Source organism: Micrasema longulum, unplaced genomic scaffold, assembly GCF_059751315.1.
Source record: "Micrasema longulum isolate JH-2025_06_02 unplaced genomic scaffold, ASM5975131v1 h1tg000223l, whole genome shotgun sequence".
In the NCBI taxonomy this organism is placed as follows: domain Eukaryota; kingdom Metazoa; phylum Arthropoda; class Insecta; order Trichoptera; family Brachycentridae; genus Micrasema; species Micrasema longulum.
Window position 1 is genome coordinate 647,960 of NW_028277428.1, and position 72,089 is coordinate 720,048.

Here is a 72,089-nt window from a genome sequence, read left to right on the forward strand (position 1 = left end):
GTGGAATGGTGTGACTAAACTTACAGATTCAAAAAATAAGTCTTGCTGCGACATTTAATACAGACTATAGGCGAGTCATTTTATTCATTGGTAGAGCTGACATGTTTGTCGAAATATAAGGGTGTGGCGTTTCAAGTTTTTTGCAGACTCGAAGAAGGAAATGGCGAGATATTAGTAGAAATATTCTTTAAATTATTGTAGTATCATATGTTTTAACTCAAAACATGGCATTAGTCTCGTGGATTTGGGGATACGCGGTTTAATGTTCTTTTATAAGTATAGTATGCAATAAATCATGCTCAAATTGAGAAATCATGTGATCTTGCCCAGAAGTTGATAAGTTTCATTCTTCGAACAGGGTTTTTGATAATCCTAATACATTCAAAATTCGGTAGCAGGAGCAGGCTTGAGGGATCTTCGGTAATATCCAGCTTCAAAAACCAACCTGCTTCTGGTCAGGCCAATAGAAAAAACAGTAAGGCAGATGAACATTTACTTCGAAGATCAAGATCTTTCACGTCAGTAAAACTATATTTAATAGGCAAATACTTTTGTTGTTCTTCTTTTTTTCTTTCTTTTTCTTTTTATCTTTGCACCACAACAGGCCAGGAGGCCCAATTACAGTGGTGAATTACATCACAGAATACCCAGGCTTGAGAAAAATCACATTTTAATTTTTTATGTTCTCACCGGGAATCGAACCCGGAACCTTCCGTCTGTGAGTTAAGCGTCTTGACCACTACACCACGGAGGCCGTTGTTGTTGTTGATGAGTATTGCGCTTTCGTATATCTAGCCATTGTTTCAATTAAACGCTTGAAATTTTATAATGTTATTTTAGTTGAAGAGTTTAAATAACGAATAAAATAAAAGTTAAATAAATACTCGTACTTAACTGTCAAAGCCCGCTGGCTCAAAAAAATACAAGCGTGGCTGTGTTGGGTCAAATTGAACCCAGTTTTGGATGTCGTTCCTTCCTTGCCACAATCTTTTCATGACCATAAAATATAAAACTTTGTATTTAAATATTTTTTTAAATGTCACCATTAACTTCAGTTTTAATTAAAGAAAAATACTAAGTATTAATTATTTAAAATAAATATTTTAATTAAATAAATACTGATGTGGGTAATCTTAAAGAAGCCAAGTTAAAATTTAAAATTATGCTTAAAATAAATAAAACATAAATATAACTCAGATTGTAGGATTAAATAAATAAACTAGACACTTAGTTTTTTAGTCAGCTATTATTTCTCATTATTTTCTGGTGATTTTGCGATTGTGAAACTTGCGGATAATTGTCAACGAGCGAAGTTTTACCTCAAATCGACGGCATGTTTCTCCCGACAAACCTTGTTACTGTCTAATACATGATGTGATTTTTAAATACATATATTATGTTAATGCTTTTGAAAAATTAAAGATAAATGTTGGTATTAGATTGATGAAAAAAGAAGGATAATGAATTAGTGTGCCAAAGACTAAACGGCAAAGCGGCCATAAAGCACGCCTTGCACAAGTTTTGCAATCACATCTTTTTGTGTCCTAAAACCGCGTTCCTAGCAAAACTTTTTTTTAATTTTTTTTTATTTAAATCTTAAAGTAGGGCACACATATCATCCATATTGTTATGTGTGTTCTAATAATAACATTGCAAATATATTTAATTTATAAATTGTTAATCACATATGTCTTGACCATTATTTTAAATTTTGATATGTTTTTTTCTTCATAAATATTTTTTTCCATTTCGTAATACTTTTTAATTGCTTTGAATAAAATTGAATTTTAAGACTTTGCCTTTTTCCTAAATGGAAGTCTAATTTTGTTCTTTTCTCTAGTATTGTGATCGTGTTCATGCTGGTTCCGATCAATTTTTTTCCCAAATTCTGTTTTATTATTAGAGTTTATAATTTTATGAACAAATATCATTGTATTGTAAAATATTCTTTGTTTATATGTTAATAATTTCATTTTATTTACCATTGACTTTACCCTCGTATATCTGTTTTTTTTCGAAATGATTCTAAAGGCTTTATTTTGTAAAACAGTTAGTTTATCTATGTTTTCTTTGTTTGATAAAAATAAAATGCTACTACAGTAGTTAACGTGTGGTTCAATAATTGCTTTGACATAAGAAAGAACACCGGCGTATTGTGTTGGCTATTTTAATTTCTTCGAAAGGTGCAGAAACATTACAATATGCGAGACAAAATCAACTTGTTAATTAACGCTCAGTATCCACTTGATAAATTAAATACGTTAAAATATACTAGAAATGTGTACCGAATTTGTCAGTACAAAATTAAATAATATAAGGAAGCTGTTTCCTACAAGACAGGATTCATCGTAACACTTCCATTTCCTCTTTCTTTAAACAAAGCACGTCCAATCAGGTTTCAATTAATTTTGGGAGAACGATTTCCGGTGAAATCAAACCCGCCCTTTATCATTAACAGAAAGAACTCTATCGACCAAACCATGATATTTTTATATTTATAATGGAAAAAATACACCAGAATATAATTAAAGTTAAAAACGACCATGCTTCATTTATTACTGAATACAATATCGTCAGCTTTTTTTAAAACTGACGATTTTTTTACTTGTAAAAAAGTCAAGTAAAAGCATGCATAAAATATTTAAAATACACAGACATACTGTTTTCCAAAGCCTTCCATTAAAATGAAAAAACAAAATATATATCGATGTTTGCCGGTACAGCGAAATTGCATTTTCTTTTTGAATATTTTTATATAAAATGGTTCTTTTAAGTATTATTTTTTAATTTCATAGTATTACAAATATATCTTCGTATTTTTACTTTAATTTTTCAGTGATCATTTATTTATCGAATTCGACTTTTATTTCAGCATGGAGAAAATTAAAAATATATAAAGTTAGCCTATTATTCCCTTAATTATTTATGAACACTTGATGTGTACGTATTTTTAATTGCCTTACCGTTTTGTCTATGTCAAGGCGGATAAAAAATACAATTATGTGTGTAAAATAGAACCAGAACTCGGAACACGCGATTTTTAACTCTATAGATACTCTCAGAAAAAAAATCTTGAAATAAAAAATCGAGTCATGATAAGACAGTCTTATAGTGTAGTAATTGACACGTTCACTTACCATGCTTGAGGCTCGAGTTTGATTTCTGCCAGCATCGACATGAAATTGATTTAAAAATGGTTAAACATTGCAATATCTTACTGATCCTGGGCTGGCACATGAACTGGCACCTGAAGTGTAAGGATCATTAGCATATGTTTTTGTACAGATAATTAGGGTACATTATTATTTGGTATTCTAAAAAAGTAACTTTAACTATGGAACGATCGTTATTTGGGTGAACCTACCGGAAGTATTACTAAAATGTTTTTCCCTGCAATATTCCATGCCTCTGATTTCAAAAGAATGCAGAAAGCTGGCTACGAGCTTACCCAGATTCTAACAGGTCATGGTGGGTTCATGAGCTACTTGCACCGCTTCAAGCTCTCCGAGAAACTCCTCAAGATGTCCCTCATCTGTCGATGCATTGCCGCTTTTTCAGCTTTTAAAGACAACAGCTGGAGGTGCGATGCAGAAGCTTGGGTAAAGATCTATGCGACATCCCATCGGTGATAGGTAATTAAGAACTAACACGGGAGGTAGTATCATACATGGTCAATATAATACAGGCAATTGGTAAAATAAACCAAATTAGGGAACTTCTTCTAGTGGAACTCTTCTAGTGGAACGGAAGGCCTGTTGACTACTGCAAACAGGCCGGCTTCTTCTAAAGAGTTTTAAGTGGTTTCCTCTCCACATGAGCAAATGTTGAGATGTTCCTGATTATCCCGCTCTACTATATCCTTTCTGATACCAACAGTTAAGATAAATTTAATGAAATATAATTGCAGAAAAATCCTTTTTTGTAATATAAGCCTTGTATATTACAAGCAAGTCGAAAAATAATGCAACTCTCGTACAAAAAAAATTACATATAAAGTACCATAATAACTATAGTATGTGGGTAGGGATATATTTGACTAAACAAACAGATTCAAAAAACGTGGTTAAAAAATAAAAAATCAAATACTCGTTTCATGAATACCAGTCTCTATCTCTTCATCGAACAACAAAAATCGTATGGAAAATATCAATCCTTCCCTAGACAGCGCGTCTCCGCCATTATATCGGTATATTTCCCAAGAAATGACGAAACAAAGGATGGAAGAAAAATGTAAATTCCCAGCTAGCGGAAGCGGAAACCACGTGACCATCCCCCTTCCCGCCTTCCGGTACATTTGTTTCCCGCCAAAACGGATGTATCATCTTCCCGTGACTTATTGCGGACCTTTTGAAATATTACCCGATATTGGAGGAATATTTTCATATTTCGCTACTGACAATGCAAAATAAAATGGCAAAAATCATCGGCTTTTGTGAAAAAGATGTTTTTAAGACATATGGCCTCAGGTGAAGGCACAAATATTGCTGTAATCGGTTAATATCCGGTAAAATCGAGTTTTAGAATCCCAGTAGAATTTTAGCTTTCTTTTATTTATTTTACGCTAACATGTTTTTACAGAAATAAAAAAATATTGTTGATATATCTTACACTCGTACATCAAAACTAATGCGTTATTACCACATATTTATATTTACACAGTTTTTCAGGGTCAGACCGCGAATCTCCGCCAATACTGCAATAAATCTGTCTAACGGAGAGAACGAAGATAGAACTCGTAACAAGAAAAACAGAGACGCTGTTCTGTGGTGGTGTTATGTGAAACAAATTTGGTCAGTTATTGACAGGGATGAGAGACGCGCGCATGTAATTTGAGCGGCTTTTTAAGATTTTTCTATTTATTTTGTTATAACCGGGCAGAATCAAATGTTTATTTTTATAAATTATGGAAAAAAAATTGAATTATTTCACAGTATATTTTTTTCATTTTTAAATATATGAACTTTAGAATATTCCGTCTTTTACATCCCCGGGCGCAAAGAAATTATTTACCACAATTTTGTTAGAGTTTAGAGCTTGGAATAATAATTAAAGCGTTTTTGTTAAGAAAATTTTCAATTTTTTTCAATTTCAAATTGAGAATTATACTCTGTATTACTTTTTAAATACTTTTAAAGTTAATATACGCTCCGCTACATCCAATAATTTCATACTGGAGTGTTGCTTTAATGTAAACCAAAAATGCTGACATACACAAATATTATAACACCAGACAACGACAAAATTATTTCTTTAAAAAAACGAAAACAAACGTAGGTTAATCAAAAATGCAATACAATAGATTTAAATACTACAATGAATTACCTTACACTTTGAAAAATTTAACTAAAGACAAATTTAAAAAAATAATGAAAAAGCACGTGATGACTGCACTAAGCAGACGATACATAACATTATAAGACCTTTTAATATTTCTTATATAATCATAATGGCTTTTTAAAGCTAGACTAATACCTAAAGCGTAAGACTAATCACCTTACTTTCCTGTAACAGATAAATGAACTAGGCTGCATTTGTTGAGCCAATGCAGTCCCCTATACATTACTGGGTGCATTCATGGAAATTTTAGTTATTATGTTTATATTTTTTTTTTCAATTTTATTTTATTTATTTAGAATATTGAAAATAATATAACGAATATATGTGACAATTAATAAAAAAAATCAAATGAAACCAATAACGGCTGTCCTCAAAAATTCGGTTTTTATTAATTAAGTTATTTTTTTCAAATATTGTTTTTATATACGCCGTTTCTTTTACATTATAGTTTATGTAAATAACTACATTATCTCAGAATCGATTGTTAAACTATTCAGAAGAAAACGTATCCTGTAAAGTATTGATGACCAAAGCGACAAAACTTATAGTTTGTCCGAATATTTTTAGATAAAATAACATCTCTATTTTATTCTATTTTTTCATCGGTTGATTTAAATGATGTAAAAAAGAGCTGAAACCTTTACGTACTAGGCAACACCTAAAATAATGGTGAATGATACACAGCGTGCAAAGTGGCCACTTAAACCAGCCAATGACCGGTTATAAGCCCTGTCAATGCCTCGACTTACATAATATTTAGTATTTTTTTTTTACATTTAAGTTGAAATGTTTTAATACTATGGTAACGTCAAAATAATAAATGAAACAACTCGCGCTACTCGAGACTAAAATGTTTTTTCGATGATGGCGTTTTGGAGCACTTAAAAAGGTATTTAAATAACAACTCTCTGGAGAATCAAATCGTAATTTATCACAAAACAAAATACTTTGTTTTAGTTCAGTACAAAAATCTCGGCAGTATTATATCGCAATATTTTATATTATGATTTGAAGCGAGAGGCTCGTTAACGTTTTAAGTGCAAAATTCATTGGTTCTAACAAATCATTCTTGGTACATTTATCTTTTTCGTACTAAGACACTTAGTACAGCATACGCTTGAAAGTTTCACGATCTAGATCCTTTCTCGTAGAGCGGAGTAATCGCGGGAAGAATTGGTGCAATCAATTCTCGTTAGAGTTTGTTAGGAAAAAAGGGTGTGTTGTGCTCAATTTCGTGTGCGCTGAGTTATACCGCTGAGGTAAAAATGCAAGCGCAAAAAGAAAAACATATTAAAAATGTCGTTCGGCCATTTTATCGTCCAAAATTAATAAAATTGGTTCAATACTTTAAAGAAACGTGAAAGTAGTTTGGAAAATTTAACGAAATACGAAGATAGTAAGTGAGTATATTTTTTGTTTATTCATTTTTTTTTTGCACCACAACAGGCCAGGAGGCCTAATTACAGTGGTGAATTGCATCACAGAGCACCCAGGCTTGAAAAAAATCTCATCATGGAGGCTTGTCTGTCGGCTTTTGTAAAATAATCATAATAATCCAGTGCCGTATGCACCATCTTATGCAAATAAGAGTCTGATGATCTGACATGAAAAAATATATAAGAACCTGCTTACTACTTTCATGCTTACTTGAGTTGAACTTTAATTATAAAATTATTTGTAAATATTTTAAAATTTAAATATATGTTTTATATGTAACATTTTCGTTTTGTGATTTTTTGTTGTATTTTGTTCCGTTAGATTATTAATAATTTTCATTCACACACTTTAAAAGATAATTAAATTAAAACATTTAAGTTTGTAAGGGAAAATTCTTGATGGAAGTTCATTGTAATTTATTATATAAATAAAAGACGAGTGATACTTTAACCCACAAATTTGGAATATCTAGTGACCAGTTTCATCGCTTTCGCGACATCTTCGAGACTGGTTTATTTAAATTATTATTACAATAACTTATATTGTGTTATTTTATACTTGTTTTTATGATGCTATTTCTGTGTATATTGAATTACGTTTATTACTCCGTACATTCAATTTATATTTTATTATTTTTTAAATTATTTCATGTTACTTATTTTTTTGATTGTTGTTGAAAATATTTATTTATTTAATTCACATAAACGCCTGGATGGCTTTAACGAGTATGGCACATGTATAGAATATATAAAGTAAGAAATAAAATTGAGCATTTTGTACATTCAAATACATATTGCTTTGATATCTCCTTGTGTTATTTTGTGCATTAGCTTAAGTGTTTTTTCAGGCAGTCTTAATCTTTGTGTTTAACTTTTTTGTAGTTCTTCGGTCGGCGTAAGGCAGTCAAGATTATGTGTGTTTTAAATATTTTATTTTGTTGTGTTTGTGGTAGTTTCATTGTTGTTTTGTTTCCAATTCTCCACGAACGGGAAAATCATTAAATTAACATTGTATCCCATGTGATTATTATTTGTTTTAGTATTCTTTTTTTGTTTATTATTATGACTTAACATGGGCACAGCCCGAAAAGCTATGATAATTAAGTTTTTTGTACTCATATTATTTGAAATGAATAAATAAATGAACAGACAACAAAGACACCAAAATAAAATGTTGTTATAATACCTCTCTTATTTAACAGCAACAAAAGGAATTTTTAAACAAACTAAACACTTTATCATAACTGAACTCTTTCAACAAAAATCCTTTAAATTTATTCATTAATTAGCCATTGATGTTATTGTAGCGGAAACTAAAATTTTAAAATAATTGTTGTAAACATGGACATAAAATAAGAATATCAGAAAAATTTTTGAAACTAGACAAGGACCGTAAAACTAAACAAAAGACTCATACAACATTTAGAAAATATATTAATAGTATTATAATTAATGATGTATACGTAATTTGAATTTAATTTGTTTACTACTACAACTACTACTATCCATTTCCCCGTAGGGGTAGGCAGAGAGAATGGACTGCCACACACGTCTATCCTGGCATATATTCCTAGCTTCTTCCATATTCATACATCTTGTCATACATGCCTTTCGGTTCTGTCTGCTTTGGCATGACCAGATTTAAGATTTTGGTTAATCTGATCATGTCATATCTTCCTTGGTCGTCCTCGCCTCACGTTACCGTTTATTTTCACCATATATACTTGTTTTACCATTCTTTCGTAGTCCATTCGTTCTACGTGACGTGACCAAACCAATAAAAAAAAAAATAAAAAAAAAAAATGTTATTCGTAAAACTTCATTAATTACTTTCAAATAATAATAAAAAACTACGAAATTGAGAAAATATCTACAGTTTTAAATTTTTTTTTAAAATACATATTATCAAGACTGGTAAAACCTGTTTCTGTTCAAAATTACGCACTGTCGTGTCGTGCGCATCGAAGCCTAACTGTATTTAAGCACAACCCCCTAAATCCACCCCCCATACGACCTTCTAGCAAGGGAAAAGAGGGGGCAAGCGTTAATAAATCAGCTCCTTTATCTGTGCGCCAAACACAAAATTGCTTTTATTCAAACAAGACAATCCGCTATCGATGATACTTTTGCCTTACGCGATCCTTGGATGCCACTCTATCCCTGGGGAAGGGGGAGTAAGGATGAGAATCCCTTACCGTAACGTGGTTAACTTGGCATGTCAAACAGCGTAATGACAGTCATAATCATCAGTGTTCAACCTTTACACAAAGAAAGATTTTATATCGGGGGGTATCTCAAAAAAGACGAATAAATTGTCAGGGAAAAGTACGAATAGTTACTTGCTTGTCACGACCATAAACATATTATATTTTTTAATTCCACAAATTAATTTCCAATTTGATTCTCGACATGGTTGACATTGTTTATTTATCTTAAATAACCTTCTAGAAATCTCAAAGTCAATAGCAAATATTTAAACATTTGAATCTTAATTTTAAAAAACACACGAGACCCACCCTATTCTGATTTCCATAGAACAGAAAATTGTTTTATTTAGAATATGACATCTTATTTAAAAAAAAACTGTTTTAGATAGTGAAATGAAATGTAAATAATATATAATATATAAAAATATTAGCGTTCTTATAATTTACACAAATATTTCAATTTTGGTGGACATTTTCAACGAGTTGTAAATAACTCACTATTAGAAAATGGAAATCAAGTTGGGATAGAGTGAAGTTTGAACCTCGTGAGTCCGCATCACTAACTACGGGACCACAACCCGATTTATATAAATTCACTCTTTAAGAGAGGTAGAAACGTTATATTAATTATGTATGTAAAAAATATTTGTAATCTTACACAGATTTTGATCACAATTTTTTTAAACAAATAAAAAGTCAATAAAAGTTACACTTGAATATTTTAAAGTCCTTGACTGGCATCAAAGGAATAAAAGTGATCATCTTCCCTTCATGTAACAAAAATGATTAAGATACGAGGCAATCCTCTTTGCTGCAATACGTGCAGAAATAGAATAATATAACAAAATGAATAATATACGTTTACAGATTATGTTGTATGTACCCTATTAAACATATATTTCGCCATCAAAAGTGATTTTGTAATGACAATTAAGACCAAACAATGGGCACAAGATGACGGAAATTTAATATTAAGTCTTAAATATGACAGTTCTCGCTTTGGGACATCCTTTATAGTAATTTCAGACTAATTGAAATAGTTGTTCAAACTGATAGATCCCACCCACCTCTATATAGAGGGTGACATGTTTTCTTATTGTTGTAAAGCACCCCTTTCTTAAGAAAGCATTCCCACTAACATTTAGGTTAAGGGTAGATATTAATTAATTTATTTAATTATTAACTTTTGTATAATACTTATGTACATTGCCATATATACAGCAATAGAAATTCTTGCGGTATATAAATTTGAAACTTAGAATCAGTCATGAATTTTTACATTACGATTTTTTACTAAAAACATTTTTTTTTTAAACTTAACGTTAAAAAAAAATTATAGACCTATTGAATTTATTCAAAATTGTAAATTCAATATGGGATTGCCCTGAGCTGTTATTTCTAATCAACTTCAAGGTGCCTGAAAGAATGACTGGACAGATGCCACCGTTTTGTAGCAACAATTCGCGGACAGTGTAAACTTGTAATGCCGTATTAAACAGACTTCATGAATTCGGCAATAGTTATTCCCCCGTATCCGACATATTTAGTGTAGGGTATTGTTCCCATAGAACAAACCTTTTGAACTTGTTCAAAGATGGTGAATGGTAATCATATTTATTTATTCATGCATTTCATAATATACACAGTTTATTGTTCACTTTGCCCAGATGTATGAAACAGTACTTGTGATTTTATTGTTGTAATACTTTAGAATGTTTTATTATTTAAACTTTCTACTGAATATGCTTTATAATTTTCAGGTTGATTTTATAAATATAAATCATGTTTAATTTTTAGATTTATTTTTTTTAAATAAATCTTGGGTATAAGGAAATTTATGTTTTAAAAATATGTATATATATATGAAGCTGAATATGTAGAATTATAAATGTTTGTAAATGGCAGATTTGTCGTTTATGTTAATAAAATAAAATAAAAACAATAGGCCTTCCAATGTACATTGTACATTTTGTACATCCAACCACAAAACAAAAATTAATGTTTGTCGGTCTAACAATGGGGCTGCCTTGCCAGGAACTCACAATTTTAAACAACTGCCAGGTAATCCATAGAAAAACGTAGACCAATGCCCACGCAGCCAACTTATCAAAACGTTTTTGATCTCCACTGGTCACAAACACGTATTTTAATTCACATCAGTTTGTTTTCCGTGGCTAAGATCATTCAATAAAACTGTCTGAATATACTTGTAAGGAATAAACTAAGACCCAAAGACTTGCAATCCTTCTAATTTGCACTGGCGAACTCTACAATTGCTTGGGGTAGAAGTACGAAGACAGAGTCAGACCCGGCAGTAAAAGCACAAACGTCATTGATAAGAAACATTCTGAAAAAACCTTACAGGTATCAGAGTATCAAGGAATTTGCAGTGCTTGATATCAGACAGCAATATTTACTAAAGACTATGGTGGTCACTCACACCAAAAGAAATACACAGCCATCAGTTTCTCATTATTATGAGACTCGGAGTTCCAGTATCGATCTGATTTCCCGATAAATTGGAAAACTTTATTAAACATAGTATGAAGAAAACAAACTTTTCAAAATGTTTTTTTTTAATATAAAACGGTGACGTCAGATCCCAAAACCCTGGAGTATTTTTTGTGCAAAGCGTTCCGTGGTCAGACAGATTTCTCCGGTACTTTTCAACGTAGAATAAACAAAGATTTTTTTTTCACAAATGTATCCAAAAAACTATAGAACTTTACAACAAAAAGGAATTTTAAAAAAACACTGTTATAAAAAAACAGTGCAAATTTGAATGAAAACTTTCATTTTTCAGCAAAAAATTATATGATTTTATGTTTATAAGAAAATTTTTTTTTGACTAATCGCAAATTGTATACTTAGTTCTTTGAAAATGATATCCTCCTTAATAAAGATACAGGTTTTAAAATACATTTTTTTACTTACGCAACCGCACACACGCACATACACACCCATTCATATAAGTATAAACACATAAATACAAACGTCGCACACATACAATTTCGTTAACTGTTTTCTAAAATATTATATATTTTTAGATAAACAGTGGATTTTTTTAATTGGCTCTAGTATTGTAAACATATTTTCACTTATTTTTTATGTAATAGCTGTAAAAATGCCAAATAAAATAAAATAAATGATTTCATATGAATCGATGCTTTTTAATTACCTTAATTTATTTTAAAAATACCCACAATCACACCTACAATTTTTTTTTTCAGGAATAACCGGCTAAGCCTCTATTTCAGAGGGCCAGCAGGTAGGGGAGAAAGGATATGAAAATAATTTATTAATAATACATTACAACTATACCAATTGAGGAAAAATCATTATTGGATTTTTTCTTGGAACAGGCGGGAAACTAACTCTCAACGCCAGTTTAACAGTTGGCCGTTTAACTAACTGCGCCACGGTGCCTGTCGCCTGGTGAACGTTTATATCTGACTCTGCAAATAATTACTTTTAAATTAGTGTTTTTCTTTTAAACAACTCTGGTTGGAAAAGGAAAAATAATGAATAGCAAATATTCGAAAAATATTTTGTTGTTATTGTAAATTTTTATCTATTGAAACAAATATTTTTTTTTTAACCTGCTCGTTCCTGTGATAAAAACGGCATTTTTTTTCTACTTCAATCATCAACATCACACTTATATGAATATAACACGATTTTATGTGTAATCTTCAAGTAAATCTTAAAACATAAGAAAAAAAGTACACCACAAATTAAGGTTTATTGGATAATTTTAAATAAAACATTTTGCCCTTATCTCGGAATATGTCAAAATATTAAAAAAAACATTATTTTGAGAGAAAGAAATGAAATCTGATTAGATAACTTAGCATGACATTCATATAATTTTAATAAGATGGAAAGAGACAGGTATCAGGGGATCATTTCCTAACCTCAGAGTCATCATCATCATTCCTTTTCTGCACCTAATGGTGCATAGGGCACTGCATTGGTACACCAATCGCAGCGTATCTTGATTATTTTTATTTCATGAAGGTAAGATGATCAGTCTTACGCTGCATGTACCAGTCGAGGGATTACGAATTATTCTGGTGTGAAAACACCCTTTCAAATAAATATTTCATATCGTCCATGTCGAGAGTCGAACCCGAGACCTCTTGTATGGTAGGCAAACGCGCTGACCATTACACCACTAGGCCGATACCCAGGGTTAATCTAAGGTCACCTCAGATTACCACACAGTGACTCGAGGGAGTTTTTTCACACAGTGTGTTTAAGATTAAATATGTTTATTTTAAGTGTGTAACATATAAAATAAATACGAATTAATGGAAATTCTCGTTTTAAGTCACAATGTCTTGCATTTTCTCCTTCTACAGTAATATTATATTCATAAGAATGAAGAAGTTACCTATCCCCATTCGTAACGTTATGCAAATGGCGCCATAATTTCCAACCTGTACATACTTCACACCTATACAGACAATATTGTATTAATATTTGTAATCCACCGCATAATTTCCTCAAATATTCAGAAGCTTTAAATACCAGCGTTTCTCAATTTCGCACACGTATTTTTTAATGTATTATGAAAGTTTTTTCAAAAACGCCTTTTTTCAGGATACATAATATTTTGGTAACTCTAAGGACAAGAAAAAAGATTCTAAACATCGGGCAGAAAATTGAGAAAATTAGGGAGTTCAATACACCTGTTATACTTTGCTTTATAGATTTTCACCACTAGTGAAGCTTTTGATTGTATCAAGTGGAGTAAATTGTGGAAAGTACTGGATGAAATGGGAGTCCCCAAACACCTTATATATTAACATATTACAACAGAGATGAAGAACATTTAAGAAAAGGTAATACAGAAGTCTAGGCAACTACAAGGCTTATGACCTGTCAATGGCTGGTTTAAGTGGCCACTTTACACACTGTGTAACATTCACCATTCTGCCTATATTTGAACATCTATATTCCTTCAATTCTTTCATCTGTTGATGTTTGTGAAGTTAAAGAGCTGAAACCTTTATTTATTCAGGTGAGATTCATCTAATTGAATTATTTCACCTACATACTAGGCAACGCCTGAAAATGTTATTTTTTCAATTTCTATACTTCTTCATGGACCAGGTAATTTATCAACAATATTTATCAGAAATTATAGCGGCCTCCGTGGTGTAGTGGTCAAGACGCTTGATTCACGCACGGTAGGTTCTGGGTTCGATTCCCGGTGAGAACACAAAAATTAAAATGTGATTTTTCTCAAGCCTGGGTGCTCTGTGATGTAATTCACGACTGTAATTAGGCCTCCTGGCCTGTTGTGTTGCAAAAAAAAAATGTAAATGTAAATAAATGTAAAATCTTCATGGGTTATCCCCGATCTCTGGGCTACGCAATGTTTTATCAGGTCATGGTAAATTTAACGACTTATGATTTGTTTTCAATATTGTTGATTCCCCTTCCGTGCTGCTGCCGATATCCTTATCAATATTCTGAACACATTCTGTGGTCTTGTTCCTTTTCTTCTTTCTTTGATTATTAAATGTAGCTTCTCATTACTATCCGTGGCCCTGTTATAGGTCCTATCGGGTGTATATATCTAGTGGCTTCCAAAAACAATTTTATGCTTTTAAAAAGTTTTGTTATCATTTCGGCGAACTGATCATGTCTAATCAATTAAATCTTAGTAAGTGAAGAATTCACTTCCCTCTTTTTTCAATCCAATTAAGGGCACATTATGTTTTTCTGGTATACCTTCTTTCAACACAAAAATACTAAGGCTACCAGATTAAAGAAAATTCCTTTAAGCAGCTTTTTTCGTTCGGCAACGAGCAACTTTTACGTGTTTGTGCGCACCGCCAAGGAGATTTATGTCTTCAAATACGGTATGCGGTATGTAGTAGGCAAGCTGTATGTTAAAGGTGAACCCTAAAATTTTTGGGACACTTCACCAGGAGCTAACTAGACAGCCTCAAAAAGCTTGTTGTGATGAGTGGAGTGGAGGGAAGCGATATCCAGAGATCGCCACCTATCCGATGGAGCGACAATAATTTCAAGCATAGTTTTATTACTTTGATTAATAATTAATTACTAAATTATTGAACTTCGACAAAAATTTTTTTGTGTTCTTACTCAATCATTTTTCTGAACGAAATTTCTCAAGAAATTTATACAATAATGTAGTGTCTTTGACATTCAGAGAAGACACATTTATTTTTGTTTGTTATTGTAACACACACGTATTATAATGAATAACTTTTTTTTTATTTATATTTTTTTAAACAGAAATAAATATTTACATTCTTTTGATTAACGCAAATAATATTTAACTTTGGCGGTAATTTTCAATGAGGTAAAAATAACTCACTATTAGAAAATGGGAATCAAGTTGAGGTAGAGTAGGACTCAAACCATGAACAATGGAGTCGTAAGTCCGAGACACTAGCCACGGGATCACAAGCCGATTCAATATGTCTAACATTAAGTTGTTAAAGCCTCACGCATCGAGAATCACTGATCAAGAGGCTGTAGTTACAACACAGGGTTCCCATTTATCTGGTGACGTGTTAAGAAGTTTCGCAGCAACAATATAGCCTGGATAATGTGTTATTTAACACGGAATCTCAGAGGGGATGATACTGAGGGGTGTTTCGAATTAGGAAAATTGTTTATATTCACCCGCAGACAAAGTTTATAGTTTGAGAGTTCGCAGGTGCTTGCTTGTGATACAAATTATTGCGTTATGAAAGGTATTTAACGTGTGATGTGATTCCATCTAAAATTTAATCGTTCTATTCAAATAGCGTTAAAAATGGCGAAAAAATGTTTTCGAAGTTTTATATATAAATTACGTATTTTTAGAGGTCAAATTCATCACCTATGGATTAAGTGAAAATAATTTATTAATGGATGAAAGAATTAAATAAATATAGATAGAATTGTACATTTTTATTTTATTTTACATAATATATGCACTGTAAAAGCTTTTTAATTTTTATTTGTCAATGAAAGATACTGACCATTTGAAGAAAAAATAAATAAAAGAAGAGCAATATAAAAATACAATAAAATAGATTTACAATTTTGTTCAAAAAACTTAGCAGCTTAAACAGTTGAAAAACTTAAACGAGATTGCATACTTAATCACAATTATTTTAATTATTGTCAGAGGAGTTTCAAAACTCAAAATTAGTGTTTCTAAATTTATGAGATTAAAATTTACTACATAATTGGCAATTTTTATAGCTTATTGAATGTGATAAGGGGTGGATAAAGAACACAGTTCCAATAGTAGAAAAGAACTAGATTCCTTAGCGAGCGTTTTTGACTCGATGACTACTCGCAGGTAAACAATCTGAACGAGTAAATCGAGTGGAGATAAATCCACAATGTAGAATAGTGGTGATTTTCCAAACATTCTAGAGGTCCTGGGTTTGATTCATTTCAGGGCTGGCGTCAAATATTGGTTTTGAACGTGGTTCTACACTTGGTTTATCAAGATATTAATTTATTTGTTATTTTGGGGAAAAAAACTGTCATGATCTTAGCAAGAGATTTATTTTAATACTGTATCGATATTTTGTTCACTGTTTTGAGGGTCCTTGGCAGAGGGGAAAAGAATTTGATATTAGTTTTATAATTTCCCACAACAAAGACAGGATTAGTACGCAAGTTTTTCACTTCACCATATTATTTTGAGGGTTAATAAAAATAATAAAAAAACTAGTTAAATACTTGAAATAATCTCAAAATGTGTTTCCATAATCTGCAGTACAAATACCAAAATGATGAATGCCAAAATATTTACAATTTTTTTTCTGACTAAGTTGAAAAAACAAATAAATTGTTTATTTGAATAGCTCTGTTTGGTACTGTACATCAAATAAATTAAGCCATTGGCATGACGGTTTTGTTGGCTGACAGTTAAATTTTCATACCTCTTTCTTAGATGGTCTAATATATTTATGTACATCAACTTGACTTTAATGTAAGTGAGCCAGACTTTCCGATTTGTTTGAGATGCGATTGATTAACGATTTGCGTTCATGTCCTACACGGTTTTATGACATCCGATTTCCTGTTCCGGTCCTACCAGCGCGTGTCACGAGTGCAGGTGTCTCCGATGGTATTCAGCTATTTTGCCGGTAGTTTCCGAATCCCTTAAACGATGATATATGGAGCGCGAGTCGCACAAGGTCTCCGGCATGTCAAGGGATTTTCATTTGTTCGTTTTCCGTAAGTGAACATGGAATGTAACTTTTCAAAAAGTACATCACAATAGCAGGGGGCCTTAACCACACAAATAAATACCCGTTACAGGGTCCTCACTACACACGATATCTGAGCATTCATCCAAAAAATCCACAAATGATTAGTTTTAACAAATAATCAAATGAATCGGTATTGTTATCACTGTAAAATATTTCAAAACCATAAAAAATATTTAAATAAACCCAATTAATATTCTGAACTAGAATCAATATCGTAATCTACAAGACTGCAAACGCACAAAAATAGATCATGTATGAAAATATAAGTATTTGGGTATTATTATAGATTCCATTTTTAATTGGGAAGAACAGGTAAAAACAGTTTGCAATAAGCTAAGAGTTTGCCTACTTAACATGTACCATTTAAAACCATACATACCATACTCAGTGCTAAGACTAGTTTACTTGGGGCTAGTTGACCCGATAATTCAATATGGCTTAAGAATATGAGGACTAAGTTTCAAATCTTATACCGACAGAGTCTTGAATTTACTAGTAGAAATTTTAATTGGTTATGTAAACGTTTTGCCAATTAACAAACAGTGTCAGTAAAAGATAGTGACAGATCATTTCCTCGATTGCAGTTTTAAATCCAAAGTAACCCACCAGATCGTGACCCGACAAGTATCGGCACAGCAGCTGACGGTGCCACGACGGAAGAATTACTATAGAGATTGAACAATGGGGAGTGTAGTACCAAAACTGTATAATTTAATACCAGCTAAAAATCGTGAGGAAAAAAATCTAAATTCATTTGAAAAAATAGTCAAAAAAATATTAAAAATAGCATCTAAACCTTAAGTGTGCATATAAATATATTGAATTCTTCATTTATCACTAAACTATGTACTACTGACAGGCGCCGTGGCACAGTTGGTAAGACGGCCAACTGTGAAACTGGCGTCGCGGGTTCGATTCGACAGTTGTAAGAAAAAGATCCAAGAAATATTTTTTCTCAATTGGTCTGGGTGTTGTGGTGTATTTTTCATTACCTCCTTCCATATCCCCTCTATCCCACCTGCTGCGGGTTATTCCTTTTTAAAAAATAAAAAAAAAAACTTATAAATTTAAAAAAATTTAACGTAATATAACCCGCAGACAAGCTTTGGCTTTGCGGGAACAAAAATACAATAATGTATGTTACTAATTTGTCAAAATAAATAAAACTTTAAACAATTAAACAAAAATGCACATCTTGATATCACTTTGATATAGTTCACATATAAAAAAAATGTAATAGTATTAAGTATTTAATATTTAAAGTCCCAATATCTGTCAAGAAATATTTTACATGCCATCATTACGCTTCTTTTCGAACACAATGGTACATGCAGCGTATCTGTCAAATGAAATATTGCAGTTTAAAGAACCTTTACACCGATATTCCCATCCACTCTGCAAGAAATCGAATCCAGTACCTCAAGAAAAATAGGCAAATACTCCAACCAGTACAAAACTAGGCGGACTTATCCCTGCTTGTTTACATTATTCAGGATTTCTACCTGAAAACAGAGATCGAGTCGAAAACACGTCGTTTATTAAAAGGGTTCTGGTTCTAGCTGTATTCTCATCCGCCTGGTTACAGAACAAAATCAAAATGAATTACATTTGTCAATCCACTTAATAAATTGATATTTTTAAGGGGTTTATTTGAAAAACCTCAAAATAACAGTACACAACCTTGATTTTTTTATTACCAAAAATCTAAAAAAAAACGATAACTTGAAATGACACCATTAAAAACAATACGCACTTTAAAATTGCAAGTAAATGTTTAAGATAGATAGTGACGTGGACTACGGATCATGGACACAAAACTCAGTTCTTTTTTTCTAGCACGCTTACGTATTGACGGTTGATGAGAAAAGGCTGTAAAATGTTTTAGAAACCCATAAAAATTCAACATTTTCTCTGATAAAATGTTTTCCTGATCTGTCACCAAAAATGCAATTTTTATCATATTATTTTAATATAATCGAACTGAATTTCTCATTGAACAATCAGTGCTAGAATGTTCTTTTAATTTACAAAAGTAACCGATACAATAATTAAAAATATCGTCTTTTAGTCAACAACACCGCGTTAGTCATTTTTTAAGTTTTACAGGACGGTGAAAAAACTGCTTTTTTTATTACACGCTTAACTAAATTATCCTTTTATATGAATAAAATTAAAAGTTTATTTATTGCTTATTATTTTAATAGACTAGGTCTAATTCCTCCTTATTTGAATAAATTAAATCGTTTTTGTCGTCCTTTTAACATAACATGGGATTGCCCTGAACTATTATATTATCTCTCATCAACTTCAGGGTGCCTGGAACAATGACTAGACAGGTGCCACCGTTTCGTAGCAATAATTCACGGACAGTGTATACTTGTAATGCCGTATTAAACAGACATTACAAACTCGGTAATAGTTATTCCCCGTATCTGATATATTAAGTGTAGGCTATTGTTCCTATAGAACAAACCCTTTGAACTTTTTCAAATATGGTGAATGGTAATTAAATTTATTTATTGATGAGTTTCATGATATATACAGTTTTTCGTTCACTTTACCCAGCTGTATGAAACAGTACTTATGATTTTCTTGTTGTATTACTGTATAATGTTTTATTATTTAAACTTTCTCCTGAATATGCTAAATAATTTTTTGGTTAACTTTTTAAATAAATATCTTGTTTAATTTTTAAGTGATATTTTTTTTATTAATCTTTGTTATAAGGAAATTTATGTTTTTTTATAAAAAAAATAAAATATTAAGCCAAATATGTTAGTATTATAAATGTTTGTAAAGGGCAGATTTGCCGTTTATGTTAACAGAATGAAATAAAATAAACTAAAAAAAAAAAACAAACAATGGCTAAAGCGGTATTGTTAGCTAAACGACGATTGACAAATTTAATTTTAAATACCCGTAAAATGTGTTAATGGCGTAAAATGGCGTTACAAAAGTTATCCATAATAATAATAATTATAACGTTTCCATTCTAATTATCTTCTTAACACCTCTGTATCCCGGAGCCGTGTTAACACGTGATTATATAACGACGCGTTGTGTCCCGGTCCCGTGTTTTCACGTGGTTTACCAGTTGTTAACAAAAGTGCATTTTATTGATATCTAGTGACTTTTATTAGTATTTTTTAGCTGCTGGTAAACTATGTGAAAACACGGGACCGAAACACAAATCGTGGTTATTATAATCACGTGTTTACGCGGCTCTGGGATACAAAGCACAAAAAAAGGAGTGAGACCCTGTAAGTATATGTGTAAACATTGCAATGTGGCTCTCCATAAAAGCCAATGTTGGCAAAACTATAAATAAAAGGACTTATTAACTTGTTTCAAATACGTGTACGAAGCTTCAATAGATTTATCCTAGTATCTTCATAGTTATGACACGTTTAAGAAACCCTTCACAAAGCATGAAATTTCACAAAAATGGGCCGGGCACAGCGTAAATTCTATGTGTATTTGGCCTGTACTCAAAGTGTTAAAGAGACAATAAACTCTCAATTTAGTAAAACAATTTATCTTAGCTTCTGATTCAGTTAAAATGTTTTGGCGAAGAACTTTTTGCTAAGCTGACGAATAGAATGTAGAAGATCTGACGATCAGTGACATGCTAGTGGCCTGATGTGGAGAGTAGGGGTGCCTTGAAAGGCGATTCATATTACGAGATTCCTTGCAGATGTTACATTCAATATTCAGAACTCGTGACGTCTGATTTAGAATTCAATGCCTATGTAAATTTTTTGGTGTGAATTTCCCAGGGATATATTTAATACTGAATTCTTAGAACATGCAATAAAGAAAGCACAAATGCTGCTCTTTAAAGAAAATACATTTAATAAAAGTCTACGGTGTACGCAGGGAAGTGATTTGGCTTATATTTTTTTTTCGCAGGAGGTTAAAATAGCCGATGTCCTGGTGCCGACTCACGATTGAAAGCAAACTGTTGTCTAAATGCGATCTCTCAGGCAAATATGTGGTGAAACTATGTACGATAAGTAAACAAATGCCGAGATCCGTGCACTTTATCGCTACTTTAGAACGAAAACGACTTATCTCAAATTAAGCTTAAAATAAAATAAGATCATTAAATGACTTCAAAGAACATTGTTCATTTTTTTTTTCTTTTTTTCGTCCATACATATATCTGTACTTCAAAGGCAGGCGGATGCAAATCCTAACGTCAAATTTAAAAAAAAAGCTCAAAGAATCTACTTTTTCTAAGTGATTTCTAATAATTTATATCATTAATTTGTATTTTCAGTATCTTTTTACATTGGTTTTTTATTATAAGACTTACTTACAAAATCAATAGACATGATTATAAACTGGATTAAAAAATCGAAAAATCTGGATTTGCACCCGTCTGCCTTGGAGGTACAGATATTTATATATCATTTTAATAGCAAAAATAAACTTTAAATTAACATTTTAAAATTAATCTATAACATAAATTGGAAAAAATACCTACAAAGACTTAAGCGCCCGAGCGTGGGCCATTCCATCTTTCTGCATTTAAAAAAACACCACATTCGGGTAGGAATAGGACAAAACCGTAACATCGGTCTCTTTCTTACACAGAAAATTTTGATTCCGTGTCAGTGTGCAAGCGACGCTATTATTGTTGTGTTTACATTACAGTGTGGAGGACGTAACGCATACAAACATATAGTGACCTGAAACTGATTGAGTTGATTGTATTCCGATTTTTTAATATCAAAATGACCATGCAGTGTGATTATTTCGTTTCAATTTATTTATTTATTTATTTAAGTTTAAGTCATTTATTATACTAATTATCGCTAATTTTAGTGACTTATTTACGTTCATGTTATTTTATTAATAAATAAAAACAAGAGTTTGGTGACCTGATCTGACCTAATAAAAATTATGTCATTATTCTATTCATATAAGTGCTTTAGTTTGTCTCATTGATTTTTGAGTCTGTCTTTTTGTTAGAAGGTTAAAAAAAGGCGTGTTGATTGACCTGTGATTTTATTTCTACTTTGCTACCAAAATTATATTGTATACATGTATTTAGTATTTTATTATACAAGGCTGAATTATCGACAAAATTAAGAAAGAAGTTCTGCTTTGGTTTGAACATGGACAGTTAATAGACGGTGAAAAAATGGCTCAAAGATTAACTATGCAAATGTTGCTTTACGATTGGCAAAAAAACTATCACACTTCTTTCCGGGTAGGGTTCAAGAGAGTGAATATACCGCAACAACGTTTCCTCTACATTCATACATCTTCTCACGCACGCACGCCAAATTTTCTACTCTTGACATGTCCATTTTCAAGGATATATTATTTTTGATCATGGATATTGAAAGTGAGTTGAGTTGTCCGGGTAGGATCACCTGCGAGCGGTATGCCTCAGGGGTCCATTCTCGGACCGTTGCTTTTCCTCATATCCATATTTTTTTAGTATACTTTCCACCTACGAAATTAACTTAATATCAAAAGCCCAATCCCAAATAAACATTTATTGCTTAAAATAAAAGAATATGTTTTAAAGAAATTTGAAATCATTTCAATATTTTTCTAAATTATTATTATAGTTGTGATCATTGCGCCTTACCTTTTATTTTAGTTCATGGACATTTATTATTTTATAAATTTTAGAAATAATGTAGTACAAAATTTATGACTTTATACTGGAAAAGAACATAAGCGTTTACTTTACCTAGAGTTTATAATATGATCCCATTTATTAAAAAAAAACACTTACATTTATCAGGCTCAAGAGAAAGACGTATTCTAAAGATCTGGATTTAAGAACGTAATTTTCAATATTGAGTTTTTTGTGGTTTATTTCATTTTTTTTAATTTGAGCAATTGTTTTGTTTTTAATTTTCGCTCTTTTACGTGCTTTTAATGTACATGTTTGTAAGAAAATTTTCATAGAAATATACAAATACGATTTTAACATCTTATAGAATCGAGAGATAATAATATGCATCTAATTAATATCTAAGCTATAGGCACCTATTGATAAACTACAGTATGTCATGTAGTTTAGTAGGACTTGATTAATGTACGTGTGTTTGTTTATCTGTGTATATGTATTATATATGTATAAATATGTATACATTAAATTTTATGTGTAAAATACAGTATGTAGGTATGTGTGTTTTCTCTCTCAACTGTTAAATATCCTAATGCATAGTGGTTTTTTTTGCAAAATATCATTTATTTCTAAATTATGTATAGTTGGTAAGATTACAATATTGTCCCATAGCTAACATTATTTATTTCATGGAAATATTTTTAAATAAATAAATGTAATATTTGCGTTTTTATGATTTACCCAAATATTTAATTTTGAGGGCTATTTTCAACGAGTGGTAAATGACTCACTATTAGAAAATGGGAATCATATTGGGGTAGAGTAGGATCCGAACCACGGACCTTTGGTCCATGAGTCCGAGACACTAGCCACAGGACCACAACCCAACTTTATAAAAATTAAGAAAGTACTTAAATGTTTCAATCTTTTTTGAGAGACATTCTTTTTTTTAAAGGTAAGTAAGATCTGTAATAACTACACTTTTGTCAAATAAAGAAACAGTGCAACATTAATTTATAAAGTTAATAAAGCTGGCAGGAGATTATAAGCTTACAAACCTATTTCGTTTTGAGATAAATATGGTTTTTTGTTTCATTTTATTATATTTCCAACACCGTTTCTTTAATGATCCTTAAAGATTTCGTTTTATGACATTATGACAAAAGTTATGGAGATAAGAAATTATACTAATTTAAAATATATCATCAATTAAACAAACGTGCCCATTTCGAAAGAACATTTGACATTTCGAATGAACATTTTATCTTTTCAATCTGTTTCTCAGTCATTCCACTCCTAGTAAACATACTTCTCAGATACATAAATTTCTCTGCTTGTTCAAAAATGTTATACATATTTACGTATAAGGGTAATAATGAAAACAGCACCGATACTATAAATTTATTCCAGGAACAATATATAATAGAATATTTATTCTAACTGACTGTTAACAAAAAGGCGGACGGTAAATGAAAATCGAATCTCATTCAGTTTTGTGATTGGGAAATATTTGAGAAAGGATAGGAACATGGAATGGATACCTACCTTTAATATAATCCGAATATTCTTCAATTTCTGGCACTGGATGACAAAATGAACTATGAAATGTAACAATGTTTTCCACGACGCGCGACGATTCGAACCACTTTTGAAAAAAAAATATATCTTCTAATTTTGAATATTTTCTATCTTGATGTTAGGTAGGTATCATAAGGATGGGTCAAAGGAAGGATGGGAACGAAAGGTAATCAGCCAGGAATAGTTTCGATAAATGCTGTTATTTACTTAACACTGACTGACGTCTTTTTACTTGATTATACGTCAATATTTTATTTATTTTGTTATATTTCACACTTTTGCATCTAGCTAAAGTTTTTACATTAATAATGTGAAATACATGTTATCATAGATAATTTATATCAGCGTATGGTAATTCGTTCTAGCGGAAACAGCTACAACGTAATATAATACATAGACAAGACGCAATTTTCCACGGAATGTAAATTCTCCAGAAGATCACATTCACATAGATAAGGTTAATGTAAAATTAAATGCATATGACATGTGTGTTATCAAAGAGCGGGAAATTTCTACCCTCACACTGGCCCATTTAAAAAGTCGTTTTATTTGGAAAATTTGTTCCGTTATTTCACTTCGCGAAACGGTTATAGGGGGCTGGTATTTTAATGTCCCGAGTTCGGGTCCCGCTTAAAAGTTCAGAAATTAATAAAATTCCAATTCGTTTTATGGGAAATTATTCTGAGGAAGTGGTTTTTGATGGTTTTCATAAATGGTTTTCATTGAGGAAAACGTTCGTTTTATATATTTGAACAACTTTATGTTAAATAAGAAGTTTTTATTTATTGAACTCGCGTATTTTAAAAATATATTTGTAGGGATCTCGAATGTTTTATAAAATAAATGTAATTAATTATCTTTTAATTTTATCCAAACATTTTGATTGATTTTAACCCTCCAGGAAAACAGTAAAATTTCAATTTACAAAACTATCCTATTTCATAAAAATTAACACATCGAACAAAAGGGTATTTTTATGTTTTTATTTTTCAATGAGTAGAATAATACGATGTTAGCGGTTTCATTATTTTTAGTGCAACATCAAATAAATTTTCTGCAGTTGTTTCAAATAAACATATTTTGAATTACCTAAAAAGAAGGCGTTTTGTGCCCTTTGGGACAAAGGCACGTATTGCGTTACCGCGCTTAACCACTCGGCGTCAAACGTCAAAGGCAGCAGTAATTATCTTTATTTAACTGAATGATCATTTTACCTTAATGTAACGGATGATCAAGATATGATTCATTTGATATTTATTTATTTATTTAAACATGGTGAAAAAAACAATAATAATGATAATTTAACAATTTTGAAGAATACTAAATGATAAAAAAAAATGTTATCCAGAACTATTAGATACTAGCTTCTCGTACCCATGAAATACAGGTGAAGAGCCGTCCTATATAAACCAAACTTAACATGCAATGAGTCACCAACGTCTTGGTACTTATTGTCTAGAGCGTGAAGTCTATTGATGACTGCATTTTTACCATATGAAGTCGAAGTATTGTTTCCACAGTATTGGTAGGTTTACAAAGTTGATTTTTTGGTACATTAAAATTAATAAGTGATAAAATTGCAGGGGTATCAAACATAGAATGAATTGATTAAATAGAAGTCCCTGTTTTTTTGTCCATGAAAAGATATGCACAAGTGTAAATGGCATAACTTTATGTGCTTCAACAATGTTATTGGGTTCAAAATGAATATACGATTGCAAATCATTGGCAAATAAATGGTATGAACAGGGGAGAGTTTTTGTTATTGGATTGATAAAAAGGGAAAATAAAAGTGGAGAAAGTACCCCCCTTGTGGTACACCGGCGGTAAGATTAATCCAATCTGAAAAGACATCAGCCATTTTACCGCATTACCGACGACCACTCCAATGCAGTGTTCTATGCACGATTGGGTATAGATATGTATACGATAATAATGTAATAACATTAAAATAACATTTAACGATGGTTTTGATTAATTGGTTTTTTGTCAAAGTCATCGTAATCAATCGGATAACTTCTAGATAAAAGATTCAGATAATGAACACATAATCAATATTTGCGGCATTTGGCGTTTCAATTTGGTGTTTTGTGGGTGCCCTTTGCACCTTTGCTTGCAAAAAAGGTATAATAATGCCGATAATAAAATAAAATCATACAACTATTTTGATTATCAAACATCAATCGGATAACTTCTAGTAATCAGTTTCAAACAATGTCTGAAAATTATTGGAAACAAACAAGACACTGAACTACAACAATTATAATTATCACCTTTGGTATGCCAAACTTTGGACATCATCAAGATATCAATCAAACGTACTAATCACCAAACGGCATCATGAGGCATGACGCGGCTCTCCCGGATGGGTCGCGTCATGCCATAAAATTCAAATTCTCGAGAGCCATTATAATTTCATACATGTTGGCTTTCGAAAGTTGTACATTAAAAATATTGTGAAACATGATACGTCATGTCATTAAGAACTACCATTATAGTCACAATATGTTCTTGTTGAGTCTACGCTCCATCCCATGGAAACTTTCAAACTTTTCGCATTAAAATATTTAACTTATAACCCTCAAAGTTTTTTTGTCTTTTTCGTAAAAATAGAATCCTTAATGTACCAACTCGATTTGAATATTCAATATGTATCCTGATTTTATATTTGTTTAACAGTGATTTGAATCGGCCTTGTGGCGTAATGGTCAGCGCATTTCCTTACCATACAAGAGGTCTCGAGTTCAATTCCCGACATCGTTGATGTGAAATATTATTTAAAATAATAACAAAAATGATCAAAATACGCTGCGATTAGTGTACCAATGCAGTGCCTTTTGCACCGTTAAGTACGTTAAGGAAATGATGATGATGATAATGATATTTTGAGTATGTTCAAATGTTAGCAGACAGGCTGGATTTCCTCCCTAGGGAGTTATTCAGATCTAAATTTGTTGCAACAAAAAGGGGAAATATTTTTCAGAGGAGAATATGGAAGTCTAGGCATTTACAGGGCTTATGACCCGTCATTGGCTGTACACTGTGTACAGTGTTACACACTGTGTTACATTAACTATTCTGCCTATGTTTAGACATCCACATTTCCTCAACTTTTCCATCTGTTGACTTTTGTGAAGCAAAAGAGCTGAAACCTTTATCATGTGGGTGAGATTCATCCGGCTCACTCAATTCACCTACCAGGCAACGCCTGAAAACAATTTTCTAATTTTTATACTTCTTTTTTTACCAGGTAGTTGAGTCAACAATGTTTTGAGTACGTTCAAATGTTTGCAGACAGGCTGGATTTCCTCCCTGGGGTCAGATCTTAATTTGTTGTAACGGAGAGGAAATTGGAAAATTGTTTTCAGGCGTTACCTGGAAGGTGAGTTGGTTTAGCCGGATAAATCTCACCTGCATGATAAAGGTTACAGAAAAAGAAGTAGGCTTATCTTTAAGCGGGAGCGAGTTACTCGTATTGCTCTAAGCTCGCTACTCACATTTATTTACATTCTTTGATTGAAACCAATAATATGTAATACTTAAAGTGATTGAAAAAAATACGTATTTTACAAATTCTTCGTTTGCAACTTTAATTAATAATAACAGTAATTTAAAATTAGTAATTTTGGTATTTTATAATATTTAATTTTTCAAATGGTTACAAAGATTTGTGTAGTGGTCAGCTTGTTTGCCTGCCATGTAAGAGGTCTCGGATTCGATTTCTGACATGGTTGATATGAAATATTTATTTAAAAAGGTGTTATTACACTAAAATATTTCAGAGTCCCTGGACTGGGTACTGAAGCGTAGAACATCTGATCATCTTGTCTACATGTTAAAAAATATAATAAAAAATAAATTAAAATATATGAATATAAAGATACCCTGCAATTGGTGTACCAATGCAGTGCCCTATGCACCATTAGATGCAGATAGGGAATGAAGATAAGAAGAAGAATTTCAATATTTTAAAGCATAATCTAACTATCGCTTAACCCGTATGTTGACATAATGCCTTTCAAGAGTTCCATATCAATTATTTAATTTTCGATTGGGGAAAAATTGAGAATCGCTGCGTTTGCCCAACTAAGCAAAATATTTTACAAAGTTAAAAGATTGTATAAAGTTACCGATTGAATGTTTTTCTTTTTGTTAAAGCAATCGCGTCTGTTTTTAGTTAAATATTTCATTACGAAATTATAGTTTTCGAAAATACCCACGTACTAAGAACTCTTTACAACTCCTTGGTGCGAAGTAGACTCGAGAGTGGCTCGATGATTTGGGGGCCACATAAACTGAAGTACTCTCTTATGATGGAGAAAATCCAAAAGAAGTTTCTGTGGTATCTCTACATGAGAGAGTGCGGGTATTATCCTTGGCTCTACCCGACCAAGTTTCTCCAGGGTATGCTTGGCTACAACAGTTTATAGACTAGAAGGAATGTGTATTTGACTACACTTACACAAAAAAAAAATTATAACCGCACAAACGCCATGCCTTTGTGTGATTTTTATGCTCGTGCCCTACCTAATAGCCCGATGCTTAACGAATCTGGGCTTAGGGGGGGAGGGAGATTTAGAAAAATGGAAACTCTCGCCTTCCTCACAGTAGCCAGGCTCTTTATAGACTGGGCTTGGAAGGCGAGAACTATTCACAGGGACCCGTCACAATAGATTTTCACAGATTGTAGTGACGTCAGGAGCTTGCATAGCCCTGACCTTCACCTCTAAGAACAAGATGTTTTTGTTTTTGTGGAAGTGTAACTTAGTTTGTAATATTTATTGTAAAAATATATAAATATATATTTTTTTAATTTTTACAAACAAACTTATCCTTGACAAAAAAGGCTTTTGTTGAGTCAATAGATTCTCAATTTCGATCAATATATTATCATTTTAGAAGTTTAATATTAACCCTTGATTATACAGGAAAATTGCCTTGTAAGTTTGTTATCAACCCTTACAAAGCTTTCCAAGAGCGCTTTTCATCTGAACAAACGAGGAAGATACATGCAAATTAAATTTTCTGACAAAAGCCACACAGAATGTTCTCAGTTACTCCAATACTCGTGCTTGTACATACATTCATTATATTTCTTATCTTTTTAGACAAATGGTGCATTGGGAAGTCTGGAGACTTATCTTAAAGATAAGAATAAAATAGTTAAAAGTTTATTACAAAATATTTAAAAAAGAAAAACCCAACTTCGTAATATAAATTAGTTTCATAAAGTCCCATGCATGCACTTAATTTGTAAAAAATGTTTTCGTTGAACAACTAGAAGTGAAAACTCACGACACAAGTAAACGTTTAAAAAAATGTAGTCATACGAGTGGCGAGCCGTGATTTATTTTAAAGGTAATCTACAAAAAATGTTCATTTATTTGTACCTACGTATAAGTATATTTTGTGTAAGTGATTTAATTATCTACTGCTTGACTTTTAACTTTGAATTTAGTTTTTAATTTTATCTTTCAATTTTTACTTTAAATTTTAATTCTTGATTTCAACATTTAATTTAAACTTTTAACTTTATTTTAATTTCAACTTTTCATTTTAATTTCAACTTTTACTTTTGAAGTTTATTTTAACTTTTGATTTCAGCTCTTAATTTATAAATACTTACATATACTACCTGCATCTAATAAATTATTGTTGGTTGTGAATTTTTACAAATAAATTAAAATGTTCATGGAAGCAGAGAGAGAGGGAGGAAAGTAGAGTAGCTATACAATGTCTTCTCCTTTTTATGTACTTTTTATTTAATATTTTATTTTTTTAGAATTCAATTATTTTTCCCCTCTCCTCAGAGTGAGACTTCCATTGAAATAGAGTTCCATTGAAATATTTCGTATTGTATTTTTTCAACTTATTTTTAAATGTACCTACACTAAAGATAATATTTAGTTTTATATAAATTACCCTTACACTGTATAATATTCACCAGTCTGAAGATGCCCATTAGAGGGTGAAAGCGCTAATAGGTCAAAATAAATAAGTGGAAGTGTACCAAGTATTTTTTAAATTAATAACTTATATGTAAATATAAGTTATTACATCACTTGTATAAAAGTTTTTTACAAATATCACAACTTAGCAGTAATTGTCAATACTAAGCACTAGCAGTTTTCTTTTAAAATAAATATTTCCAAAAACGGTCACTGCGAACGCCATATGTCCTATGTGATACAAAATATTTCAATGGTATCCTATCAAAGAAAAATACTCCTTCGAATACTAGTTACCAAACAGAGAATCTTTAAATAATTTTTGTAATCTGAAAGCTTGTTTTAGTACTAAAAAAGCTAACTTGGGTTTAAAGTGTAAAATATAATGCAATTTTATCATTCACCGAGAACGGGCTGGGCGCTGGGCGCACTTCATATATTTTTTTTGTAAGAATATATAAAAGATGGTGGCGATTTATAATAAAAAACAATTATAGTATTTATTTTCACTGGTTTCGGTATTTTTTTCCGTGTGACTTGATAAATTTTCTACAACTTGCCCACCACATATCGCATCCCGCATCTGAAGACATTGGTCTCCTTGGCGGTGCCCACATACACGGAAAAGTGGCTCATTGCCGAACAAAAAAAGCTGCCCGAACGACTGGTCTGTAATCTGGTAGTCTTAGCATTTTTGTGCTGAAAGGATGTAATCCAGAAGTATTTAATATGCACTCATTGGATTGAGATTGGATTTTTTTTTTACAATGGTTTAAAATACACATAATTAGAATAACGAATAACGAATAAGATAAAAGGATGCATACTTGGGTACTAGCATTGGTTGTCTGAACTGAACTCTTGTCCATCTGTGTTGTTCTTGTCCCATAGAAGGGAAATGGTAAATTACAAATCTAAATAGTAGACTAACTCGAGAGAACCACGCGCCGACCATGCTCTAGGACCCGTTTCGTCTACTTTAAGGTCTGTGAGATTGTTAGGACGATTAAGGTCTTTGCATAGGATTGTTTCTACTGTTGGTATTAGGAATATGGTTTTTGCGAAGAATTCAGTACTATGACGAAAAGTAATTTCGCCTGAGTTCGATAGGGATCATGTTAGGATCTGTGTTAGGATTTTGCCGGTAGTGTCTTTATGATTTGATGTTCCACTGTGATTTGTTATAGATACGTATTGTTTTTCTTCTGTTGATTAAGTGCATGTTGTAAAGGGGAAATTATTCTAATGTTTCCTATATTTTTTTGGGTTTCCTGTCGTTTGATTGATTTGTTTGTATTACTACGTTCTTCTTCCTTTCCAATGCGGGATCTGGAGCGTGCAGCCGTGGTCTCAATTTGGAACTAACACTGTATTCCTCCACTGTAATACTGGGAAATAAGAAAAAGGTGATTGTGCTGACCATGTGTATTTGATTGATCACAAACTGACAAAACTGCAGTGAGGGGTACAATGAAAGTTTTTTAAGTTTATTTGTTTTGTTATTTTCGCGGTTTGATTGTAAAAAAATATTAAATTTTCGCTTAATTAGTTTAAAAAAAAAAAAATTGATATTGATATGCGAAATTGAAGAAAGACTCAAGTCTTTATGAACAGTTTCGGGAAAGGGGTGGATGCTTTCATTGTAATTAGAATAACCAGAAAACGAGTCGTTTTGCGCCCTATGGGACAAACGGCACGTATATGTTACTGCGCCGTACTTGAAGCAATGTTTGCTAGACACACACCTGACGGGTATGACGTGTGACATGTGGTGTCAAAAAGACGTGACGCCAACTGCGAGCTGTTTTGTACGTAAGTACTCGTTTTATAAATTTTTAATGAAAACGTGTTTTTTATACATTTGTGGGGATCAAAGTCCATTGATCGATGGGCCAAATGATTCAATCTGAAATATAGAGAGTCACCACAAGTAGCCACTCAACATTTTCTATTTGATACAGTACATTATATTCTGAGACCAGCAGTATTTCACACCGGACGCCAACTCAATAATGAAATCGGAAGACTTCAGTGAAGCGTCCTTGAGTACAATAACTTCATTCCCGCCATGAAGACATGGAGAACTAAATAACTCCCTATTAAAAAGACACAGGGTGCGGTAACGTCAGCCAGTTAGTTCTTGTATGAAGTCCAGTGGAATCAGTCAGTCGGTCAGTTTCAGTTTATAGTTCGAGGCAGTAGTTCAACTCATCAACGCCGTTACCCTCGTGTTTCGCCACAAAGAGCTGTATCTTCCAGTTTCAAATGGTGATTTTATTTACAGGTAAGCTTTAGAAAAACATCATATATTTGTACTTAAATAGGAGGTACATAATATAATGTAAGTAATATATACTATAAATTTATATTTTTCTGTGGTTCTGTGTGATACAACAACTCTCATCCATGAAATAAACTCAAACGATGTAACTTCGTGATATATTACATTTTATAGTTTTACTATCCATTACTTTAATAAATAAACAATACCACTATGAATTCAGTCGATATTAGGTAATCAATTGAAATGTCAACTAGCCGCATTGTTCTAGTAATTAATAGTGCTAAAAACGGCTGCGTGGAACGCTATATGTCCTGCAATATGACGCATGAAAGTAATTATGGTCTAACGTTAAAAGTACCATCTCAAAGAAAAATGTTTAAGAAATAATGTTTGAAATACTGTTTTCCAAATCAAGAATCTTTAAATAATTTGTGTAATCTGCAAGTTTAATCTAGGTGAAAAAACCCGCGCTAGGGTAAATACATACAAAATATAGTATACTTATTTGTATGAAAAAATAAGCTGTAATAATCGGCTAGTTTCTTGGCTCACCGCAGGCGCTGAGCGCGCTTTATCAAAATTTATATTTATTTCAGGATAAAAAAACAAACGGTGGAAATGATTTAAAATAAATGTTGATTATTTATTTGTTTTTCTGTAAATAAAGTTACAATAAAACGTTATTAGAGTTAGGGCCTATTTCACCACCTTTGAGTAAAGTATTGAATAACTAACCATCACATAACTTAATCCGATGATTAATGTCCCGATTACCGAGCAACGGTTTCACGACCTATGAGTATCCTCTGATTTGCTAAATAGATACTTTGTATGGCAACGTCGCATTTAAACGGTCTAGGCTCACGTCTGATAACGTGACAACGTCTACTGCTAGCTTTCATGTGTTGTTTATTGCAGAGATAATGTAGAACTATTACTAGTTGTTAATTGTATTCGTTCATTACTTTGGGAGTCGCACGTGTTTTTTAAAAACTGCATTATAATTGAGAATAAGCGCGAACGGAGTGTAAACTTTAGTGCTGAGGAGTGCGAAGTACTAATAAGTTTAGTTTTGCGCCACAAAGATGTGATAGAAAATAAAAAAAGTGACAATATATTGTGGAAAGAAAAAATTTCCGCTTGGAAATCAATAGAAGCGGAGTTTAACGCGTGCTCCAAATCCAGCCATTTTCGGTCTCACAGGACTTTGAAAGTGAAATACGACGGGTTTAAGAGATCTGTCCGAAAGAAGAGCGCATTGATTAGGGCAGATCTCTACAAGACTGGTGGAGGACCCTGCACGGCGGTTCCCCTAGACTCAACGGAAATCAAAGTCATGGACCTTATAAGCCTGAGCGCCCAAGGAATGTCGACCATATTCGACAGTGACGCGGACTTTCTAAGTAAGTAAAACTGTTTAAAATTATTTCTGTAAGACAAAACAACTAAATGCATAAGAATATTATTGTATTATGGTTTTCTAATTTATGAGGTGGAAGGGGGGTACAATAATGATTTAGTAGGTGTCATATCTAGATGCCGGTTATGTTATAGATGTTTCAGTTTTTAACGCTCTGACAATATTATGATAAATCCAGCATTATGTTTTCAAGTTTTTTATTGCTAAATTCACTAGAATTACTAGAATTTTTCATAGTCACTGGACTATGAAGCAATTGAAGTTGTATTATTTTTAACAATACTCCCCCCCATTCATTCAATTACTTTTTTCAGGTGACAAACAAGGCACAGAGGAGCCACCTACCTTGAGCGAGCCAACAACTGCCCCGCAAACAGTTGAAATGGATATAGAGGTGTTATCTTTGCCATCCACCTCAGCATTGGATGCGGTAAATTTAAAGACTCCTGAGGATTCACCCTCAGTTGGAGCTGATTCAAAGAAGCAGTGGGATTCTTGGAGTGTCCCACAGCTCCGCACTCCGAAGCATACGGCTCTGAGGAAAGGTGGAAAAGTGACAGATGCCCGGAGGGATTTAATATACCTCCAAAAAAAAATTTTACTGGAGGAATACGAGGAAAAGAAAAAGGAATGGGCATTTAGGCAACAGGAGAGAATAATAATTATGGAAATACACACTACAAAACTAAAACTACTTTTAAAAAAAATAAACGATTGATCCTCTTGTATAGTTATTGTATATGTATTGTTGTGTAACGTGTTATTATTTCTTGTAATTTACTATTTTTTTCCATATAAATTATTATGGCTCAACACAGGTACAGCCTGAAAAGTCATGAGTGTATGAATATACTGTGTAAAATGTAAATTGGTCATCGTTCATCCCTTACATCTATGTTATGTAGATTCATGTTTTTATTTATCCATTATAATTTCACAGGTATGCCTTTTAAGTTCTGTAGCTTTGTAATATAGTTATATTGCAATAAAATTATATAATAGATAATAAAAGATTATTACTACCAATTTTAGATTATTTTACTTCATTTTCCTTTTACACATGATTATTTAACAGGGGGGTGAAGTATTCTAAAATCAGTCTTCTTCTTGGATCATTATCCAGGATTTCATTGCCGGCAACTTCTTCATCTATGTAATCCTGGTTTCTTTCATAATCGAATTGGTCATCATTCATCCTTACAGCTATGTTATGCAGCACTACACAAGCTGTGATGATTGCTGTAGTGCGCTCCACAGATAGGGTTATCCGCCTTCGCAATACAGGGAACCTACTCTTGAGGACACCAAAACACCTTTCAACAACATTCCGGCTGCGAATTTGTGATTAATTGTAGAGGTTCTCTGCTGGGGTTGTTGTATGTGCAAGAGGTGTAAAAAGGTAGGGCTGGCTTTGATAGCCACTGTCACCTAACAAAATGCCATTGTCAAATTGCTCAGCCTCAAACTTGGCTTTTATCAAAGAATTATTGAATATAGTCTGGTCGTGGCTGGACCCAGGCCACCGGGCAACAATATCTCTTATGATCAAATCTGCATCGCAAATGGCTTGAACATTAATCGAAAATACTCCTTTTCGGTTTCGATACACCTCGGCATTCGTTCCTCCTGAAACCGATAAAATTAAATCAATCTCGGTTATGGGAGAAAAAGCATAATTAATGTGCAGGAGAGTACATAGTGACATGAATTATATATTATTTAATATTCAATAGTAGTTAAATGAAAGGTCATTTTTATCATAATGCATTGTTATACTTTTAAAGGCAGTATAATATGATTATATAATTTATGTGCTATCCTTAATTATTATGAGATAATATATAAATAGCATACTTGGAGAAATTGCAATATGCGTGCAGTCTATAGCTCCAATGACCCTCGGGAAACGTGCCAAATTATAAAACCCCTGTTTTAAAGGACCCAAATCTTGAGGAAAGCGAATGAAGGTTGTCCGGAGAAGTGCTATGGCCTCAGAAACTTATTTTATAAATCGGCATGCAGATGATTTACTCACACCACTAAAATCTCCAGCAGACAGTAAATACGAGCCCGTTGCAAAATATCTCAATGTCAACAGTAACTTGATAATTGTTGGCACAGCTTTATTCCTGAAATGATAACTCGTATTATTATAGTTCCTAGAGTAAAAAAAATAATATTCCATAATTATGTAAAGAACTTCTACAAACCGAGTGCTTCTGGAACGAATTTGATGTTCAATCAAAGTATGGATTTCATTGACAGCCTGTTTTGTCAAGCGAAATCTTGACCTGAAGTCGACTTCATCTAACGTCTCGAAGTAATTTTCTCTAGGCCTATAAACTTTTTTTCTCCGAATTTCAACCATTTCTTCTTCATAAAAATCGTCCACAAGCTCTATCAGTTCCATAATTTATAAAAACACTTACTTTCCAAACTAACAAATCGAAACACAAACCCTCTTTGCCGGCTGTCAAATTGTTTTGCCGCCATTTTATTTTTTCTCTAGGTTATGATTAGCAATTAATCATAGGGAAAAGCTTTGAGTAGTTTACTCAGGGACTTACTCGCCGAATAGCGCTACTTAGAGGTGGTGAAACAGATTATTTGTTTTACTCGACGAGTAGTTCTAATCAAGACTTTACTCAGAGGTGGTGAAATAGGCCCTTAGTCAAATAAAATGGTAAGCTGCGCATAAACGCTTCTATACACGGTTCGCCCTTGGTATCTTCGCCATGTTATAAATACACATCAAACATCAACATTGTTTTTTCTGCTGACCTTGAACTGGGGTGAGAGCTCCACCCCCAACAACCAGCAAAAACCTAAACATTAATAGTGATGTCATTAGAATCGTAAAAATCTTTTGACGTTATTACCGATTTGAGAATATATCATATTGTGCCAAAATAAAACAAATACTTATAGAAATTGTAGAGACAAACTTTTGATATCACGTATTTGAATCGTATTTTTAGGTAAAAAAGTTTAAAGATGTAACAATGAGGGCGTTTTATCTAAGGGCGTTTTATCTATATTTTACCTAATGTGAAATCCAAAAAAAAAAACGTGTTAAAAAAGTTGAGACCTAAAGGGATAAATAGATTTGCAGTTAATTAAGCTATCCTAGATAAGTGAGTTTTGTAGAATTTGTTTGGCAAAATTCCAACATAGTTATGGATTCATTCTACAATCCTGGTTTAATTAACAAAATGTAATTATTAGATACGTTTACAATAGCGAACAATGAAAACTGCATATTATTTACCTGATTTGTCATAGCGATAGTCTTATTTAAGTTTGTATACGTAATTATAGATATATTATAATAAAAATATTAATATGAATGTTAGTAAAATGATTTGTAAATTATTAAACTTTTTATTTTAAAAAATAATTTTTGAAATTTGTTTGTAAGATGGAATTTGTATTTTTTTATTTAATAAACCATGTTATATTTTTTTTTTTTTTTTCAAATACATAAAATGAAAAATTCATTTCTTATAAACTTTATGGTCAAACATATTTTCGTAAATATTAATATAATCGTATGACCACTTACTGACTTTTCTTTGTCTACCAGCAGAAAAAGCTTGAAGTGATAGATTATCCTTCTTATCAGTCGGTTGCATATCATCAGTTGCCCATCGACTTTGAAGTATTGGGTCATCAAAAACCTCCAGATCCAAGAGATGTTCATTGTGTTATTAGGTGTTAACATTGGTCGTGTCGGTTATTTTTCCAGATATTAAAATTAGTAATAAAAGTTTTAAAAAATGTTTTTTTAAAGTCGTTCGAAAGGAAATTTTCTGTTCTACGAGATGTTGTGTTTGCTTTTACATTACATTTTTTATTTTATTCGATTACAAGTCTTTATCAAATAGACGAAATCGAGCATTTTTAACACCTTTTCGTTCGAGGGAATAAATCTGCCAAAGCTGCTCGCAGTGGATAATACATTATTGACTAATTTGTTTTTTTTTGGCTGTGTAATTTTGTTCTCATCATTTGGAAAAAAAACGTACAGAACGTTTATTAACACCCAACATATATACATATATTATTACATAGATTCTATCGCTTATTGATTTTAGAGTCCCAGTAACGCAGACCAGAAACTAATCTCTTTTTAAAATTTCTAAATGTTCCACTAAATCTTTTCAAAATTCATTTGTTAATAGAACTTGCCATATGTGTAATCAGAAACTAAATTGTATTGATATTAATAACATATCTTTAACTTCCTTTAAAAGTAAAATTTCCAAAAATAATTCAAGTTATGATGTTGCGCCTTGAATTCACGGCCTATATTAAGCAGGTTATGTGCAGTTCTGTATGTGGGCCCATAATAAATGAACACTGTATGGTCAACTATAGTTGTATTATTTATTATAATGTGCAACTGTGTGACCATATTCAAAAGTAGATATATTTTGAATAATATGTATTACATTTACATTACATTTTTAGTAATATTATAAGTTTTGTATGATTAGTTATTTTATGGTGAATATAATTTTTATTTGACAACATTTACAATAACAATATTATGTGGAAGCCTCTAATTGGACTTTATGATATGTATTTATGGTATTAACAAATTACAACAGGGATGGAGAATATCTTAAATAAGGGAATATGGAAGTCTAGGCATTTACAGGGCTTATGACCTGACATCCACTATTTTGCTTATGTTTGAGCATCCATATTTCTTCAATTCTTCCATTTGTTGGAGTATGTGAAATAATTCAGTCAGATGATTCTCTTCACAACAATAAAGGTTTCAGCTCTTTAACTTCGCTAAAATCAACAAATGGAATAATTGAAGAAATATGGATGCTCAAACATAGGCAAAATAGTGAATGTTGCACAGTGTGTAAAGTGGCCACTTAAACTAGCCAATGACAGGTCATAAGCCCTGCAAATGCCTAGACTTCCATATTCCCTTATTTAAGATATTCTCCATCCCTGTTGTAATTTGTAAATCTTAATGACTCCCAAGGGGGTGAAATCCAGTCTTTTGTCTACGAACATTTGGACAAACTCAAATATTGTATTTATGGTATAATTGACATTCATACATTTATAATTCTTATAACAGACATTTATACATTTATAATTCTTATAAATGTATAAATGTCTGTTGGCTTTATAAAAATAAAAATAAAATTATTATAATTTATTTTATGCTTAGAATCTCTTGAGATTCAGACAGAATTAAAAGTAGGCTGTTTTAAATTTATCTGATTTGGACACTGAGAGTCTGTAGCCACTTCTTCACAACTGCGCCTGCAGGCTTCCGCCGTGTGCCGTCCTAAAACGCCGACATAGCACTGACTGGCGATAGTGTCTTCTGGAGGAGTCTGGTGATGTTCACATGCTCCACTCAAGAGCGGACAAGGAAGAAGCAAAGATAAATAATGGTTAATGTTCAATGTTGGTACCTTTGAACATTTAACTATCATTTCTTTTATTCTGGATCCTTTTTCTGTCTCTAACTAAACTCTTAACCTGATCCTCCAGTCGTCAGTATATAACTTAAATAGCAAAAATATTTTATTGAAAAGTTTATAAGCACAAGTTCTGTCCGCCCACTAAAAAAACAGATGTAGATCGAAAAATATCGTCGTCCATCTTTCAAAAAGGCGTATCTCGAATTTTTCGATTTTTGAGACGACTTTTCGAATATTTGTTTGGAAAATTTTCGCCTTTAGAAATAATCAAAAAAATAATCTTTCTGTATTTTGCTCAGTTTTTTTGAAATTATTTTAAGACAGTATGATGCCCATTTATTCCACAAACATATTTTTTTTTACATTAAAATATTTATAACTTAATTTCGACGAAGTGAAAAACGAGATACGCCTTTTTGAAAGATGGACGACGATATATGAATAGCATAATGACATATGTATATATCAACAATGGTAGACAAGAACTGGATTCAACTCCCTGAGGAGGTGTTGACATTAATATATTACAACAGAGATGAAGAGCATTTAAGGGAAGGCAATATAGAACTATTGACTATATTGCCTCTTATTGAATGTTCTTCATCTATTTTGTAATATGTTAATGTCAACAGCTCCCAAAAGAAGTGAATTCACTCCTTGTCTACAAAAATTTGGACAAACTCAAAATGTGTTGATAAATCCACCTAGTAAATGAAGAAGTAAAGAAATTGAAAAAATAAATTTTTAAGGCGTTGCCTAAGAATGTAGGTGAAATAATTCAATTATATGAATCTCACCCGCATAAATAAAGGTTTTAGCTTTTTAACTTCACAAACATCGACAGATAAAATAATTAAAGGAAAATAGATGATCAAATATGGGCAGAATGGTGAATGTTACACAGTGTGTAAAGTGGGCACTTAAACCAGCCAATGACAAGTCATAAGCCCTGTAGATGCCAAGACTTCTATATTGCCTTCTCTTAAATTTTCTTCATCTCTGTTGTAATATATTAATTTATATATAAATATATATTTTTGTATTTAAATTTCCTTTTAGATCAGTCGGTTTTTAGGTTGGCTGAAATATATAGCTTTGAGCAATAGTTCTGTGTCGTCTATCTAAAAGGGCCAATGAAGTGAATAGCAATATTACAAGAGAGTATTTTTTTAGTCATTTTGTTGTGTTATATTAAACTGTTTGACGTGTTTGATAACAAATATAATTAAAAACATTACTAAACGTGCATTTGTATAAAAAAACATGGAATATTTTGTTAATTATATTAGCATTGACCTTGACATGGACCCTTTTAGATACAAGCCACAGAGTAAGTTACTCCACTGAAGTGCATGTATTGTTGTTCTTAAGGTTTAAATAAATTGAAAATACAAATAAAGTGATCAGCTTCACTGGCCAATTACAGACCATTAGCCCCTTTTATACCTAGACTTCCATAATATTTCCACAAAAATATGATTAGATTATTCATAATAATATTCATAATATTTTGCTCACTAGTTCGACCCCATCTAGAATACGCTTCTCTGGTTTATACTGGACTTGATAGTTATAAAACGAGTCTGATATCTTCTTTTCTCTTTCAATATTATTTTTAAACTTTTCTTTACATTTAAAAATGTTTTCTCTTTTTTTGTTTTTTCATATTAATGTATTTATTGTGTTAATATTTTTGGTTGCTTATGTGTTACTATTGTTATAGTTATGCAATTTCATCATTTTTTGTTATATATATTTATATATATGTATTTCATTTTCATATTTATGTTCAATATGTTAAAGGCAATTTATTTTTTTTTACATTTTTTTTTTGCACCACAACAGGCCAGGAGGCCTTATTACAGTGGTGAATTACATCACAAAGCACCCAGAAGAAGAGAAAAATCACATTTTTAATTTTTGTGTTCTCACCGGGAATCGAACCCGGAATCTTCCGTGCGTGAGTCAAGCGTCTTGACCACTTCACCACGGAGGCCGCCGCTGATGTTTATGTAAACTTTATGCTGTTTATGTAAATATAATTGAAAAAATTAACCAACTTTGTACAATACAATAACTTTACTAGTAAAATGCAATAAAAATAAAACTCGGACATTCGTTTATTTCAAATTTTGAAGACCATTTTTATTATTACAAAGATACGTGTGTAAACGTTTCTTGCGGAATTTATTTATTTGAAATTTCATGCATTTTCTTCCGGTGTTATATAAATATCTTATATGCGCAGTTTGAGAGTAACTTGTCACCACTTCCCGCTTACTTGTTGATGGATGGTCTCCCGCACAGGATGCTAAGGAGACATTGTATTCAACTCAAAATGTCTGACGTGAAAGAAAATTCAGGACACAGAGGTGCTCAGAAAATCAAATAAAACCATTTATAAAATACTATAATATTATTTCAGTATAATACGTAAATAGTATAGAATAACCTGTCATTCCGACCTTAAGAGATCCTGTATGGATTAATTTTCTTTGTAATATTTTAACAAAATTTAAATTTATTGCAACAGAAACGGAAAACAGTTTTGAGAAGGGAATTACCGGGGCTTATAATCTGTCATTGACTGGTTTAGGTGGCCACTTTGCACCCAGTAAAATTCCACCTACAATAACAACAACAACAAACCATTAAGCTGTTTTCCCGTAAGAGTAGGCTGAGAGGACAAAACGCCACATCACTTTATTTTTTTCTAATATATTTTTTTAAAATATTTTTTTGTTTTTTTACAATACATCACATAAGAGATAAAACGGAGTATTTAATAAAATAAATAAAAACATAGCAATGAAAAACATATTAGTATAGGAATAGAAGACAAAAAATCCCCCAAAGGCATGGCCTGTTCGTGTCTTTGCACACAGATCTCGCTTCCTCTACATTCCTGTATCTTCTCATGTACGCGCGCCAATTATTCCGACTTTTGATATGTCCATCTTCAAGTATTTGTTGGATTTAGTCATGCCATGTCTTTTTCGGTCTTCCTCTATTTATGCATTCATTAACATTCACATAGAAAATCTTTTTAGGCGTTCCTTCTCTGTCCATTCGCTTTACATTTCCAAACCTACCTAAATCTCCTTTCTTGACTTTTAATTCATGAAATTCAAGTTCATAACTACTCGAAATATTATTAAATATTTGAATATAACCATTTACAGACTTTTTGATGTCTACCGATTTTGAGATGAACTCTTCTCTTCGTCAGGACGCAAATTAAACCGACATGCAAAACCCCTTCACCACAGTGGTTGCACATTAAATTTAAAACCATCATAACATGCATTTTAATAAGCACATGCACCGATGAGGAAAAAAATGCACTGGTTATGTTATGAAAGTATTTTAGGTTATTTGATAAATAGTTTTAAAAAGGGGGGAAAGGGATGGAAGGAGAAGCTTAGGTTTAGGGTGACCATTACACTGGAATATCGTATAACAGGCTATATTGAAACGTTGTTTGATTATTGACCAAAGGAACATTAATGTCACTTTCTAAATATTTAAATTGTTCCTTTATCCTTCTTCTTTTTCATTTTATTTCATTTTTTTGCACCACAACAGGCCAGGAGGCCCAATTACTGTGGTGAGTCTGGCTGTTTTTAGCAGAACATAAAATTGACCTTACTGCACCCGATAACATCAATATCTTATTTTTTCGAAATTATGTACTGGCTGCTTTCTGCATAACTACGTTTAATTGGTGTCTTAACGAAGAGACGGGTGAGTCTCGAAACCGATAGTCATAGAAAAGTTGGTAAGTAGTAAGATACAAATATTTAATAAAATTTGGTTAAATGTTTGACAACAAAGTTAATGCTTTAAATATTATTCAATACTTATTATGACTTCTTTCATATCTTTCATTTTCTGACAACGATCTGGATACTTGGCAATCCGAATGACTGGAGTTCTATTAAACGGAGCTTTACTATAATAATGATAAAAATTTAAACCAACTTAAATTAAACGTATATTAAACTAGCGGACCCGACAAACGTCCTGCCAGAACGTTGGCGTGCCTGCTACCTTTTTAAAAGACTTTTCATTGATAAGAAGGTACCTCGGTACTTGTTTATGATTAAATTCCAAAACTAAAAATAATTACACACACGCACCCTCTCCCTCAGTCATTCCCACACGCACATGTATCCTCTCCCTCATTCATTCACACATACACACATTCACATACACATGAATACAAACGTCACACAAATACAATTACGAAACTTCTTTTCTTATATATTATGTGTCATTATATTTACAGTGGATTTTTTAATTGGCTTTAGCATTTTAAATATTTTTCTACTTATTTTGATTGTGTAATAGCTGTAAAAATCCAAAATAAAATAAATTCATTTTCAAATACAGAATTATTTTTGCAAATGTCAAACTTGGTTCTTCTTACTAACAAGGGTTCACTTTATTTATGAATGCGATTTTAAAAAAGGTATTGAACGTCCGTTAATATTATTTTATTACTACCAAAAATAAATAATTGGGAAGAATTTATAAGGAATGTAAAGAAAGAAATCTGATTGGGATCCATAAAAAGCAAATGTTATTTGTAAAAATTTAAAAACAAAATTTTTCAAACACAAAAAAACAACATCCTTCCATTTCTTGTGTGTATGCATTCTCGTCGAATGCGACCCTGGTAGGTCGATGAAAAAATGTTTATGCTTCTAACTTTTTTTTATTGATTTGATTGAAAAATTTAATATCTACGAACACGCGCAGCTTTAAGATCTACATTTCGCTGAAAACCGTACGTAAATCGGTTAACACGTACAGAAAAATTATGTATATAAAGATTAAATAGTGGAAATGGATTTTCGTAAATGATTTTTTTTACCATTCGTGTAATTGCAATATGGTTATAAGGAAGAATGAAAAAAATCGAATTAAGCTTTCTATGCAAATAGCTAAACTAACAATTAAAGGGGTAATAAAAGCAGTAGAGTTTAATTCAATTGAAATTACGGTATGTTCTATGGAAAATTTAAATGAAACTCGTTTAAAGATTTAAAAAAATTTATAATTTATGATAAGAGAAACCGATAGGAGTATTTTTGGTATTTTAAACAGGTTTCGGGTGGGAGAGAGTGCTTTCTCATATTTTTATCAAGCATCTAAGTGAATTAATTTACAGACAGATAAATCTCATCTACTCCAATAAAACTCAACTTCACAAAAAGTCTCTTTATTTTTAAATATACTTTTACTTATGTAGTTGTAAGTAATTGATTGATTGATTTGATTTGTTGACGAAATTTGTTTTTAATATTTATTTTTTCAAATATTTAAACGTGAGCACACAACAAAACGTGGCCATGTCTATTTAGGCAGTTTTGAATTTTTTTTGATCAAGCGGTGACTTATAAACCCGACACTGAAGCAATACAATAAACTACCAGATAAAACTAAACAAAATACTCAGACAACCTTTGCAACAGGTGTTTAAAATATTATAATTAACAAAGAATATGAATTTTATCATCATTCCCTTTCCGCACCTAATGGTTTATAGGGCATTGCACTGGTACTCGTATCTTTATCATTTTTTACTACACAAAGGTAAGATGATCAGTCATACGTTTCAGGGACTATGAAATATTCTAGTGTGATCTCGGAAATACAAGTTCTTCAGAATAGAGCTCTAAGAAACATTCATGGACTTAAACGGGATTCCCATGTCAAGAATATCTACCGACAAACAAAGATACTTCCTTTCAAGGTAATACCATTGCATGACATAACCAATACTATTTTAAATATCATCAACTTTTCTGCTCACTCAAATTTAAAATACACATTTGGTCATAATATTCATAAATACAATATGCGTTATTCAGGGAATCTTCATGTGTTTAAGTTTCACTCAACAAAGTTCTGCAGTAGGTCCTTGAAAAATATTGGCCATTCCAAATATAATAAACTGCCTAATGAGCTAAGACACAAAAAACTGAATAAAAAATCCAGAAGTGTCGCAATTAAAAAATATTTTTTAAATCTTTTTGATAGTCATAATTGTAAATGTAGTTTATTTACGATGGTGTTTTATGTTTCTTATACAATAATGTTTTCTTTTTATTATGAATGTATTAATTTGTATGATATTATGTATTGTCAAAAAAATGTTTTTCCTTATGTACGGTCCCAAAGGAGTTTCTAATAACTCCTGGGAGTATAATGTGTCATTTTTGTTTTATATGTTTATTTAATAATAAAAAAAAATTAAAAAAAACATCTTTTTAAATAGATAGTTTATATCAATCAGATCAGAAATCAAACACAAGACCTGAAAATGACCACATGTCCATTACCCCGCAAGGCCGACTCTCAGAATTAAAAAAAAAAAAAAATGTTACATGAATGTAATCCGTAAGGGTTTATAAATTAATTTTAATAAAACCACCAGTTTGTGTCTGTAAAAACATCAATCTTGATTTTTCAGACAGCCAAACAAGAGTTCTGACATTATCAGTTTTTGCCGTAAGCTCACAAAATATTATTATTCATATAAGTAACTTCAGATGTATTTTTACACGTGGAGAAATAATAAAAATAATTTCATGCAATTTTTACATTGGTGTTATTTCTTTATTTATTCAACTGGCACTTATTTTAATTTTATTATTTTTCTTGTATTTTAGTGCATCATATTTTGTTATATTTGCCAATAAATTCCGTATTTTAGATATGAAATCAAAAATGTCTTAAAAATTCTTAATAAGCGTAAATAAACAAAAACAAGTTAAAAGGCTAAACTTTGCAAAATTATTGACAGTACCTAAATACAAAGTGATTATACGATAACAACATGGAGTTTTAAATAAATAAATATGCGTTCAGGTGTTAATGAGTCGTCCTTTATTTTCGTAAGGTTATTTCTAGTAAACACATGGTGCTCCTTAATTTTCCAATTAGAAGGTGAGCTTTTCTCGTCTTATGTTTCATGTCCCATGTCCACAGACAAAGGCTCTGTTTACAATCCTTTAATTATATGAAAACACTTGGGTACGCATGTCCTTTATTTTGTATTATCGTGTTACAGTGAGTTCATCAATACTACGTTGCGTATTAAACGAAATCAACAAAGGGAAAGAAACTACGTTCGTCAGACCGTCGCAACATATGTAATTACAGACCATTGGGCTGTATAACTAGAGTAAACACAAGCGTTCGAAATATGGTCCTTCAACTTGCGACCAATCGACATGCATATGTTTGATAGAACGGACGTCTGTTGCGAGCAGTCCTCGGCTACTTTTCAACTTTTGCAGAATATTTGAATTCGTTATATCTTTGACTATTTATATATGTGTCTATTATTTTATTTTTTTATATTTAAAATATATTTAAGTAAATTACTATTCTTTAATTTTAATTGTATTATTTAACTCTATTTTTTTACTTAAAAAAAAAATGTTATTTTATACGTATACAGTAGTATGCCTGTACTCTTCTTATTTGATTATTAATTAAAACTAATGTCTGAGCACCCGATGACAAACTATTATTGAATAGTTTATTGGGACAAAATATATTTTAATACTTTGTTTTCTTTATAATGTAATAATATTGTAATAATATGTATATTTTATTGAATAAAGACTCCATAAAACATCTTCGCAAATTTGACCACATAACCGAGTATAGCACGCAACTACACTGGCTATGTATCAGGCATAGAAGAAACATTCACATTCTTTCACTTCATCACAATATTTTTAATAATTTCACTTTGCCTGTTTATCTGAGAGAGCTCATCCAACCTCTTTCACAACACGGACTATCTCTTCGCTCTAGTAACGAGAGAACCCTTTTAATACCCTTTCATCTCTCTAATTTTATTGCCTCCTCTTTCACAGTAGTAGCCGCTCAATTATGGAAAAATCTACCCACAAATGTTAGAGATACTCCTTCTTTATTTACATTTAAGTCAAGATTAAAATATCACTATCTAAATATTTAAATTATTCATTTATCCTTCTTCTTTCCTTCCCACCCCCTCTCCTTTCTTCATAGTATAGTGTTATTTTTTTTAAATATATATATATTTATTTTGTTGATATTTGTTTTTAATTTTGTATAAAATTGTAAGATTCAATATGTCCATGTATTTATAATTTTCTCAAACTGAACGGTTTGGGTAGGTAGGAAGAAATTGCCTTAAGGCAATATGCCCGCCCTTATATGTATATATATATTGTTTATGTGTATAAAGTGTCAAATAAATAAATGAACTTTTGTGTCTCCTGGCAATTACTAAAATGCCTACATGTACGCAAAAACACTGCATAAATCGTTCTGAAACATATAGAAAAAGCAATGGTTTAACCTTTTACTGGTTATTAATATTTTCACCTTAATCAATATTTGTTTTAAACAGCTGTTTTAGCGTTTTAATAATATGTTACCAGTTCTAACGCTCTAAAAATTTCGCCAGTTACCCCACTACATCGTCCGCTAGTGTAGTTTTGCGTATATGTACTAAAACTTTTTTTTTTTTTCTGTAGATATGAATTGAAATTTTCAATTTACTTTGTTCTATTTTATATCTTGTTTTGATTACATTTATGAGCACATACTATTTTCATGTGTTTAATTTTTTTCTTATATTTAAAATAGATTCAAGTATATTGCTATTCTTTAGTTTGAATTGTATTGTTTTACTCTATTTTTTTACTTTAAAAAAAAAATCATTAAATTATTTTTTATGTTTATTATTTTACATGTATACAGTATAACGTCCGTACTCTTTTTATTTGATTAGTTTTTGAAACTAATGTCTAAGCACCCGATGACAAACTATTATTGAATAGTTTGTCGGGACAAAGTATATTTTAATACTTTTTTTCTTTATGATTAATAATTCATATTGTAATAATGTGTATTTTATTGAATAAAGACTATATGAAAAAAAAAACGAAAAACAAATATGTCGCGTATGCGGAAAGGAAAAACATAATAAATTAAACTCACAGTTGACCGATATACACAGTATTGGCTTTTTACTTTACTACGTGTTTTGCTTGCTTAAGTCGATGTGATATGACGTGTAAGACTTGCATCCCTCGCTAGCTATTCCATTTTCTTTGAGGATGACATTTTGTCTCAGATTTGTATGGAGTGTCGTCTCAATATATTATATCTCAATGGATATAACGGACTTTGGTCTGTTGCGAGCCGTCCTTGGCTATTTTTTAACTTTTGTCTCCTCGCAATTACTAAAATGCCTATATGTACGCTAAGACGCTACACAAATTAATCTGAAAAAGCGATGATATAATCTTTCAACGGTAAGTTATGTTCTTATTTAAATCATTACTTGTTAAAAATAGCTATTTTTATGTCAAAAAACGTCTTATCAACATGTTACCAATTCGTCAGATATCTCCTGTCTCATTCCTGCTCAGTTAGTCGGGCGAATAGTGAAACGACAAAAAAAGGTGACACGTATGCAAAATAGAAAAACATAATTTTTATAACTTGCAGTAGATCGATGTAAACAGTCCGTGCTTTTTACTATACTGCGTATTTTGCTTGCCAAAGTCGACGTGGTATGACGTGTCGACATTTGCTCCCTCGGCTGGTCAATCCCTTTCCTTTAGGGACGACTTTTTAGCTTGAATTCGTATGGATTGTCATTTCTATATATTATATCTCAATGCGTATAAATGACCTACCGCATAAACGGAAGTCAACAAACATACAGAGATTGAAAACTAAAGTACGACACATTTTGAAACCTTCCTTAACCACTTATTTACCGTAATTTTATAACCAAAGTGGTACATAAATATATCACTTGAATTGAGATGTATTTTTTAAATATACCATATTAATAAAAAATTGTATGTCGCAAGAATATCGTTATAACGTCCATTATTACGATACTCTTGTGACATAATACTGATTTGATGTTTTATTAATATTTTCTTAAATACTTTGTACACTGTGGTAATGGTGAAGCCGATGGAATATTGAAGTATTAAATGGCATTTAACATAGTAAAAAAAGAAACGGGTGCATAGATTTTGAAACTGGTAAACATTCAGAAGTCGATGAGCTGTTATAAATGTAACAATATTTAAAAACATTAATTCAATTTAATTTTAAATTCAAAACTTCTGCTTTGAATTGTCTTTAAAAGACACTAGAGATATCTCGTATTTTAAATCATATGTATTTATTGCATTATTAATTTTCTCCCTTAACGTGTTCTCAGAAGGGTGTTTGTCACCCCGGATAGAATTATATTAACTTAGTAGAGTTTAAAGGAAAACTCCTTTGTGTTCATCAAGCAGGGAAAATAAAGGATAGACGCGTAAAGGTAGAGGTTTTGAACATGTTTAATTAATTACGGAAATTAAAAAAAAAACAATGACAATAGAAAATAAACAATTATTTATTTAAGAACAACTTGCTGTATAATTTAGTATGTACATGAAATTTAAAAAAATATTGAAAAATGAAACAAAAATGTTGTTTTTAAATTAAACATTGTTTTGATTCCTTGTTGATACAATAATCGCGTTTCTTTTGTTCAATTTAATCATTAGATTTTTTAAAGTCAGTACAATCATATTTTTTGCGCTCTTTCTACGGATTCTTTTTAAAAGTGACATTTTCTCTAACAAATTATTTAATTACCTACCATCAAACATTAAACTTGCATTCTTCACCTCTAATTATATGGAAACATTGTGAAAAAATCAAGTCCCTAAGTACAATAAATCTGTCATATACCAATGATATTGTAATGATTGCGATTCAAGCTACATCGAATAACCAAAATAAACTTTAGTTTTAGAAAAACAGTGTCTAAAGTGACCACTTAAACCCGCAAATGACATTTACATTTTTTTTACATTTACATTTTTTTGCACCACAACAGGCCAGGAGGCCTAATTACAGTGGTGAATTACATCACAGAGCACCCAGGCTTGAGAAAAATCACATTTTTAATTTTTGTGTTCTCACCAGGAATCGAACCCGGAACCTTCCGTGCGTGAGTCAAGCATCTTGACCACTACACCACGGAGGCCGCCAATTAGCCAGACAGACCATTAGCCCTGTAGATGCCTAGACTTGGAATGTTCTTTGTCTCTGTTGTAATAAATTTAGTATAAGAGTAAAAGAACACTTGAGGTGCCCAAATTTTAATAATTTTTCTAAATACGTAAACTATCCGCTATAACAAAATTGTCAATTAAATAAAGATATTGGATTAAAAATTTTGCATGTTGGAAATAAAATATTAAAATTATACTACGTAGAAATCTTAGAAATTTAAAAACCGATAAATAAAAAAAATAAAAAAATAACACTATTTTCTTTAGTACGCTCCTGTCTAGTTTTAAAGATAAAATCACCTTCACTCAACAACATGACTAAAATATTTTACACATAAGAACTATATGTTTATGTTTACATTGATCATTAAGTTGACACTGTTAAAATAAATAGAATAAGATTCATAAGTAAATTATGCCTTGTTAAAGAAGCTCGTGTAGTTTTAAAACTGGTCGGTAAAAAGAAAAAAAAAGTAGTTAAAAACAAGGTTATTTTATTATTATTATTACAATTAAACATACTTTTTTTGTTGCAGTTTTGTTAAATTTTATTACTTTAATTTTGTTTTAGATGCAGCTCAGTGTTAAATACGCTTTTGACGTGACAGCAACCTGTGTTGTTCACTTGTGACGAGTTCCTGTAAATTAATTTTCGCCCTCCAAGCCTAGATCTTCCAAGTATCGGGTTACCAAGTACAAAGCAAGTATTATATATATTTTATATTGATTGATTTGGTGTTCATTTTGTAGAATTTCATATTTAAACTTATAATATTAGAAATCAAACACTGATTTGAGTCTACTAATCACTTAATTTTATTTTTACAAATATAAAAATAAAAATTTCGTGATAATTGTTTCGCCTTGTTAGGGCATTCGTTTGAAAATGCCCTAACAAGGTAAAAATAAAATAAAGAGTTCAGTAGACTCAAATCAGTGTTTGATTTCTAATATTATAAGTTTTTTATATTGTTGAATCTCTTTATCTTACCCTTGGTCTTAAAAGTATCAAGTTAAACGGTAAGAGATGAGCGCTCTCAAATGCTAAAAAAGAACTATCATTATTGCCGCAAGTTTACTAACGAGAATAAAGCACATGATTCCAACAATATTAAAAAATACTAAAGAAAACCCATGAGTCCAGTAGGTAGCAAATAAATCTAACGCCGCAATCCAGTAAATGTGCTATATTCAAACACATATAGTACATGTGGCGTAACTACCCTATGTATTTTTAACCACTGTAGAAAATGTATCGAACATCGAACGACATAAAATAATAATATCATTGCCATTGTTATTTTTTACCTTAAAAAAATACAAATCTAATAACGATAATAAAATCTTTTACGATTACAGTGCATATCTAATAGGAGCCTCAAATAGCCGTACCTGGCAATTATGGTTTCACTGTTATCCAATTATTTTGATAGCCCAGCAATGCGATATAGAGAAGCAAAACGTGTTGCGTCTTTCCTTAAGATGTGTCAGTTATATTTCTCGAAGAGCATTAACGATGTTGGCAGATCCCCCGGCGGTTGCTGCTTTATTCTACAACATTCTAGAACATGCCGATACAAAGGGACCAACTCTTAATTACGTAACGTAGCGATAGCAAACATTTCGCGGAAACGGTTACATGTGTATTTAAATGGATATAAATATTGAAAATAAATATTAATAATTATTATTGAACCGGGTTGTGGTCTCGCGGTAGTATTCTGGACTTGCGGACCTAAGGTCCCAGGTTCAAATCTCACTCTATGATGACTCGCCTGCAGTCTGTTTTGAATTTTTATTTTTGGAATCACTGAGTTCAGTCATATCACTTCACTTCTTCGGGAATTACACTGGCTACGTTTTCCACAGAGGGTGAAAAACAAACTTTGTTGGTTTATGTATAAGTCACTGCACATCTCTGCTCCAGAATATATGAATTTAGAAGTCTTTAAATTAGGTACAATATCTTATGTGTATATATGACTAACCGTCTTTGTCTTAGTAATGACTCATGATTAGAACTAAATATTAAACAATGCAAAATAATGTCATTTCATAGAACAAAACAACCAATTTCCTTCGAGTACCTATTAGAAAACTCCAAAATTGATGTAGTCAAGTCCATCAGAGATTTAGGAGTTGTTTTGGACTATAAACTGACATACAACGAGCATATAGATAATACAGTAAATAAATCACTGAAATTACTTGGCTTCATTAACAGAATATCCTCTGATTTTACTAATGTCCGTACAATCAAAACTCTTTATTGCTCAACTGTTCGCCCTATTCTTGAATATGCCTCAGTGGTCTGGTCTCCATTCTATGTCAATCGCATAAATCACATTGAATCAGTCCAACATCGCTTGCTTCGAAAAATAGCATGGATGCTTGGACTAGAGAGAGATAATTATTCTTATGCTGAAATAGAGTCAATGTTAAATATTTCTAGTCTACAAAAACGTAGAACTAATATTGACTCCATATATATGTTCGGCATACTAAATGGTATAATCGATGTTCCATCATTACTGGGACAAGTAAAATTCAATATTCCGACTCGTAGATTGAGAAACAATGAAGTACTGTTCATCGATCAGCATAGAACAAACTATGGCCTAAATTCTCCAATGACCCGCCTTTGTCGTATTGTTAACTCAAGACAGGATCTGGACTTTTTTGGTTTAAGTTTACAACGATTTAAACGAGCACTAAATAAATAAGTCCAGATCTTGTCTCGATGTCCCTTATGTTTGTCAATGCTTCTTTCTTTTTTAAAAAAAAAATGTTTTAAACTATTCTTTTATTGTAATATTTAAACCTTATAAATTGTATACATGGACAATGTCCGTTAATAAATAAATAAATAAATAAATTATATTAATAATTGAAATAACATTATTTTCGTTTGATAAATGTTTAGTTGAGTTATGTCACTTATCAATTCTGAAATTCATTATTGTAGTAAAATAATGACACTCACTGCTCAAGAGATGTCGCTGCGGTGCTATTCATGACGTAAGAGTGGGTGGAGCCACGTGGAACGTTGACATCGGCAGAACACCGAAAGTAATCACTTAAACGTAACTCAGATCCAGACCTCCCTAGCTATAAAATGCATTTATTTATATTAAATTTCTATCTTTGCAATAACTATTTTTCTTTTTCCACCATCAAAGAATCACAATTACCATTTTTTTGGCTACTGTGTTACGTAAATTAGACTAAAAAATAAAGTTTATTAAATTATCGGCCTGGTTAACACGCTGTGTAACATTCACCACTCTGCCTATGGGTTGTCTTCCATATTCACATATCTCCGTTTCCGTTTCTCAACGAACGCTTGATTTAATCTTACTGTATAATATAATCTACTAAAAAGTATGCAGAAAACTAGCGTCATCTACTATTGTAAAGGAGTGAGTTTTTTTAAATACTATAAATCTTTATATTAGATTGATTTCCAAGCTTGAAGTAAGACTTTTAACTCTTAATATTTTACTAACTTTTGGCACTCAACATATTAAAAAAGAGATTTAAAAAAAAAATAAAGAAGGAAATGGATTTCTAGGCATTTACAAGGCTTACGACTAGTTTTAGTGGCCACTTTACACACTGAATAAAATTGAGCATTCAGCCTGTTTCAGATCATTTTTCTGAAGTCAAAGTGCTGAAACCTTTGTTAGTGCGGGTGGGATTATTTCACTGAATTTATTTACCCATATACTGTCAGCCATGTGGTGTAATGGTCAGCGCATTTGCCTACCATGCAAGTCTTGGGTTAGATTCCCAATATGGTTGATGAGAATTATTTATTTAAATGGGTGTGTTTTCACATTAAAATATTTCATAGTCCCTAGCCTGGTACCTGAAGTGTAAGACTGATCATCTTACCTTCATGAAACAAAAAATTACCATTATTTGCGGTAAGGGAATGATGATGATGATGATATACTAGTCATGGCCTTGTCTAGTAGGTGAATTAATTCAACCAGATAATTCTCACCCACATCGATAAAGGTTTTATCTCTTTTACTTCGCAAAAGTCAACAGACGGTAGAGATTAGGAAATGTGCCTGTTTGAACATAGACAGAATGGTGAATATTACAAAGTGTATAAAATAGTCACTTTAACTAGCCAATAACAGGTCTTTAGCCCTGTAAATAACTAAATTTCCATAATTTCTACTCATAAATAAATAAATAAAAATAAAAATAAACAAGTAGAGGAATTTGTGTAACTGGGAAGTATTTTCACTAGGGATGGAATGACTGAGAAAGATATTGAAAGAAGGGTGAGTGCCAGAAACAGAGTAAACGGTGCTCTTAAATCGACCTTGGAAAATAAATGTTTGTCACAAGAGGCAAAATTGGCAATTCACAACGGAGTCCTGGTCCCGTCCCTGATGTATGGGAGCGAAGTATGGACTTGGAAAAACATGGATGAAAGTAGGCTGAATGCTGTCAAAATGCGATCTCTCAGGCGAATGTGTGGTAAAACTATGTACGATAGATGTACATATGTTGAGATTCGTACCTTATGTAAGACTGAAACAAGCATTATCGACAAAATCAAGAAAGGAGCTCTGCGCTGGTATGGACATGTAGAACGAATGGACAGCAAAAAAACGGCTAAGAATATTTACAATGCGAATGTTGATGGATGCAAAAATAGAGGAAGACCGAGAAAGACATGGCATGACCGAATCCAACAAATACTTAAAGATGGACACGTCAAAAGTCGGAATTAATCGGCGTGCGTGCATGAGAAGATGTATGAATGTAGAGGAAGCGAGATCTGTATGCAAAGATAGAGTGTTGTGGCGTTCTATTCTCTCTGCCTACCCTTACGGGGAAACGGCGTGATGGTTAGTTTGTTTTGTTTGTTTGTTTGAAATGTTTTCTTTCCATCAAACGGGGATATTTTTAAAAATTTTTTGCTTATTCTGACTAGTACTCTAAGATACATATTAAATGTAAAGAATACTCTTAGATTCTTATTTTGATTATGTCAAAATATTGCAGATCAATTCTCAATTTCAAAATAAAACCTAGTATTGGTGTTAATCCCAACGGGGAAAAATCCGTAAATTTTTAACAAGGTACTGTATTGGACATACCAAAAATTTGTTAAAAAGCAATTATTCATAATGCCTTATTATTTTATTGCGATTTGTGTCACTACTTTATTAAAATTGCAGGGTGTCTTGATTTGAAATGTTTTTTAATTTATTATAATTTTAATCACACATATATTCCAACCCCTGTGTGACTGACAGGCAACATACTGAGAAATAATTTTGCACCTGAGACGTGCCGGTATCAAATTAAACGAGCATTATCGGACATGTTGGGAACTGCTGGGTAAAGGGCGCCGCGGATAATGAACTTGTAATTACAGTTTGAAAAGCACCGCTATCGATGTCTTACGTCATCTGACATGTGACATATACACATGTTCTAATTGACGTTTGATCGATGAAAGGGAATTTGCAACGTTATATTTTGCATTGAGAAAAATTCTTAGCTTAAGAAAAAATGCTAAAATAAAAGTATCTTGATTACTATTTTCCAGTTATTATTTTTATTTAAAAAGTGATTTATTTAAAGGAGAATAATTGGTAGGGTATTTTAGACGTTTTGTCTTCGAGTTTCATAATTGTTTTTCTTCAATAACTTTTAACTTCAATTTACTATATTTAAATAATATGAACAATTTTTCCTTAAATAATATGTCTTACTAATGCACCCAAGTTTATATACAATATTTTGAGTTTGTCTAATTTTTTGTAGACAAGGACTGGATTAAACTTCCTAGGGAACAGAGACGAAGAACGTTTGAGAGAAGGTAATATAGAAGTCTAGGCATCTACAGGGCTCATGACCTGTCATTAGCTGGTTTAATTGGCCACTTTACACATTGTGTAACATTCACCATTCTGCATATATTTTAACACCTGTATTCCTTCAGTTCTTTCATCTGTTGATGTTTGTGAAGTTAAAGAGATGAAACATTTATTTACGCGGGTGAGATTCATGTGATTGAATTATTTCACCTACATACTAAGCAATGCCTAAAATATTGTTTTCAATTTCTATACTTCTTCATAGACCGGGTGAATTTACCAACAATTTTTTAAGTTTGTCCAAATTTTCGTAGAAAAGGGCTGGATTTAACCTCCTAGGGAGCGGAGCTGTTTATTTAAACATATTACAACAGAGACGGAGAACATTTGCGAGACGGTAATGTCTAGGCATCTACAGAACGTATGAACTGTCATTGCGCTGTTACACTGAGTGTAAAGTCAGCTGTAACCAGCGCAATGACAGATCATAAGTCCCTGTAGATGCCTTGACTTCCATATTACCTTTTTGCAAATGTGCTTTGTCTCTAATTTAAAATGTTACCTTATTTTAGTATAAATATAAAAAGGCGTAATCTGTCTATAAAAAAATAATTATATTTTACTTATAAAACTTTTAAAAGCATATGTTATCAGAAATACTCTATAAAATGATCGTTTTTATGTAATGTTTATTCACTTTATTTTTTTTAATGTCGTGAATTTTAAAGAACGGCGTTTTAAAGTCGCCAAATCAAATATCCTTACTTTTTATCAGACTTTAGCTGGTGTTAAATACGAATTTACCTCGCGGGTTCGGAGCGCTAATATCAGGAGCGAAGCCTAACGGTTTATACGATATTATAGGAATGGAGTAGGCTTTCTTACTCTGGGTATCATAGTATTCACAACCTTAGGAAAGACGCACTAAGGGATGCCACTTACCTGGTCCAGTCGTTTCTCTTTCTTACAGCACTTGGTCGGATCTCAACACTTGTCACTTAAAGCCCGGAAGGCTTTCTGCAGCGAACTTCAGGATATCACACCAACGCGATCGGATGGACGATATATTTATAAGCGGCGCGACGATTATTAAATAAGCTTGCGGGTGAACCGTAGGTCTACTTATGGTGGGTGACAAAGGAATACTGGAGTAGGAAAGACAAGGTTGCTGGTAAATTTGATGTTGAGATTGCGACAATAATTGTCACCTATGCTTACCTACATAATATGCGCCGCCAACAGCCTCAAAATAGTTTTTTTTTAAACTCTGCAATGCGCACATAAGAGCAGCCGTGCTGTTTGAGCGAATACGGCGGAATGTTATTTTCTCAAATAAAAATTGGTCGCCATTGCTTGTAATAGTATGTAATATGCAATAGTAAACGTTCCTATATTGGTTTATTATTTATGTAAAACATTTTTTATCTCTCATTGAATACATTTTTGTTATTTTCTCAGGTTAACCTTTTCTTTTATTTCTTTCTAATTTTATATTCATTTTTTAGATCTTAATTTTAACAAGTACTTTTAATTTTCTTATAATTTTCATTTTTTTGTAGATATGAATTGAAATTTTCGATTAACTTTGTTTTATTTTTTTTCTTGTTTTAAGTATATTTATAAGCACACACTTTTTATGTGTGTTTATATTTTTTTCCTATATTAAAAATATTTCCAAGTAAATGGCTATTCTTTAATTTTCCTTGTATTCATTAACTCTGTTTTCTTACTTTTCAAAAAAATATTCCTTTAAACCATTTTTATCTGGTATTGTTGAGTTTTTTTCTTCTTTATAATATTTTTCAAAGCATCAAAATCAAAATAATATATGTTCATTATTTTATACGTATAAAGTATCATGTCTGTACTCTTTTATTTGATTATTAATCAAAACTAATGTCTGAATATTATTGAATAATTTATTGGGACCAAATATATTTAAATACTTTGTTTTCTTTAAAATGTATTAATATTGTAATAATTTGTATAATTTACTTAATAAGAATTCTATGAAAAAATATAAAAAAACAGTAAATAACAGTTTTTTCCTTATTTGATTTTACAAGGCGCAGCGATAATCGAAAATTACTTGTCGAGGAGTCCACCCGTTCACTTTCGCCATCCCCAAAAAAAAGCTTATTTGTGTTAAAAATTAAAAATATTGCTCCAAAAAAAAACAAAAATCTCAAGATTTCAAACCATATCTTAATAATATAACTTATCCTGTTTTTTGTTTTGTACACCATTTTGTGAAAAGGACCGAAATAATATTGTTATGGTATTTGTTACAATTAATATTGTGTAAAATTTACGCAAACCAGTTTTGTAAAATTTCCATTGAAAAAAAACGTAAAAGTTGCATTTTTCAATAAAAAATAATAAAAGCGCCATCTATCAATACTCAGTTTTATATTTTCGTTTAAAATCACCTTAAGTCACCTTAATTTAAAATAATATAAACTTGATATTCTTTGTAGATATTTCTCGATAAAACTCCATAGTCAATGATTTAGATACAATTTTAACTTATATGATCCTTTTTTATAAATTCAAAACTTGTAACAAATATTTCAAAGGTTCAAAATGTTGTTAACAATTTACCAGTCCTGAAAATGCCTTTGTTGGCGGAAACGGTCGTTGGTCAAATTAAATAAAATAAAAGAGAAACTGAAACAAGAAGTTTAATTAATAATTTTATCTCAATCATAAAAGAATACGTTTAATACATTTATTTATTTACAAACAAAAGTTTATTGTTTATTATTTAAAACACAAGTCCCAACTCCATGGGACTAAATATTCCGTGTTGAGATGGGACTAGCTATTAGTTGACACAGACATATGAGTATATTTTATATATTTTATTTTATTTTATTTTATACAGAAAACATACAGTCATACATAAAATTATTAAAAACAACAATTTTTTAACATAAAAAGACAAATTAAGTTTTCACAAATTATGCAAAAGATAAAAACAATAAGTGTGACAAAATAAATGAATAAGAATTTCAAGTGAGAAAAGGATAATTGTTAACATTTGCGTTTTCCATGAAGGTAATAAATTAAAATAAATAAAAATACCGAATGTACACTCCGAGCCATCCACGCACACACATGAACGCACATATAAAACATATGCAAACATATACATTACATGCGGCACATATACATAGCATAAACCACTCAAGATGCACATTCAGAAACTATCCTAAATAATCGACCCCATGAAGAATTTTTCTGTATAAATGCGACGTGCAGTTAAAAATGTCTACATCAATACTGAGTCCATTATAATTTCAACAGGTACGTCTAATGAATGAGTTTGAGGTATAATTGTTTTTACAAGTTGGTACAAAAAAAAGGAATTTAATCTGGTATAGCGAAGAGGACAACGGAAACCAATGTTTTGTAAAAGATACGGAGAATCAGCTGTATAATTTAGAATTTTGAAAAGAAAAATTAAATCACATGTAAGGCGCCTTTTTCGTAGTGATTTTATATATTAAAATTAATCAAAGATGCGCCGTATTCATTTTTAATGTTGCCAAAACGATATTCCAAGCTCGTTATACATTTCTTTCAAATGTTCTCAATTTGATTAATACGAGTACATACATTATACTGAGGGGACCATTCTAATGAAGCGAATTCGAGTTGGCTACGCACATAAGTATAGTAAAGAAAATTGAGTGTATTTGGTGATGAGAATGGCTTGGAGATTCGTAAGATAAACCCTAGAAGTCTATTCGCCTTATCCTCTATTGTATTTATGTGATTTCTAAAGTAAATGACATGACAAGACATTCATCAGAATTCAATAATTTCTTATTGTCCTTGCAATAGCAACAGATTCAAATTTTGTATCACCACAAATATAGGAACAGAAAAGTAAAAAATATTTTTTTTTTAAATACACATATATATATATATATATGGCACATCAATATGGTAAACAGTAAGCTCAAACATTCGAAAAATCATCAAGGAGTTTCATGATGACACAATATACATAAGAGTTTTATTAGACTGGCTGTTTTCTGCAAAATAACATTTTAGGTTGTGTCAGACGTAACCAGACTTCAAAATCATTAAAACTGGTCAAATACATCGTTAATTTTTTTTTAATTATAAAAAAACAAATGCACGCATTATTTATAATTTGTCAAAATAAAAAACATTTCAGATGTGTAGATTTGATGTTTCACTCTTTTCACAAATTTGCTATTATCTAAGTTTGACATTTCTAAGGCTGGCTGCTGTCTGCCTAGCTAAGTTCGATTTTAAAACAATGAATTCGATGACTGAACAAAATGTTTATCTTTTTAGTAAGTTTTCGCATAAAATATTTGAAAAAAATATCCCTATTAGGATTTTTCGCTTTGTTTTAACATATTCTACCCCACTGTGGGCCGGTTTGAAAATAAAATTATTTTTGTCATTAATTGACAGAATTTTGAAAAGTACGCTACATTTTCGTTAGCGACGATACTTTTTATAACGGAGTTACGAATCTGTATGGGAGGTCTACAAAATCCTGTATAATTTGACAGTGCGCAATGCACGGTAATGCACCTCGAATCCTTTGGTTGAAAGCGTTTCATATTATATGAACTAAATAATCCTATCATCCGGGCTCCATAATGGGGAAACAGGATCACGTTTGCAATTCGCGAGAGGATGAGATTTATAATTAAAAATTCAGCCATCATGTTTAAACTACATCTAAAATCAATATACAAAAATAATCGTTCGCTTAAATTTTATAAAAATAAAATATTCAACAAATTGGGTTATGGTCCTGTGGCTAGTGTCTCGGTCTCATGGACCAAAGTTCCGTGGTTCAAATCCCGCGTTACCCCAACTTGATTCCATTTTCTAAAAGTGAGTTATTTACAACTCGTTGAAAATGGTCCTCAAAATGAAATATTTGGGTAAATCATAAGAACGTAAATATTTCTTTTTAAAGTATATATATATATATTTGTAACAACCACTTACCGATTATGGCGATCGGTTTCGAAACGTACCCTTACTCTTTTTCAGGACATCAAATTAACCAACATGCAAAACCTTTAAAAAATAATGTTCCTTTGATGAATAATCAAACAACCTTTCAATATAGTTCTTTTTACGATGTTCCACTGTAATGGTCACTCTAAACCTATAAGGCTCACCTCTTCTCTGCACTGATTAGTACAAACATTTTTCATGCAAATTATTAATACAGGGTTAAAAGTAAATAATATGGAACTATTTCACATTCGCAAAGCTTGAAAAAAAAATGTCCCTTTGAACGATAATCAAACAACCTTTCAATACAGCCCGTTATACGATATTCCATTCCAATGGTCACCGTAAACCTACTAAACATAAGCCCCTCCCTTCATCCCCTCTTTCTTTTTTTAACTATTTCTCAAACAACATATAATATTTTCATAATTTAATCAGTTTACTTTGTCCTAATCAGTGCATGTGCTTATTAAAATGCATGTCGCGTTGGTTTTATGTTTGTACAACAACTATGGTGAAGGTGAATAGTGGGTTTTGCATGTTTGTTTAATTGGTGTCCTGACAAAAAGACGTGTTTATCTCGAAACCGGTAGACATAGAAAAGTCGGTTAGTGGTTATGTACAAATATTTAATAAAATGAAGTTAAATGTTTGACCAAAAAGTTAATGCTTTAAATATCAATAATATGAAATATTTAACCCTATTATCCTGGGTGTTCATTTTTACAAATACGCACTATGTTTAATTATTATTGAATTACTCCCATACCTACCTTTGAAAATTTAAAAGCGGTCGATTTGTTTTATTAATTACTGGTATCCTTAAAATATGTATATTTTTTCTGCTTATTTTGATAGCCATTACAAAAATAATTTTATTTGTTTAACATCTAGCTCCTAGCTGGTTTGTTTATTTTGGAGTTAATTTTTGTCATGCTTCTAAATAAGTGTCAAGTTTTCAATACATTCCTCTCAAATAAAAAAAAAAACATTTAAACAACATTACTTGTTTGATTTCGTATATGGGCCCTGTAATATATCGATTTATAAAGATGTTTTACAATATAATATTTCATAGTCCCCGGACTGGTACTTGAAGCGTAGGACTAATCCTTTTACCTGCATGTGATAAAAATGAACAGTTTTATTTTATTTTATTTTTTTCATAAAAACAAAACACATTATGCAATTTATACAGTGGTTATAATATGTCGGTAGAAATATATACATTAAATGTGTCTCAATAACATTATGAGTATAACTTTTATTATGACATTATAATATTTACTCTAAGTACTAATTTTAGTCACAAAAAATTAAGTGTATCCATTTTATCATTGTAGATGTTAGTGAGGGTGGGTATATATATTTAGGGTGTGTGAGGGTGTGTGTGGGTGTGGATGGGTGTGTGAGTATTGTGTATATGCGAAAGGGGTGCGGTTAGGGTTTAATAATGAAACATAAAATATGTTAAAAGAAAATTTTACACATGTCGCTTACCCAAAGCACAAGCGAGATATCTCTGAAGAACCTAATCTCAGATAATCGGATTTTGAGGTGTGCGAAGGGTCTGACGAAATTCAATTATTTAAAATAGATTATGAATAATATATGTTCACCGAGATTGACTATCTAATTTCAATATTTTATTATTTGAAAACATTGATAAATTTAAGTTATAAACATATCTGTACGTGTATGTTTCATTGACTTTATTATATTATTTTCAGTTTAAGACCCAGTTTTCATTAAAAATTAACGATAAATATATTTTTTTAGAATAATTGCAAAAAAAATATTTTTATCCACAGTTATTAATTTAGGCTAAAGGGTTAATACTGTTTTTGTTTTACAAAATAAATAAACGCAAAACCTAGAACAATACAAATTTCTGAAATATTAAACAAAATAAAACAAAAACCCAATTCAATATTGAAACGTAAAGCAGTATCAGTATGTCTTTATTCTGTGCAAACATTTCTTCGAGAAAACAGCTGAATGTGTTTGTAAGTCTGAGGCATTCTTGACTCCCCAAGAAGTGACGTCATTAATCTAATAAGCAAAAACGAGAGACAGAAGAACATCGCGGATAACAAAAGAACATCGGAGAATATCACGTGCACCGGGAATCAAATTGCGCCAAGGTTCAGAATTCCTTGCGCGCATTCATCCATCGGTGGGTAAATATCTCCTGTGCAACTGTCTGCCTGTAGAGGACTTTCATCCTAATGACCACTCCAAATACTTGGAGTTTGCTCTGCGCTTACTCCTTTACCGACTCTTCCTATTTGCTTTGCACCGCTCCCTTCCAGTGCCCCTTCCCACGTTCCTCCCTCCCTCCGTGGCTCACTATGCATCAACTCTAGCTCTGAGCTAACCACTGCAAATATTCGTCTATAGATGTTTCCTGATCTCCTAGTAAAACTAAGGAATTAGTTTCAAAACAAATACGATTAGTTACTCACTTGAGGTTATTTTTGCTTGAATTCTGGTTTGGTTTCACTTGATTCGTGTATTGTCTATAAAGAACATTTATCGTACATTGTTTAAATACAGCGCGTTCAAAAAATAAAGCGTATTAAGTTTTAACCCAATTTTAAAAGCGTGTTTACAGGTGTTTTTATTCTTATGTATGTATCTCAAAATAACGGACATTTCAGCACGGTATATATGCCTACTTTAGTTACAAAACAATAACGCTGATTAATGCTTTTTGGTAGATTAGCCGATAAATAGTCAGACAGCCATGTCATAACCGATTTATTTTAACAATAAATTAAATAATGCATGCACTAATAAATATGATATGTATTTAATATACCGTCGGTGATACTGCATAACCACGTAATTATCAATAGATTGTTTTGGCATAAAATAATGTTCTGTTAATATATTACTTACGATTTTAACCAACCAAAAATTTGTTGCAATAGAGAACGGAAACCATTTGAGAATGGAATATTGTAGTCCAGGCAATTACAGGGCCCATGACCTGTAATTGGCTGTTTTAAGTGGTCACGTTACACACTGTGTAACATTTATCATTCTGCCTATGATTACATGCTCATTTCCCCAACTCTTCCATCTGTTCCAGCCGAAACCTTTATCATGTGCGTGAGATTCATTCGGCTGAACCAATTTACTTACTAGGCAACGCCTGAAAACTATTTTCCATTTTTTATACTCCTTGTACCAGTTAATTTAATTAAAAATGTTTTCGATATGTCCAAATATTTGTGGATAGGCATTGAGATATACATAGTAAGTATATGGAGATAACACTTCATACAAATCCGAGCTAAAAAGTCGTCCCCAAAGGAAAAAAATGACCAGCGGGGTGAGCAAGTGTCGTCACGTCATATAACGTCGACTTTGATAAGCAAAACAAGTAGTACAGTAAAAGCTTTAAAATAACTTTCCGATACCATCGCTTTTCCAGATCAATTAGTGCATTATCTTAGCTTAAATATAGGCATTTTACTAATTGCAAGGAGAAAATTAGCCGGTGAACGCTCGCAACAGTCCGTTCTATCAAACATATGCCAGTTGGCTGCAGGTTGAGGAAACATATTATTTCGAAAGCGCATGCTTACCCTAGTTATATACCTCAATGAAAACAGGCTGGATCTTTTCCCTAAGGAGTTATTTAGATCTAAATTCGTCGCAACAGAGAGGGATAACCTTTTAAGAAAATAAACAAACATTTTGACGTATACAAAACATTGTTAACCAAAAACGCCTCTGAAATATCATAAAAACTAGCATTATTTCGAGTAAAAATATCAATTATTTAAAACTAGCTGCTTTTAGTCCCTATAATGAATTTGCTGCAGTAAAACATTTTCGTATAAAAATCATTAAAGTAGATAACTATAGTAAGCATGAGCATTCAAAATATAGTTCCTCAACCTGCGGCCAGTTGGCATATGTTTGATAGAACAGACTCCGGCTACTTTTGAACTTTCGTCGCCTCGCAATTACTAAAATGCCTGTATATGTACTGCACAAATCGATTTGGATAAGCGACGATATAACTTTTCACAGGTAAGTAATGTTTTTATCTGAATCGATACTCGTTTAAAATAGCTATTTTAATGTTAAAAACGTTTTAGTTATATGTTGTATACTAGTCGTAAGCTATTTTCTGTATCTGTCCCGCTCAGTTAGTCGGGCGTATAGTGAAACAATAGATAAAGGTGACGCGTATGCGGAAAGGAGCGACATACTAAATAGAACTTACAATAGACTGATTTAAACAGTCAGTGCTTTTTACTGTACCACGTGTTTTGCTTGCCAAAGTTGACGTGATTTGACGTGACGATACTTGCTGCCTCCGCTGGTCATTCCCTTTCCTTTGGGAACGACTTTTAAGCTCGGGTTCGTATGGAGTGTCATCTCTTTATATTTTATCTCAATGTTAAAAACATGTTACGTCAAATACCGCTAAATATGCAATAGCAGTGTTAAGTACTAAATTAACTTTGTTTTATCCTTGTAACTCAGAAAGGCTGTAAATATTCCGATCCTACCTACATCCTTACTTATTTAAATTGTTGTCGTCCTACCGTTCTGTGACCAAGTCGCGTTGTGTCAACTGTTACTCTTATAAGTCATACATTATTTTATCAATATCTACACAATACGGTATCTGTGCAATTGCAAATTAGAAAGTTTAATGGTTAAAAATAAATAAATATTTAATTGACCAAACCAATTTTTTTCCCAATTTTCGTATATAGTTTTATCCGCGCTATGATTTTTAAAGTTTTCGAAAAAGTCGATTTTTTGCGCTAAACCGGCGGTCATTTCGTGTTTAAGTAAAAAAAATCAGTCCAATTAAATTTCATAATGTGCATCAAACCTCATTAAATAAGCATCTAAATGCGTGAGTTGCACTTTATTTTACAATAAATGGGTACTATTGTTTTAATGAGCCATTATTTTTGCCAGGCGCTCAACAGAATCAGTTCCGCGGAGTGTAAACTTTTTGCGTATCGATCGTTTTAAAACGTGTTCGAATATGTCATGTGATTAAATTATATCTTTACTAAAATAAAAATAAATATCTATATAGATAATCAACAAAATGTTCAGACTGTGCTAAACTTCAAACCTCGGATGAGGACCAAAAGTAGTATGGAATATTTTTTTTTAAATAATGTTCACCTTCAATGTGATCCAAAATGCAAATTTTCTAAACCCCTTAGATATTTAACTTTTTTAAATTGGCATCTGAGGCCTAAAACTGATACCTAACCTTCTATGTAAAAAAAATTCATTCAGATACGCGAAAACAATGCAGTGTTCTATATGCACTGGGTGCGGATAGGAAAACGTTTTTTTTATTTATTTTACTGTTTTATAATGTACATTGTTTTAGGTAGTCGGGCAAACTAGGAATTTCCTGTGTTTGAGCAGAACCTTCTCTGCTAAATGTGTTTTTGCATTAAATAATGCTCACACAATTTAAATCTATAATAAGATTGTTAAAACAAAAAGAAAAAAAATCCAATAAAACAAAAAAAACATACAAATAAAAGTAAAAATTATAGCATAAACATAAATCATTGAATACACAAACAATAATTAAAAATAGAAATTATATTTTTTTTAAATAAACAAAAAAACCAAAAAATGTAAACATAAATAATGAGTTATTCTTATATCTTTACTTCATGTGTCCTGGAGAATGGATAAAACAGTCGTTTGCTTGAAATATAATAAGAATTCTGGATGAGTGTTTTTAACTCGATAGTTGCTCTCAGATAAAAATCTTGAATAAAGATTTTGATTGGAGATAACTCTACCTTGTCAAGGACATGAAATATTGAAATCAAAGGTGTTTTATACTTCAATATTTTAATGTTCCTGAAGCGTAAGACGAATCACCTTACCTTCATGTAACAGATAGTCAAAACACGCTGTGTTTAATTTACCAATGCATACCCTATGCACCACTGAAAGCGGAAAGGGGAATGGTGATTATGAAACATAAAAGAAGGCCTTCTTTATTAAGTTGTGTGTTTCAGGACTAGTCCTTTTTCTAGTACCAGGAAAGATGACCTCTCGTCGTGTTGATTTATGGTGCACCCTGTTAAAGATGGCTTCTGACCTCTCTCCACCCTCTACATTTTGCATCCCCCGCTCTGGACCCTTGACTCCTTTTAACGTTTTAACACGACTTTTACATTTAACCTTAAAAATTACCACCCATTTAGAAAGAAGGGTGTGAAATCTTTATTTCAGAATAATTACTGTAGGTACCGGTAGAATGGGGATGAACGGAAACAAATTTTACATTCGAGTATACATATTTTTTTTGTTATTAAACAAATTATAAGTTTCATTACTTCAAAATCCAAGGACCGACTTGGACTTTTAGGACTTTTTATTCAGGTTGTAACTCTCACGTGAGTCTTTATAAAATATTGGTTGTTACTTTTCATTACATTAATATTACCTTACATAACATCTTGTGTAAAAACCGATTTCATTATTTACCGAGTTTATATTGTGTATGGTTTACATTATTGACAACAAACTAATAAACACATTTAAGAAGTAATTTTTTGAGTCATCTGTGTAACTTTTTTTTTAAATCTACCAATGTAAAACCACTGTTTTCTGAAGGTACATAATGGACAGCGAAAAAAACAGGAAATTACTAAAAAAATATTGTTTTTATGTTGTCAAACAGCTAAAAACGTTATCAGCTTTGACATACAGATACGAAATATTGCAATAATAGTAACGTGATTTATCGGAAAAAGTTTTACCAAAACTGTTTCTTATCACCCCTTATTTGCGATTCACCCCATATAACGGTACTTATTATCATAATTAGATAATATAGTCGGCCCTTCGGTGTAATGGCTAAGACGCTTTTCTCACACACGAATTGTTTTGGGTCCGATTTTTTACACCACAACAAATAAATGTGATATAAAATATTTATGAAACTTCTCGGTGTTGAATTTTTTCTTTATTTATTTACTCTCGAGCGCTTTCCGTTAAGTGGGCATTTTTATTTTTTTATAATTAACAATGAAATTCGGTCAAAAATATGTATACGCATACGCACATCAAACAGAAGGCGACTCAACTACTCATAAATGAGTCGGTTTACGTTTTGCCCCATTAGTTTTTTTGTAGACGTCGCTCAGTACGCAACTCCTTATTTGAATTCAACTATGCCGTGTTGTGTCCTTTTAAAGTGTAGAAATACTGCGAGGATCTTAAAAAAAACAGGATGGCATCACATTTCATGTGTAATTAACAAACAAATGTTTAAGTAGCAAATGAATTACTTCAAAATTTAATTATTTTTCCATCTGTCAGATTGTCGAGGAAACAAAATGGGAATTTCGTTAGTGTTACCAGGGTAGAATTTATTTTACCCTACTTTGCTCATTTAATAAAAAAACTAATGAAAATTAGACCTCGGATTAAACAACGCCGTGGGAGACATTTGAAAGACATTATCTTTAAAACATCAAATATTATTTAGCATGATATAAAAATATCCGTTTTGTGTCAAATAAAATTTGTTTAATATTTTAAGTTCAAAGTTCATAAGTTCAATTACTCTTTTTTAATGACCCTTTTTTTTATCTAATCTGTTGTGACAATCAATGATTCTGCGTGCCCAATAAAATTTTAGAGAAATGAACAAATTGCTTTTTTTTTTCACCTTACATTTGTGTTATGATTTTTTTTCCCATCAAGCAACATTACCCGGCAACTTGTCTAAGTGTGTCTAAGTGGGGGAATTATTGGACACAGTCCTATGTATTCAAATATGATTCTACGCTCCGCTCTTTCTGGAATATTCTTAATTCTATGAGTACAAGAATTAACATGAATATTGTAATTTTTTATAATCAAATAAGTACAATAATATAAGACTTCAAGCCAATAAAGTAGCGCCATTATCCTTACTGCGCAATGTATTAATAGGTATTGCCAAAAGCACTATGAGTCGGCTGGTGAAGATTTGGAAGAATCGCAATATAACCATTAACACCAAAAAGAGACTGGTGTAGGCCTTGGTTTTCTCAGTGTTCATGTACGGTGTGGAGTGTTGGACACTGACGGAATCTGAAAATAAAAAAAATCGAAGCTTTCGAAATGTCGTGTTGGCGGCAAATGCTACAGATCCCGTGGACGGCCAGACGTACGAATACATCTATACTCTAGGAACCGGAGATAGGAGAGAGACTAACATCCATGTGCGAGAAAAAAATCCTGTGGTTCTTTGGGTTTATATTCAGGAGGAACTCTGATAGTTTGGAGAAAACTATTTTCCTGGCAAGTGTCAAAGTGACTAGGTCGCGTGGACGTCAACCGACAAGATGGAGCGACACAGTCACTGAATTATCAGAATCATCACTCATGAATGCCTACAGAAGAGCACAAGACCGTTCCAGATAGAGGGAGACTGTCAACAGATGAGCCATGCCTGGAGTCAGGCGTAATCACCATCCTCAGACATGAGGCACGGATTGAAAAGATATAAGACTTATTTATTTATAATTTTGTATGAGTGACTAGCTTTTGAGTTATACGTCGACCAGCTTACTTACCAGGTTACTTCTCTCGAACTAGTAACTTCGAAACCGGTCGACGGTTGACTGAAAGCTTAAAGGAGTTTATTTATTTATTTGACGGACTTATGCAGTCCGTTCTAACAATGGTAAATTCATTTTTTTATAAAAATCAAAAGCACTTATAAAATAAAATACAATTAAATATAATTAAAGCTAGGAAAAAAAAATACATATGTAATTAGTATATAAAATTTATATATAAATACGTTTGAAATGTTGTACTAAAAAGTGAAAAATGTTTTGATTATTAAAAATATAATAGTATGAGTTTGGACATATACTTCTTTAATTAGGTTTTGACTTTTTTTTTTTTTGAAAAAAATAAATATTAGCGTTCTTATAATTTACTCAAATATTTCAATTTTGGTGGCCATTTTCAACGAGTGGTAAATACACTATTAAAAAATGGAAATCAAGTTGGGGTAGAGTGGGGTTCGAACTTCGGACCTCTGATTCGTGAGTACGTAACTTCTGGTAGGTTTTTCACTTAATGCACCGTAAAATATTCATTATAAATTATGCCTTTATTTTAAGATCTGTCTTATCATTATTTATTGTGCTTATACGTATTTTTAAATAACCGAGGAGAATTATTCTGCGTAATCTTATTTGATTTAAATGTAACATTAATTAAGGCTAAAACATTTTTTAAATTTTGTTTCCCAGCCCATACTTAACAATATTACTTATTCCTCATAAAATTTGTCATTTGAAATGTAATTTGGCTAAATTCATTGTCGTGTATTTTATAGTAACGACGTCATTTTGGGGATTCGTGTATTGGAATTATCAGATATTATTATTTATCGGAGCTTGTTAATTAAAAATAGTCACACAAGGGAAATATTATTCCGTAATATGCAGGATTCATTCTGATTGTAATTCAATATGAATCTCACGTTTCCGCACTAATAACCGGTCGTGTCCAATTATCGACTCAGACAGAGTCAACCGAGGATCGCGTACTTATTTTTTGCTTTTAATCATCATCATCATCATTTCCCTATCCGAACAAGACGTAATAAAAAAAATAATAAGCCGCTGCTTTAAAACATTTACACTCCTGAAACACCTACAGCAGTCTCACAGAAATAAATTAAATCGTTAAAAAAAAATTACCAAGCGCTGACGTAAAATTTTAAAAACTTTTCTTCACTGAGATTGAAAAAAATGAATTATTATTTAAGGCTGTTGGCGGCACATATTACGTAGGTACGCATAAGTGACAATTATTGTCGCAATCTCAACATCAAACATACCAACAACCTTGTCTTTCATACTCCAGTATTCCTTTGTCACCCACCATAAGTAGACCTACGGTTCAACCGCAAGATTATTTAACAATCGTCGCGCCACTTTTAAATATATCGTCCATCCGATCGCGTTAGTGTGATATCCTGAAGTTCGCTACAGAAAGCCTTCCGCGTTACGCGTATCGGTGCCGCATCTTTTAGTGTCAAGTGTCGAGATCCAACCAAGTGCTGTAAGAAAGTGAAACGACTGGACCAGGTAAGTGACATCCCTTAGTGCATCTTTCTAGAGGTTGTAAATACCATGATACCCAGAGTAAGACAGTCTACTCCATTCCTATAATATCATAGAAACCGTTGGGCTTCGCCCCTGATATTAGCGCTCCGAACCCGCGAGGTAAATTCGTATTTAACACCAGCTAAAGTCTGCTAAAAAAACAAAATCATATGATTTGGCGACTTTCAAACGCCGTTCTTTAAAAATCATGACATTCAAAAAAGTAAAGTGAAGAAACATTACATCAAAACTATCATTTTATGGAGTATTTCTGATAACATATGCTTTTAATAGTTTTATTAGTAAAATATAATTATTTTTCATCGACAGATTACGCCTTTTGATATTTAGACTAAAATAAGGTAACATATTTAATCAGAGACGAAGCATATTTGCAAGAAGGTAATATGGAAGTCTAGGCATTTACAGGGCTTAAAACCTGTCGTTAGCTGGTTTAAGTGGCCACTTTACACTCTGTGTAACAGTG

At 31.7% G+C, this 72,089-nt stretch overlaps 1 protein-coding gene and 1 long non-coding RNA gene across 2 annotated transcripts; one reads left to right on the top strand and one right to left on the bottom strand.

Moving 5' to 3' along the window:
• Positions 1 to 4,202: 4,202 nt before the first annotated feature.
• Positions 4,203 to 35,072, top strand: LOC148283560 (uncharacterized). The gene is made up of 3 exons (XM_088243660.1): positions 4,203 to 4,288; positions 33,554 to 34,038; positions 34,370 to 35,072. The coding sequence occupies exons 1-3, from the start codon at positions 4,203 to 4,205 to the stop codon at positions 34,771 to 34,773; spliced, it is 975 nt and encodes a 324-aa protein (XP_088099786.1). The 3' UTR covers positions 34,774 to 35,072.
• Positions 35,073 to 35,612: 540 nt separating this feature from the next.
• Positions 35,613 to 36,552, bottom strand: LOC148283561 (uncharacterized). Its single transcript, XR_015825564.1, has 3 exons — positions 36,266 to 36,552; positions 35,910 to 36,184; positions 35,613 to 35,681 (listed from the first exon to the last, which is right to left on the bottom strand). It is a non-coding gene; the product is annotated as an uncharacterized LOC148283561 (long non-coding RNA).
• Positions 36,553 to 72,089: the final 35,537 nt, after the last annotated feature.

Bases quoted from the DNA above. Each gene is read 5' to 3' on its own strand.
- LOC148283560 (XM_088243660.1), top strand. From the start codon at position 4,203: ATGACGAAACAAAGGATGGAAGAAAAATGTAAATTCCCAGCTAGCGGA. The intron at 4,289-33,553 runs GTACATTTGTTT...TGTTTATTGCAG, and splicing joins ATCCCCCTTCCCGCCTTCCG to AGATAATGTAGAACTATTAC. The intron at 34,039-34,369 runs GTAAGTAAAACT...TACTTTTTTCAG, and splicing joins CAGTGACGCGGACTTTCTAA to GTGACAAACAAGGCACAGAG.